The sequence below is a fragment of the Tenrec ecaudatus genome, chromosome 14 (genome assembly GCF_050624435.1).
Source record: "Tenrec ecaudatus isolate mTenEca1 chromosome 14, mTenEca1.hap1, whole genome shotgun sequence".
Lineage (NCBI taxonomy): Eukaryota > Metazoa > Chordata > Mammalia > Afrosoricida > Tenrecidae > Tenrec > Tenrec ecaudatus.
The window spans coordinates 83,653,298-83,721,752 of NC_134543.1; the positions used below are offsets into that span (position 1 = coordinate 83,653,298).

At 51.3% G+C, this 68,455-nt stretch overlaps 4 protein-coding genes and 1 pseudogene across 10 annotated transcripts in view; 2 read left to right on the forward strand and 3 right to left on the reverse strand.

The window, feature by feature from the left end:
* Positions 1–2,154, reverse strand: part of MMP14 (matrix metallopeptidase 14) — a 10,166-nt gene extending 8,012 nt beyond the window's left edge. Inside the window, exon 1 of one of the 2 annotated variants that reach the window (XM_075531892.1) lies at positions 1,768–2,154. In XM_075531892.1, the coding sequence (XP_075388007.1) occupies positions 1,768–1,875 (108 nt within the window). In that variant the 5' untranslated portion in view covers positions 1,876–2,154. The remainder of the gene's footprint in view (positions 1–1,767) is intronic. The other variant, XM_075531891.1, reaches the window with a different exon arrangement.
* Positions 2,155–5,257: 3,103 nt separating this feature from the next.
* MRPL52 (mitochondrial ribosomal protein L52) lies at positions 5,258–8,363 on the reverse strand. Of its 4 annotated transcripts, XM_075531895.1 has the most exons (6): positions 8,317–8,353; positions 8,153–8,210; positions 8,004–8,071; positions 5,788–5,858; position 5,647; positions 5,258–5,474 (listed from the first exon to the last, which is right to left on the reverse strand). In XM_075531895.1, the coding sequence occupies exons 1-6, from the start codon at positions 8,342–8,344 to the stop codon at positions 5,278–5,280; spliced, it is 423 nt and encodes a 140-aa protein (XP_075388010.1). In that variant the 5' UTR covers positions 8,345–8,353; the 3' UTR covers positions 5,258–5,277. The 4 variants fall into 4 exon arrangements, with proteins under 4 accessions (XP_075388010.1, XP_075388008.1, XP_075388009.1 ...); XM_075531893.1 differs by lacking the exon at position 5,647 and having other exon boundaries at positions 5,794–5,858; positions 8,153–8,213; positions 8,317–8,363; XM_075531894.1 differs by lacking the exon at position 5,647 and having other exon boundaries at positions 5,794–5,858.
* A 7,349-nt stretch (positions 8,364–15,712) lies between these two features.
* SLC7A7 (solute carrier family 7 member 7) lies at positions 15,713–50,653 on the forward strand. Of its 3 annotated transcripts, none has more exons than XM_075530918.1 (11): positions 15,713–15,880; positions 21,259–21,365; positions 21,760–22,304; positions 45,159–45,284; positions 46,046–46,190; positions 47,570–47,693; positions 47,928–48,031; positions 48,285–48,381; positions 49,336–49,485; positions 49,709–49,892; positions 50,121–50,653. In XM_075530918.1, the coding sequence occupies exons 3-11, from the start codon at positions 21,806–21,808 to the stop codon at positions 50,225–50,227; spliced, it is 1,536 nt and encodes a 511-aa protein (XP_075387033.1). In that variant the 5' UTR covers positions 15,713–15,880; positions 21,259–21,365; positions 21,760–21,805; the 3' UTR covers positions 50,228–50,653. The 3 variants fall into 3 exon arrangements, with proteins under 3 accessions (XP_075387033.1, XP_075387034.1, XP_075387035.1); XM_075530919.1 differs by lacking the exon at positions 15,713–15,880 and adding an exon at positions 16,133–16,264; XM_075530920.1 differs by lacking the exon at positions 15,713–15,880 and adding an exon at positions 20,382–20,765.
* On the forward strand, positions 41,526–41,996 carry LOC142426286 (large ribosomal subunit protein eL24-like; annotated as a pseudogene).
* Positions 50,654–51,020: 367 nt separating the features above from the next.
* Positions 51,021–56,828, reverse strand: OXA1L (OXA1L mitochondrial inner membrane insertase). The gene is made up of 10 exons (XM_075530921.1): positions 56,725–56,828; positions 56,163–56,324; positions 55,428–55,644; positions 53,404–53,547; positions 53,086–53,171; positions 52,729–52,893; positions 52,427–52,531; positions 52,157–52,319; positions 51,978–52,058; positions 51,021–51,893 (listed from the first exon to the last, which is right to left on the reverse strand). The coding sequence occupies exons 1-10, from the start codon at positions 56,788–56,790 to the stop codon at positions 51,766–51,768; spliced, it is 1,317 nt and encodes a 438-aa protein (XP_075387036.1). The 5' UTR covers positions 56,791–56,828; the 3' UTR covers positions 51,021–51,765.
* Between the last annotated feature and the right edge of the window lie 11,627 nt (positions 56,829–68,455).

Below are 68,455 nucleotides of genomic sequence, written 5' to 3' on the forward strand. Positions count from 1 at the left end.
CAGGCCTCTGCTTTCTCCCTTCCTTCTCCCACGGCAGCCTCTGAGTAAGGCTCAGGAGCCACAGAGAATACTGAGGTGGGAACCACAGCCCAGAGGACCCTGTCTGCGGTCCAGTGGGGGAAGGGCTGAGCCCCAGACAGACCAAGGGTGGAGAGGGTCCTCCTGGAGCCTGTTGGGAGGCCTGGGGCTATCTGAAGACTGGGGCACCCCCCAACCCCTCTCCACTTTGACTTGGAGAGGGGGCAACTTTGGGTGGGGGGAATCAAAGATCTGAGTCTTTGTCTTGCGGAAAGAGGGGTACATGGATTCCTCCAGGGGAAAGGTCTAGGGAAGCCCTTACAGCTCTGAGCCAGGGGGCCTGGCTGAGTTTAGGGCATCTCAGGCTTAACAGCAGGCCCTGGATCTTAGCCTCTAGGCCTGCTCCTCCCTCTTCTGCCTCCCACCCAGGAGCAAAGGGTGGTTCTGGCTCTGGGGCTGCCCATGACCCACTTAAAACAGAGCCAGGGCTGCCGCCCTCCCCTAGGGGCCTGGCAGGCGGGAGGGAAGGCGGGCAGGGCGGCAGAAGCTGGCAGTGGGCAGCCCCGAGATGCCCCAAGGCCCTCCTTTTGTTAGGTGCTCTGGGTTCACCCTCAGATGAGGATTGCAGTCAGGCCGGTTTAGCCCATCCCCAGGGCACAGTTCCATGAGCCCTGGGGCACTTTCCCGGTGGTGACCCCCAGCACACAGAGTGTCCCTCATTCTGGAGAAGTTTCATCTGGGCGGTGGGACCTGGGCAGAGGAAGCCAAGTCCTGATCCCTTCCCCCTTTCGTGGGCCCTTCCTGGCCCCTCCCGACCGCACCCAGGCCAGGGACGGGCAGAGTGGGTTGGGATGGTCCAAAATAAGAAACTGATTAAATCCCTCTCCCACCTTTACCCCAAAATAAGCGGGAGAGAGAGGAAAATCCTCTTCAGACAACTCCCACGCTTCTTCCTCCCGGCCGGGTGGGTGGGGGTCGCCAGAGTTGGCAGAGGGATGTGCAGGCACCTAAGGCCAGGCCTTCTCCCCTTTCCACGGGATGCCCCAGTCTCGCAGTAATTAACACAAAAAAACAATTAACTACAACAAAAGGGCCCGAAGGCCTGGGCAGGGGGAGGAGCAGCCGGCCCGACGGAGCCCCCCCAAGCTCACAAGGAGAGCTTTGTGTGCACGGAGTACCGGCCAGCTCCCGACCCTCCAAGCCGACCCTCCAAGCCGGGGCTCCGGGCTAGGGACACAGCAGGGCGGGGGAGCAGGAACGACTGCTCTGCGACCCCCCCTCCGCCCCCAACCTGGCCGAGGCTGTGTTCGCTGGGCTCCCAGGGAAACGGCTGGAGCGGCTAAGGGCCTCCCGGTGCTGTCTATCCGCACGGGACCTCCAGGGCCCCCCCCTGCGCTGGAGAGCTGGAGAGCAGAGGAGGGCAGCCGCAGAGGGTGGGGAGCGGGAGCCCCCAAAGTGACCCGGCTCCCAACGGGCTTCAGAGCTGAGCTTAGAGCCAGCGCCGGGGAACTGGGGGATGGGGGTCCAGCTGGGCTGCAAAGTTCCTTCTCGGAGGGAAAGGGAGGGCCGGGAAAGCAAGCCTGGAGGGGGGAGGATGGGGGCGATCCAAGTTGGACCCACTGGGAAGTTAGGAGGTGACGAGGGAAAGGGGGGGCCTGCAGACCCCAGCAGCTGAGACAGCCCCCGAGCGGGGGCTGCTGTCCGCGGGACACCCCGGGGCTCCTGGGCCCGACTCACTGACTCACTCACTTCGGGGCTGAAGCTGCTGCTCTGCGCTGAGCCGAGCGCGGCGAGCGCCGTGCAGAGCGTGAGCAGAGGCAGGAGCAGGCTGCGCGCGGGCTGGCGGCCGGGAGACATGGTCTCGGTCCGTCCGTCCGTCCGTCGGTCGGTCGCGGCTCCGTCCGTCCGGCGCAGGGCCCACGCCCTGGGGTCGCGCTGCGCCTCCCCCGGGGCGCCTTTGTCTTCTCCGGGAGGTCCCGAGTTTGGATTCCTCGAGCGCTGCCGGCTTGGAGAGGAGGGGATTGTTCTTGGAAGTGCCTGTTTGCTCTCCTCTTTCCCACTTTTTTTGGACCTTTCTTCTGCTTAGTCGGCGAACTGGGTCGGGCGGCCTGCTAGCGCTCTCCTGTGGTCCCTCCCTTCGCCCGCCCCCGCCCCCAAGCCCTCCTTCTCCAGTGGGGACGTGGTTGTTTCAGCCTGAATCCAATTACAGCCGAGGGCTGGGGAAGGGAAGAAAGGAGTCTCTCTGTGGTGCACTCTGCCATCTGCAGGGGCCCAGGCCGAGCGGGAGCAAGCGAACCGGGACGGATGTGGCTGGCTTTCTACTCCCCAGCACATTTCGGGTGGCTGGATTTCCTCACCTCCGGGTGGGAAATATGCGGAGGTCAGCAGAAGCTCCGGGGCCGCCTTGGGTGGAGGGGTGAAGGGGACCCACTTCCATGAGACTGGCGTGGGAAGGGGGGCCAGTTTGTAACAAGTTAGGGGGTTGGTTCTCTGCCCATACCTGGGCCGCTACCAAATTGGAACTTTTGTCCTTTATTCTTGACCACCGCCTCAGTTCCTCCCTGCCTTTCCCCCAAAGGAAAGAAAACACCCCACTAGTCAACATCAAGTCCCCAAACCACCCGGGGTCAGATTTTCCCCTGTAGAAAGACAAACGTGTCCCCCTTTTTTATTGTCCTGCACAATCCCGCCGCTCCTGGAATGAAGAGACTGGCCGGCTGGGGAGAACAAACTAGGAGCTGTAAAACTGTTGTACTGGCTGTGGGGCGCTGAGGTTTGCTGGGTTTTTTTAAGCCTCTGGGCTGGAAAAGGAGTCAAAGTCACACCTTACAGAGCAAAACTGGAAAAGCGCCCCATCAGGGAGCGCCGAGACAGTGAGAACAAAAGGTGGAGGTATTGGGGGACGGGAGAGGGTGCCGCAGGTCAGCAGCCGTGGGGGAAAGGAGACAGATAAGAAGTTGGGAAGAGAGCTGGAAAAGTAGCACAACGGAAGCAGGAAGCGTGTGGGAGACAGAAAACTCGATCCTCAGCGAAATCCAAGATCCCGGAATTGTAGTTGGTCAGCGAGGGAGGAAGGGGGCAGTGCAGGGAGAAAGGGAGGGAAAGGCCGCATGGAAGGAATCAGAGGCCGTCCAGAAATGAGGTCAGACAAGAAGGCCCAGAAAGCCTGGGGATCCGGGGAGTCATGCTCGCCCCACAGGGACTACTGGAGGGGTCAGGCGGGTAGGCTCTTCTCCAACTAACCTCTGAAATGGTCAGGACACCGCTCGACCAGAACATGCAGGAGCCAAGCCTGGTTCTTCTCCTGTCCACCTTCCACTGGCTTAGCCGCCTGCATCATGCACCTGAACTTGAGGAAGACTGGGTGAGAAACGGATCTTGGTTCTTTACCAAATCATTGTTTATTTGCCTATCATCTGAGCTTAAGTGCCCGGCTAAAGCTGCTGCCCTCTTCTCACGCGTCCAGAGCAGCTCCTGCTGCTACTAGGTGGGCTCTGCCCTGAACCCAGGTGCTCCCCACCCCCCAACCAAACCCACTGCCGTGGGGTTGACTGCAACTCATAGACCCCAGCGAGCATTTCCGAGGTTGCCAATCTTTACGCAGAGAGAGAACCTCACCCATCTCTTTGTGGTTGGTTAGCAGTCCACCGCTCACCCTAGAGTGCCACCTGGGCAAGCCAACCAAATGCACTGCCATCAAGTCGATTCCCGCTCGAGTGACAGGGTAGAATGGCCCCCATGGGTTTCCGGGACTGTACCTCTTTGTAGGAGTAGAAAGCCTCGTCTTTCTCCCTTGGGGCGGTTCTTGGATTTGAACTGCTGACCTAGAGCATCACAGCCCAATGAGCAACATGCTCCAGAGCAAAGGAGGGGTGAAAATCCTGAATCAGTGGAACCGGAATGGAGCCAGGAATGAGGGCACTTTTAATAAAAAAACAAAATATTTGTGTAGGTGAGTTTACAAAGCAAATTTGGTTTCCCATTTAACAATGTATAGTTCTGTGGCTCCGGCTGCAGTAGCCATCGCCCCACTTCAACAGGAGGGAATATCCCTGTCCCCCCAGTTCTCCTGCTTCTCACCTTCGGAATGTTGCTTTGGGGCCCATGTTCTGAGGAAGACATTCCTCACAGGTGTGCCAGAGGCCTGCCCATTGTTTGGCTTAAGGTGCTATCAACTAGTGGTTTCAGTTTGGGATGTGAAGGGTGTTTAAGGGCCAGTCTTGGGAGTTCCACTAGGCTCTACCTGATCAGCCAAGTCTGGTCTTTGCTGTGGATTTAAATGTTGTCCTGCTGTTGTTCTAACCCAGGCCACAGCTGTTGGTGATGTAGCTGGGCACGGTCTAGCTTTTCTGGTCTCAGGCTGTTTTTATCGTACGCTAGTCCTCTGCACTAATTCTGTTCTCGGGTCTTTGATTTCCCACTCTCTTTTGCTCCGGACGGAAGACGACCAGTGGCTATAACCTGTTCTTCCCAGTGTCCAGGTGGAAACAAAGGCTATCTTCCGGATGGGAGCTCACTAGGTGCTAGGAAAGAAAGCCAGAGAGCCTGAATGCTCATTCCCCTTGAGTGCTAACCACAATAGCCCCAACGTGGCAGCACCCTAAGTGCTCGTTATCACACCAGTAAACAAAATGTGGAATATTCTCATAAAGAATGGCATGCTACTTCATGGATATACCCTGAAAGTGTGCTAAATGAAATGCCAGGACAATATCACATGCTCCTACTTGTATGAATTTGCAGTGTGTAGACGGTGGGTTAGCTGGAAAGCAGTGTGGTTACTCATTGGGCTGCTGTCTGCATGGTCCTCAGGAGAGACTGGGCTTTCTACTCCCCTAACCAGTGAGTCTCGGGAACGGGAACCCACAGGGGGTCGCTGTGAGTTAGCAAAGGCTGGAAGGCAGAGAGTTTGGTTTTGGTTTTTGGAGAGTAAGTCACTTCTTAAGGGGCAATTTCTAAAAAACCCAGCACTCTCATGCCAGTCCCAGCCCCTATCCACCTTCCATAGGGTTTTGGAGATTAAAGCATGACAGAGCAGCCTCTTTTCTCCAGCGGACTATGCCGTGGGTTTGAACCACCAACCTTGTGGCTAGTAGTCCAATGCCTACCCCACAGTGCTGCCAGAATTTATTAGTGATGGCACAATACTCTGGAAAAGGGCAGTGGTCGTGGTTACTCACCACGATGCACAGAGTCAGGGTCCCTGATCGCACAGGTAAGGTAAATGTCGCACGGATCATTGCTTTGCTGCATCTATTTTTATTCGTTTTGAAAAAAGAAGCAAGGTGGCCAGTGGTGCTTTTTTACTCTTGTGCAAGGGGGCTCTGTAGTGCAGCCCCTTTGGGTTTCGGTGCATTTTCCCGCTTCCTTTCTTCTTCCTGCAACTTCTGCTGCCGCCTGAGTTGCCATGCCTGTAATCCAGCGTCCATTTCCTGTGACAGCAATACAACTCGTCTCTGAAACAGACAGGATAACACCTGGGGCTTGAGCTCTGCACCACGTACCCTTTCACTCGCACATCAAAGCCAGATGTTTCAGCTGCTGACTGGGGAGGGGCTGGGGAACCAGGTCCTGGGTCTGAACACAGGCATGGCCATGTGGGGCAGACGGTCTACTTCTTGCTCCTACCCTTGAGGTGTGCTACTCTAATAGTCTCCATTCCTCCCTTCAAGCCCGAGCGTCTTATGTTAGCGTAGGCGGTCCAGGCAAGTGACAATGCAAACTTCTTCTCTGATTAGACACAGGTAGCGCTGGCTGGGTTCTCTCGACACTCACCGCAAACTTCTCCCTTTGGGCTTTTCTCCGAAGCTGGCCTTTCATTGGGGGTGCAGGACGGCCATCTGTGAATAGAAGGGAGAGAAAAGGCAAGGGTTAGGGGATGGGGGAAGAACCAGCCTCTAGACCCTCTTCTTTCTATTTGGAATTGCTTTCGAAATAAGTCCCTCCTCTTTATGGGTGAGGTCGAGAGGCTCACCAAGAAGGAACTCCTAGGCCGGTTCCCACCGTACTTCATTCTTGAGCGTGGAGAAAGCAAGCTCTCCTGCAGCGTGCTGTCTCTTGCTGCATTGTCTCAAACCTTCCACTCCAATGAGCTGATCGAGGTGGTGCTCACCGTCAACCTTCCCACCAAATTCCGTCCCATTCCACATCAAAGTGCCCGCTTTCCTTTCCCTTCTAGGCAGAGCCTCATTTTCAGGCCCACCTCCACCGCTCATGCTCTCTCAGAGATAGGTCTCATTCATCCACGTCTGAAAGTACTGATGGGTCACTTAATATGCCACGGGACATTTCTTGTACGATTGTTTAAATCGTTTTGGAAAGGGGCAGAGTATTGGAGTATTATTTAATGAAAACAGCTGCTGCCTCCCTCACCTGTGCCCCTACACAACTCAAAAAACAAACTCGCTGCTATGGAGTCGATCCTGACTCCGAGAGCCCTTTGAGCAGCTTCAACAGGGCAAGAACAAGACAACCAAACAGATGAGGGATACCCCTGGCATGGGGCTAATTTTGTTGTTGTTAGTGTTGCCCAGTTGATTCTAACTCAGTAACTTGGGCCTGAGCCAAGCGTGTCGATCGATCCATCTCAATGAGGGCCTTCCGCTTTTTTGCTTTGCCTTCTACTTCTCCGAGCACAAGGTCCTTGTCTCCCCGGTTAACATGTCGAAACGCACAACCAGTGACTCAATTATGACTTACAGTTACCCTCGAAAGCCAAGTCTTTCTCCCAAGGAGCTGCTGGTGGGTCCAACTGCTGTCCATGAGGTTAGCAACCTCAAGTATAATCACCACACCCACAGTGTGCCTCTCTACAGTATGGGAAACTAAGCCTGACCATTGGGGATACTCAGGGGGTGAAGGAAAAAATGTCCCTATCTCCCCAGGCAAACTTTAAGTTCTTTGTGGCAAAGACTATTAATTTGCTTAGCTGTTTATAGTATAAACACATAACCCCACTGCCATTGATGAAGTCAATTCTGACCCACAGTGGCCCCAAACAGGATTCCGAGATGGTACATCTTTCTGGGAGCAAACAGTCTCATCTTTCTCCTGAGGAGCAGCTGGTAGTTTGAATTGCTCTTCTTGCGGCAAGCAGCCCTAATGCTTACCCCTGGTGGTAGGCACATAAACACGTAACAAATACTCCACACCTTTCTGACAACTTGCTGAAAGATGCAGTATCTTGAAAGATGCCCGAGCTTGAAGGCATGGCAGGTAAGAGGTACTGATGATCGGGAATTTTACATAGGGCAGGTGTTTTCCATTTCTTGCTTTCTTTTGAGTTTTAAAAAGAAATATATGCCATAGATATTTCTCTTCTTTTACAGAAGAAACTGAGACGCAGATAAAATTTCACAATTTGTCACCATCACAAAGTTGGCAAGCAAAAAAGCCTGGCTTTCACATCAAGTCTGGGTACTTCCGACATTCCATAATACCGCCAAGAGATCCCAGGCTTCCTACAGTTGTACAGCAAGTTGAAGGAAATCGTCTCCATCTTCATCAGCCACCAAGTTTCTGATTACGCAGGATCTGAATCGGTATCTATTCCCTGGAATCTGCTGTACCAGGTGGACGGGCCTAGGATCTAGTGCTGGCTTTGCGCCGACTGAGCTGTGTGGCCGCAGGCAATGTATTTCCGCGGGCTTCGATTTTCCCAAGGTCCCTCTCCGGGTCAACCTCCCGTTTGTTTTCATCCCTCTTCTCTTTCCCACATCCCTTTCTTAAGTGAAAGGAAAAGATTTTTGGAAGGCAGCCTGCGGTGCTCTTCCAAGCCGGGAGCTCCGTCGTCTGCTTATCTCCACAAGCCGGGAGGACCCTCCTGTTTCACTCTATTTTCCATAGCCGTCGTTTAGTGGACAAAACAAGAGACTTCTGCACCCAAACTCCGTTTTCCACCAGGACCGGCCCCCCGGCACCCTCGGGCCCGCCTCCCGCCCCCGGGCGCATCTCCCAAGCAGAGCCGGGGTCCGGCCGGCGCTCACCCGCGTGGGACCAGTCCGGGAGCTCAGTGAGGGCGCCGTAGCCGGAGGGGTTGGCAGCAAGGCCTTGCCTGCGGGGAGAAATGGGGTCCGGTGAGAGCACACCCCGTGCCGCCCCAGGGCCCCCAGCACCGCGGCCCCCCACAACTCACTGGAGCCGCCACTGGCTGCCCGCCCGAGCCGCCGCGCTGCAGTGCAGCCTCCGGACACCTGCTGGGAGAGGGGACAGAGCTGGCGGAGAGCCGCGCCGCCTGGCAGGCGGCCCCCGGGAGCGCCCCGCGCCGGCGCCGGCGCCCCCCGACCCAGCAACACTCACTGGAGAGCAGAGTCGTCAGAGCGGCCATGCTGCGGCGCGGGGCGGAAGTGGGCGTGGCTCCGGAGGCGGCGCGCCGCCGCCGACCGGAAGTCTCCGAGGCGCCGACTGGAAGCCGCCATCTTGGACGTGGTTGTCAAGTTACGGGCCCGCCATCTTGGGCCGTCGTACGTCAGAGGGGCATCTCCTTGGTGGAAGTTTTGTCCTCCCAGACGTGAGCCGTGAAAACACGGCCCGGCGTCTCTTAATCCGTCGGCACCTAGGATCGCCCTCCTTAGAGGAGGGCCAGGCGCACCCCCTCATTCTGCAGGGCTCTGCATCGCCGTCAGTCGCCCGTTTTTCCAAGATGAAGAGAAGTGGTGGAGCCTAGAATGAGTCGGAAAACTTGGAGTTCAACTCGACTTTACGTATCCTACAGCATTCGTCGAAGCGATTATATGTAACCAGAGCGATATCAGACGGAGACGCTCCTGGGGCTGCTGCACTCGCCGAGTGACCACCCATGCATGTCACCTGACAGCGCCATGCGTGCCGGGGCGTTAGGTGGTTCCTGTAAGCATAGCACGGGGCTGGATCTAGACTAGGCAGCCAGGAAAGGCTTCTCTGAGTAAGGGTATTGGTACCGAGGCAGGACTCCAAGTTTTATTAGAGGTACTGCCACACGAAGGCGCGCTAGTGGAGGCCCGGTGGGGTAAGTTTGGGCCATGGAGCGCCCACAGGTGACTGATTTCCCCCCCACTCATCAGGTGCGCCTGTGGAGAAAGGAGGCCGTTTGCCTCTCTAAAGAATCACACACAGGGTCACTGAATCGAGCCGAGTGGGTGACAAAGGGCTTTCCTTTGGTTGCTGCACACATTGGGCCCATGGGTTCCGTCTTCCTTGCTGCCACTCTGTGATGGAATTCCAGGCAGCCCCGGGCTTTGCCTGGCTCCCCTGTCTTTCACAGAGCCCACTGGCTCAGAGGTCCTGATAGACGTCAAACAATGCTCTCTTTCTCATTTTCATCACTGCTTCCATTTATCATCACTCCCTCTGTAAATCTGGTATTTGTCTCTGGGAGTTGGAAGTGTTAGTTCTCTCTGGAGCTAGAGTTATACCTTGGTCCTTGGCTCCGAGCGAAAAAGAATTCACGCCGAAGCCCGGTTTGTGATCCAAGTGAGTTTTATGAGAGTTAGAAGTTTCAGGTTTACACGGCACCCATAGGACTCCTCCCGACCATGCAGCCTGGCAGAAGATGCTCAGCGTCACCCAAAGTTCTCTCTCCTCTTGACTCTGGGCTCCTGCCTTTTCAAGGATTCCACAGGGAGGCGTGGTGGACGACTCCTGATCGATCCCATTGGCTGAATTGAATTCACCTGGCCTAGGTGGGCCAATCCAGGTTTAGCACCCACCCATGCCTACTGCAGGGAAACCTCTGAGCCTCTGAGCATGTGCAGTGAACCACTCCTTGTTCCCGTGCTTGGCTCTCTGGGCATGCTTTAATGGACATCTTTTAGCCCTGCGCCAGTCTGCCTAACAGAAGCACTGCATAGAAACTTAGGGATACAGTATTATACATGCCTATAACAAACACTACAGCAATGAAGGCGAGTTGAAGACATTGGCATTTTGTCAGTTGTGGAAGGTTCTGGATTATCCCTGGGGGAAGGAATGGCATTTCTAGTCCGAAAATTGGTGACAGTTGTCTTACAGCCTCGTGTAAGTAGTACATACATATTACTAAGGATAGATGTACAAGACAAAATGGATGACCATGCGTGCGATTCATGGTACCTTGGCCGCATCATACGTTGGGAATTACTTGGACCAGTTAAGAGGTGAACCCAGATGTGTGACTCCTTCCCTCCATTTTATCACTTGCTCATCATTATTGCCTCGGGGTAGCCGTTTGTCTTTATTTTCTTCCTTAAAAAAAAAATCACGAGTGTAAAAACATGTTAACTGTGCTAACGTGAGTGTGTTTTATAAAAAGTGGTCTTCCTGTGAAAGAGTCCCCATCTGTGTGTTCGGATAGACACTAACATGTGCTGCCCAGCACAGGACGTGAGGGAGTGGTGTCATGCCCCTGCTGGAAGGCCATCATTTCCTTCTTTGAGACAAGGCTGGGAAAGGTTTTCCACAGGAGGTGCCTCTGAGCTGTGCTTTGAAAGAGGGAAGGGTGGTTCCTGGTTTAAGAAGTAAAAGCAGCTATTTTGATAACAATAAGAATGGTCTAGACCTGGGCTGAATCAGAGGGGGAGTGGGGGTGGGGGTGGGGGAAAAAAGGAACTTGACTAGAAGCCAACAGAAGGATAAGTGGGGGAGGGGAGGGAAATGCCAGTACTATTCACACCCTGCATGAATCATATTTAGTGATAAAATACTTCTCCATAAATTGTTTAATTTGGTTTTTAGAACTAACCTGTAGAATACATTAAGACAGGCCAGGAAACAATCACTTCACAAAATACTTGTAGCTTTCGGAGATCAGGGAACTGAATGGAAAAGTGGCTGCGGATTTATTATTTTAATGTTAGTAGTAGAATCAAGCCTGAGTGACACGTTCCCCAAGCTTGGCTCTGTGAGTCTTTGGCTGCAGCTGAGACAGTGCTGGAATCTTATTAAATAGTTTACCTTTGGGGACTCAAGTAGCAGAAGTGTCTGTCAAGTTCAGGACTGGCACGGAAGAGGACAGGTTGACTTTCGTGCTTGTTGTTTCTAAAAAGAAATTGAGCTGACACCACTCTGATTCCTACTAGTATGAACAATAGGGGGACACCACTCATTTGCAAAAGTGCACGTAAGTCAATCACAGAAGGACATCATCTCACCAGCAAATGAAATAACTAGAGTAAGCCATTGAATAGGTAGCAAAGTTTAATAGTGGTTACGTTGGGGCAGAAAGCAGGGTTTGATAAGGCAGATCTCTGTTTAGTATGGTAATTGTTCAATTTCTGTTTACGGTGATGGGAAACTTACATAACATGACTGATGTCATCGGTGTCATACTCGTACACCAAAAAGACGTCGACTTGGTAATCACATGCGTTAATTGCAATCTTACAATGGAAACAGTCAATGCAGATTTTCTTTAAAAATGAAAAAGCCATACATTCAGGGGAGCAAGGAATGTGGACCAGCTAAACTCCCCACACAGAAGTGGGCACACCAATCTTTTAGTATTTGAGGGCTTCAAGGATCCAGGACTGGAGGACTTTGTGCAGGATGGGAAGTTTGATCAGAGCTCGGAAATCTGGGAGGAAGACACGGTTAGCCTTTGACGTGGCAGGAGGACAATCTGGGTCGTAAATAGCAGGAAATATGGGCTGAGATTTTGAGAGGGAGTGCGGAGAGGGAAAGAGATCACACTGAAAGCTAAGCATTCTCAGGGACCTGAGGGGGTGTGGGGTCAGGCACCTGGACAGCACTCTCCAATGACTTCATCCACTTCATGAGCCTCAGGAAAGCAGCTTCCTCACCCCAAACTGGGTAACTTCCAACTGCTGGACTTCATCAGGCAAAGGCTGGAGGTAAGAGCAACTGGAAGCATCAGGAGTCTCAGCCTCCTCTCTGCCCTCTACCATCTTGCCAGCCTGTGCCCGCCCACAGGAGAGGGGCAGTCCTGTGTGTTCCTTCTGTTCACAAAGCTTTTTAAACACCTTTGCTTTCCCAGGGCACCAGGACCTACCTGTATTTGGTTTTATGCTTTCATCGTACACTCATATTTTTTGTTTAGTATGCTTACGCAGATATCCCTTTGTCCCATCAGGTCTGTATTTATAAAATTGCCTTTGTACAAGTGCTTTGTTCTGGGAAATCAGGTGCTTTTACACTGTTGCAATGAATAACAATGGAGAAGACATGAATGAAGCTGCCCTGACCAAAGTGGGTGGATTTCCACCTTGTTTCCTAGACTCTCCCCCCTTTTTGCAGCCAGGACGCAGTCCTAGGGCTGGCTGACAGATGGACTTTGTGGACAGAAGGGAGAACGGCTTGGGTCGGGTCATCTTTCATATACATCCATTGCTTTCCTCGCAGGTCCAATCATTGTACCATGCCAGGTAGATGGCTTTGCATGCGATTTCCTCTTCACTTACGTCCTTTATCGTAACATATTCCTTTTCTGTTTCCAGAGCTGTCAAACACCTGCTAAATAAAAAACTCACTGCCAGAGTCGATTCCGACTCGTGGCGACCCTGCAGGCCTCAGTGGGTTTCCCACACTGTAGCTCTGGACGCGAGGATAGCCGCCTCTTTCTCCCGACCTTGCCCAGCACACCACCAGGGCCCCTCCCTGCTAAGTCCAAACGGGCCAAACTCTGTATGAAATGACCCAAGTTAAGGATGGCTTCAGATGACGTGTTCTTTTAAAAAGAAAAGAATTCAAAGGTGACTTTCCACTAGGCTGGTAGCGCAGGGGTGTGGTTGCGAATCGGGCGAGCCTTGACTGACGGTAGCCTTCCCTGTGAAGCCAGTCTGCAGAGTGGCAGTCTGGGCTTCACAAAGTTGCCCCGAGCTATAATTTGCAAGCCATCTTTGGGTCTCAAGACCCAGGGGAGTAGGTCTCGGACCCCGTCTGCCGGCGGCGCTCGTCCGTCCGCCGGGCTCCCGCGTCCCGGGCACGCGGCCCAGACGTCGTTGGCCCAGTGCTGCCGCCTGGCGGCGCCGCGGTGCCCCGCCGTGCGCGCCCCCACCCGCCGTGCGCGCCCCCACCCGCCGTGCGCGCCCCACCCGCCGTGCGCGCCCCCACCCGCCGTGCGCGCCCCCACCCGCCGCGCGCGCCCCCACCCGCCGCGCGCGCCCCCATCCGCCGTGCGCGCCCCCTCCCTCGGGATCGGCGCGCTGACGCCAGCGCTCTCTCTGGGCGGCGCAGCGTTGGAAATGACGGGTGGTGGAGATGCCAGTCAGGGAGACTCCTTCCCTGGCTCCCAGCAGGGCCCTCTCCCACCGCCCCCTCGCCCTTGTGGGACTTTCTGGGTTAGGGGTCCTTTCTGAGTTACAGCCCAAGGTCTGGGTGCTGGGTGGAGGCAGGGAGGATGTTCCCGTGAAGGGGTATGGTGTGGTGTGGTTTGGTTTGTCTTGGGCCTTTGAGCCATTTGCCCACCCACCCTCTCTCTGTGTGTGCTGCTGGGCCAGGGCGAGGGGACGGAGGGTCGCCAGGTGAAGTGGGCTCCTGGTTCGCCAGGCCTTCGAGTTGGAGGGCCATTGAGGCTGGGGTGAGGTTAGGGGAGGCCAGATCCTGTGTCTGGGCCACGGTGAAGAGGGAAAGGCTGGGGCGACTGCAGGGGCTGCACCCCCGGGGTGTGGGAGGAGAATGGGGCGAAGGTGAGGTGGCGCAGCCCACAGAGAGGGGCGGGGTGGAGGGGGGGCATGGAGAGGTGTGGGGAACCGGCTCCCTAATTGGGGCCTGGGGGGCAACGATGGAGGGCGAGAAAGGAAGTTGGAGGGGCGCACACTGAGGGACTAGAAGGTAGAACCCACCAGCGTTGGAGAGCTGGAGCACTGCCCGGCCTCGCCTCTGCCCTTTCACCCCCTTTTCTGCCCTAGCACCTGGTTCTCGCCTACACAGAGGGTGTCACCAGTGTGTGGGACGGAGCGGCAGGGAGCGTCCTCAGATAGGTGTTTTCTCCTTCTTCGCCCTTGCAGCCCCTCCCTGATATAAAAAGAGCCGGGGCAGACCGACTGTGAAAATCTTATGCTCCTCCCACCCTTCAACTCAACACTACCCCAAAGATGGAAGTGCTTCAGAAAACCCTGCCCCCAGCCCAAGCAGCAGCTCAGGGGGCCTGGAGGGCATGTTCAAGGACATCTTAGGGAGCCCAGCCCGCTGGGAAACCAGTGTAAACAGGACGACATCCGTTCATTCATTTCTTCAGCCTGCACATCTTTATTGAAGGTCCACGTGTATCGGGGAATCGGTAGCGAAATAAAGCTCCACCCATGCTTACATTTTAGTGGGAGACTCAGACAGTAAGCAAATAAATCCCAGGTAAGTGCCCACGCAGAAAGGCAAGTGTGGTGAAAGGGCAGTTGGAAGGCCTCTCTGTTGGGGAGGTGTTTGAACACAGACCTGAGTGGAGGGAGAGAATGAACGCTGTCACGGGGGAGGAACATTCCAGGCGCAGGAGCAGCGGTGTGTAAACATTCAGAGGTGGGGACCTGCTTGATGGCGAGGGAGGGAAGGAGGCCGGTGTAGTTGGAGTGCAGTGCCACCAGCTTCTGGTCTAGCTTCCCCAACACCCTTCACGATGACGTGGGCCGGGCCCCAGAAGGAGATTAAGAGGGGACAGCCAGCTGGGCTAGAGCCTGTGTCCAAAGAGGCACTCAATTATGCCAGGACTACTTCAGCCATTTGGTGCCACGCGGACTCTGGTTTCTGTCTAAGATAACAGGTGAAATATACATCACCTGCTGCTCACAGACTAGAGCCAGTGACTTCTTACCTGAACCACCTGCCTCTGACATCATCTTGTAACACGCAGGTGCAAGCCGCAGGGTGAAGCCTCAAGATAAGCCAGCCAGCTGATAGTTGCCTAAAGGCAGCAGTCAGGGTGCATTTCTGAAAATGTGTAACGCAGTGTGAGGAGCTGTTTACTGACATTTATGCTACTTTCTGGGCTTTACTTTGCAAACTAAGAAGCTGTGTGTTGCGAGAATTGCACGTGATGCATTAAAAATCCCCGGTTTTGAATATAAAGAGCTTTATAGATTTTATTGAGAACACCAGAAATTCCACCCCCGAGTAAACATAAATAAATAGTTAAATAATACCAGATTGAAGGAGTGCCAATTCCTTAGCCGTCCTAGGGTCCCCCCTGGATTGCTAATTAATGGCCCTGCTCGCCTCTGGCGTGGTGAAAGGCAGCACCTGGACTTGTTGGGGATCTGGCCTGTGAGTGGGCTGGCCTGGTGTTTGGGTGTGCACCTGCCCCTGTCCCCACAGATGGCCTGCCTTGGCATGCATTAGCTTCCTTGTCATGTCCTACCATCCGCAGGGGCTGGAATGGCACAGAGATTCCTGGAATGGGACTGTGCAGTTCCACTGTTCTAACCAAGGAATCACATGCCCCTTCTCCCCCCCCACCCCCCCAAGACTCAGGCTAGTAAGCAAAAGGGAGATGAGCAGGGAACGGAATGATGGGGGTGGGACGTTGCAATGGCCCAGGAGCCCACTGTCAATCACCAGGAGAGCCGAAGGAAGGACTGAGCAGACAGAGACCTCTAAGGAACTTTGGGGGAGCTGGGGCCAGGGAGGAGGAGCTGAGTGAATTTCACAGTGGAGAAGGTGCCAGGAGGCAAGCAGGCAGGCAGGCAGGCAGGCAGCGATGTCTTCTGGGTCTGACCCGGCAGGCTCAGCTCCAGCCCGTCCCCTGGCCCCTCCCTGCTGCCGGCCCGAGTCGCACATGTGTTTTCCTGTTTTCCATTTCGGTCCCCGGCATGCTCGCTCTGCCTTTTCTGCTCCTCAGAGTCAGCAACTGCTGCAGCCCTAACCCTCTCCGCCCAGCTCTCCTTCCCAGCACCTTCTCCTCCCTCTCCAGGGTGTGCGGGTAGCCCCTCCTCCCTGCACCTGCCCAAAGGTCACTGGACAGGTAAGAGGTGGGAGAGGAGGGACGATGGGCCAGAGGGAAAGTGCCCATGAAGGATGGAGTGAAAGTCCCGGAAACTGGTGGCCAGACTCTCAAGACAAGCCTGTTCCCCGTCCTGACCTCAGCCCCTGCCCACCGTGGGCAGAGCCCCACTGCCCAAAGACTCCCACCCACATTAGTGGACGCTCAGGCCACGGGCATTTCTTTCCCGTCTCACTGCTTTGTAAAAGCTGCAGTGGACTGTCGGAAAACAAAGTGGCGGATGTGGAGGGAGGAGCTGCGTTGCTGGTTTCGGGTGATGGGGATCCACCGGGACCAGTGTGTGTCTGTTTTCTATTTCTGCCAGAGAGGAGGCAGTCCTGACCAGACCAGCTGGACCCAGACCAGGTGTGTGTGTGTGGGGGGGGGTCCCCGGAGGGGAAGGGAAGCATGTTCTCACAGTAGCTACCTTGGCAGACTGAGGGGCCAAGTCCCCGAACTGTGTGCGGTTCCTGGAGGAAGTGTGTGTTGGTGTGGCTGTTTCCGGTGGACCCTCGCCTGCTGCCTGCCCTCCCTGACCCCCTGAATCAGAGATTTCTCCTGGTGGGGTAGGATGGGTGTATTGTTCTGTCATGTGTGTCAGGACTTCAGAGATGACAGGCACCGCAGACAGGAGCGGATGGCAAGGATACTGTATCACTGCCGTTGTGATTCTCCCTGGGGTTCAGACACTGAGAAGTTTTCCTATAAAGCTTTGCGTGGGGGAACCCCTGCAGATGTGTGTGTGTGGTGTCCTACTGATCCCAGGCTGCTGTCTTCTGGAGGAGTGTGAGCTGCCCTCAGGGCTAGGTGTGGTTGGGAAAAGAGGGGGGTATCCTCTCCATGACGGACACCCCGGACCTGTTTGTGGTGGCCCCCACTGGAGGAGGGCAGGAGACTGTACTTGCAGCACTTCCTGGTGAGGCCACTAGGGTGTGCTGTTTGCTGGCGTGTGGTTTTTGTCAGGGCGTCCCATGGCTTCTTCTGGTTTGATGGTCTCCTCTTCCTCCCCATATGCAGAACCAGGCTCAATATTTCACGAAGAGTTCGATGGATACAGTATATCTGGCGTGGAAATGCACAGTCTCAGCAAGTGGGGTCCAGCTGGTGGGAACCCTTGTTTGGTAAAGAGGACTTGACTTTTCAGTTGCCCTGCAGACTGCGGGGGACGCCAGGCAAGCTAGCCGCTGCCTCTGTCCTCCGGGACTCTTTGCTTTTGTCTCTCCTTGGCTCTTTCCACATCACGTTAGGACACAGGCCCCATTGCCTCAGTGCCAGGGAGCTTGGTCTTAAAGGGCAGATGTGATGCTGTGTTTCCATGTGTTTTGTTTGTTTTACAAGTGGGCGCCTTAGCAATAGCAGTGCCAGGAGGACCTGCCCAGGGGGGCGAGAGGCTGCCGCCGCCAGGAGCTGAGGGCGCCGGGTCTGGGCTAAGGTGGGAGGCAGTGCACACGATTGCTTTTGGTTTGCATGGGATCACAGCCCCGCCCCAGGTAACGCATTACTGAGGAGTCACCTGACTCACTTCAGGAGAAGGCTGTGGTGAAGAGGCCCTGTGCCCCTTGAGTTGGAATTCAAGCAAGTGCTTTAGTGCTTGGCTTCAGGGGCTGCCTAAGGAGAGCAGCAGCTCACCGAGCCAGTCTCCATTCAAACCCCAGGCGCTCTGCTTCCACACAGACTCACCATCTCCGAAACCCTGAGGTCAGTGTGACTCAGAAGCAGCTTGCTGGCCAGTAGGTCGTTTGACTTATTTATTTATTTGGGGGGGGGGCGTTGTGGGTTGCAATGGAGAAGATTCTGACTCCGGGTGACCCCGATGTGGTGCTGAGCAGAGCTGATCCACAGGGTCCCATCTTCCTGAAGCCTCGCCCACCGGCCTTCCTAGGCACTGCCGACGGGTTCGCAGCACCAATCTTTCGGCAAGGAGTCCAGCTTGCCCAGGGATTAAGTAGAACGTCATCCTTAAGCGCTTCCTGGTGGGTTTGACCCTGCCTAATCCAGTGGTTCCCAACCCTCCTAACACCGCGACCCTTTCATACAGTTCCACGTGTGGTGGTGACCCCCCCCCAACCATAACATTATTTTCGTTGCTACTTCGTCGCTGTCATTTTGCTCCTGTGATGGATCGGGTGACTGCTGTGAAAGGGTCGTTGGACCCCCAAAGGGGTGCGACCCACAGGCTGAGAACCAATGGCCTAATTGCCGCAGGCTCAGATGAGCAGGGTTTTGCAATGACCGTGGGATACAATGTGCATCTCTTAAGAAGACAGGTTTTGCAAGGATCGTTAGTCCATTATACTGCCACCATCCCCTAAAGCTTCTGCACTCTTATCTAAATTGGGGGTTGCTTCTAGTCTTACCAGATCACCACCCCTGAGGCCTCTGAAGGTGGATGGGTGGCTGGCAGGGGGAGATGCTTTAGGCCTGGCTACTTATCTTAATGGTCTTGCCAGTCTCCTTCCTGAGTTAGAACATCCCGGCTGATGAATCAGCTTAAAAGGAATTTTAATAGCGAGAGAGGGCTGTTATATTTTGGATTTTTGACAAACGGAATCTTAAATTATGTCATATTTCTAGTGTTTTGATGAATAGCATCTTACCCTTTTATCCCCATTAGTGTTATTTAAGGAGCCTTGATTGGCTTAGTGGTTACACATTGGCTTACCCTCCAGGTTAGCAGTTTGAAACCAACCTCCCTGAGGGAGAAAGTTGGGGCTTTCTACTTCTGTAAATAGTTTCAGAAACCTACTGGGGTAAGTCTACCCGTCCTAGAGGGTTACGAGGAGCCGGCATCGGCTCAATGCCAGTGAGCTTGGTTTTGGGAAACATTATTGAAAGAGCCTGGGGCATGGCGGCTATGTGTTGGCAGCTCACTGCAAGGTCAGCAGTTTAAAATCACCTGCCTCTCCTTAGGAGAAAAACGAGGCCTTTTACTCCCATAAAGAGTTACAGCCTCAGAAACCCACAAGAGCATTTCTACCCTGCTCTGGAGGGGTGAATTGATGGCAATGAGTTTGGTTTTAAGCATTATTACAAGATTCCTGGTGATGTTAGAGTAGAAAGATGAGGCCTTCTACTCCCATAAAGATGTACAGGCCTGGCAAGCTACAGGGGTGGTTCTGGTGTCCTGTAAAGTTGTCGAGCCTCAGCATTTACTGATGACAGTGGGTTTGGGTTTCTCAGAAGAGCACTTTGGTGGGTGGGGTGGGAGAAACGGTCAATCTCCTCTGGATGAAATTCACACATTTGTGCGACTGTCTTGGGAGAAGCAGTGTCTCTGAGAAGGCTAATACCAGATCCCCCTGTCAGTTAAGAACAGCTCCTGGGTCTGGGATGGGAAGATGCTGGTAGACGTGACTCTCCTGCAGTCCTTTCGATCTCTGTTCTCCGGATGGAGAATGACCAAGGAGGGCTAGAAAGGGGACAGACAGTTGGCTTTCTGAATGAATGAGTAGATGTATCTGGTGGTAAGAGAGATCTGGAACATCAGATTGAAATAGACCATATCACTGCCCCCAAAAAAACCTCATGACCCTTGAGTCAATTCCAATTCAGGAACCCTAGAGGACAGGGCAGAACTGGCCCCAAGGGTCTCCAAGTGGATAAATATTTTTAAAAATCCTTTTATTACGGGCTCATACAACTCTCATCACAATCTATATATACATCAATTGTGTAAAGCACATTTGTACGTTTATTGCCCTCATCATTTTCAAAACATTTGCTCTGCAATTAAGCCCCTGGCATCAGCTCCTCATTTTCTTCCCTCCCTCCCTGCTCCCTCCATGGATAAATCTTTATGGAGTAGAAAATCTCATCTTTCTCCCAAGGAGCAGCTGGTGAGTTCCGACTACTGCCCGGGTGGCTAGCAGCCCCTTGTCTAGCCCACGCCACCACCAGGGCTCCTAAAGCTGTCAAGACGTAGTAAAACTGTGCTTACAAAGACAGAAAAACGCACAGCTTCTTCATCTCTTCTGGGCCTTGGATAGCTGAGCGTCTGCCTAGGCCTCGAGTCAGATTTGGTGCGCCTTGTCACATTTAGGAATTGGAATATACCTGCATATGGTGAAGGTATTTATAAAAGACCTTGGTCCGTTTTCTAAAGGATAACATGCAAGTGGGTGGGGGTGCAGATGCAGTTAAGGATTTGAGTCTCGTTTACTTAACTTGTTTCCTTTAAAATAGCCTGAGCCTCAGTCTTGGGGGAATGGCCCAACCTTAGGGTCTGCCAGCATTTACCCTGCCTGGGGAAGTGTGCACAATTCTCCTCTCAGGAGGCACAGGCCCAGTCACGGGGCATAGGGACCTTCCACTTCCTCTAATCTCAGCATGTGAATGAGCTTTTGTGTCGCCCAGTGAACCTTCCTGCTTCTGCTTGAATTGTCTGGGTTAGAGAGAAGTTGGGCTAGGGTGGGGCCTGAAGGACGGAGAGCCAGGGGTGCGCATTTCTTCCATGTCTTTGCCCTGTCCTCAGCTATTTTGCTTACGGACAGATTCCCCAGGAGCGGGGCTCTCAGTCTGTCCGTCCCAGCACAGAGCTGACAAAGGAGATTCCTGAGAGACCGCTTTCTTATCTCAGAAAACGCTGAGCCCAGAGCTCCTGGCTGTCCCTTCTTGCAGATGTGAAGGGCCAGTGAACCTTAGACCCAGACAGTTGCTTAGCAAGCCCCTCCTCTCCTCCCTCACACTCCGCCCTCCCGTCTTGTCTTGACTTAAATCCATAAGCATTTTCAGGGCCTTCCCTTTTACTGCTGAAAGTGGGAGGAGCAGGCAGTCCACAGTTCCCCTTGGGACCAGAGGGCTTTTCTCCCAGACTGCCTCAGCAGCCACCTCTGTTGCCACAGGGATCTGCTTACACCCCGGCCAAGGAGTGAGTGTACATCCTACCCTCTTCCCTCATCACCAAACTGCCCTGCCGCTTTGTGGCTCCCCTGGGCCTGTCACCTGCTCTGCCTGTTGCTCCAGCACCCCTCCAGCTGCTCACTCACCCTCTCCTCCCCTCAGCTGTCTCCTGCCTTAGTTTCTTCTGGCATAGCTTGCCCAAGCTTTAGCCAGTTCCTTGCTTGGGTTTTGGGTGGCGTCTTCCCAGTAGCAGCTCTTGGGAGGGGAGCAGGCACCAGCTGCTTCCAGTCTTCTCCAGGGTCAGCTGTGCCTTTGGATCACCACTCCTTTCATTCACATGTTCTCGCGTGATGCAATTATACCGACCTGGCCGGCCGGCCGGAGGGCCGGAGCCCTTGGGAAAGGAAAAGAGGAGAGGTGCCTGTGGTCTCCGGTGGGGGGTAGGGCTTGGCTAGGGGAGGAGACCCCAGCTGAGGGTGGGTCAGGCATGTTCCCTGAGCCAGTGCATGCTGTGCTTTCAGGCAGGTGATCCCCTGAGGAGCCCTCTACCTCTGCCAGGGCTAGAATCTTTGGAAAAGAGCAGACCCCACAGCTGGTTCCTGACGTTACATTTCAGCACACGTGACAGGTGAGATTGAAATTGGAAAGAAGACTTTTTTGGGGGGGCGGGGGCTTTGAAAACTAGGACCCAAACCAGGATGGTTACATCCGAGAGCTGCCCGGTCCCTGTCCTCTATCGCAGCAGGCTCAGATCGGAGCAGGACTTAGGGGGGTCCAGCACCGGCAGGCACCACCCTAATGATGAGAGACGGATGCTGGCTCTTTGGGAAGTGGGGACCTCCCTTGAAAATTCCAGTTTTGACGATTGAGCCAGAGAGAAAAGGTTAGAGGGAGGAGGGAGGCAAGAGAGAGAGGCCTTTGAAAGGGCAGGTTGAGGCTGGGTGCCCCGTCTGGGCTCTCTGGAGAAGGGGTTCTATGTCATTGCCAATTGTCCAGTATCTAACACCCTCCCTTTTCCTTAGAGGGCGATGCCAGGGAGCTGGTGAAGCTGTCCTCTCTTGGTGCACCATGGTTGACAGTGCTAAGTATGAAGTGGCCCCCCAGCACAATGGGGATAGCCCCTCTCTGGCTGAGAGGGCCAGCCCCGAGCCGGAGCAGGTGAAGCTGAAGAAGGAGATCTCGCTGCTGAACGGCGTGTGCCTGATCGTGGGGAACATGATCGGCTCGGGCATCTTTGTCTCTCCCAAAGGGGTGCTCATGTACAGTGCTTCCTTTGGCCTCTCCCTGGTCATCTGGGCGATCGGGGGCATCTTCTCGGTCTTTGGGGCCCTGTGCTATGCCGAACTGGGCACCACCATCAAGAAGTCCGGGGCCAGCTACGCCTACATCTTGGAGGCCTTCGGGGGATTCCTCGCCTTCATCCGGCTCTGGACCTCCCTCCTCCTCATCGAGCCCACCAGCCAGGCCATCATCGCCATCACCTTTGCCAACTACATGGTTCAGCCCCTCTTCCCGACCTGCTTGGCCCCCTACGTTGCTGTCCGCCTGCTGGCTGCTGCTTGCATCTGTAAGTTGGACTTGGGGGTGAGGGCCTTGGGGTAGGGGTGGGGGTGGGTCAAGGCTGGGGGATGTGGATCCATTTGGGGAGCAAGGAGATGGGAAGGCATGCCCCTTAACAGCATCTTAAAAAAAAAAAGATCCTTATTTGATGAATGTGTGCTCCGTGTGTAAATTCAAGCAGTGTTAAAACAGACTGGCTTTATCAAAAGAGAAGACGGTGGGCACCGTCCTTCTGTCCGTTCCCTCCGGTTTGTCTTTCAAACCAATCCCAGAGCAACAGGCTCTTCCCCAAACTGCGTGAGAAACACCAGGAGTAGAAGGTGTGCCGGGTCCTGATGTTTACTTCTTCTCCCGCCCAGAGAGGTCGTTTCTTGTGCGGCTGGTCTCAGAACTGGGATCCCACTTTGCATAGAATTCTGCAACTTGCCGGCCACCTCTTCCCCAGCGTTTATCAGTGACATTCTTTTCTATTTATAGATGAACAAAGATTCTTTTGAATGCTTCAGGGTAGTCCACGGTTCATCAAGCCTCTGGCAGTGCCATCCGTCTGGAGGCCCAGGGGGATGGTTGTTAACGTGCTTGCATGCTGATCGAAAGGCCACCAGCCTGGTCTCCCCAGCCACTCCGCTGGAAGTCTGCGGTCCATTAAGGTTTACAGTCTAGGAACCTGCAAGGGCAGTTCTACTTTGTCTTACTCTGTGACTCAGAATCATCTTGCCTGGGGCTTTTGTCCCTGTGGTTCCTTTGGCCACTCTTCTCTTAATGGTCCTTAAGTTGGTTCCAGGTATGTCTCCGTAGGGCTTCACAAAGTTCTGTGGGAAAAGGGGATGAAAAGATGTTTTTTTTCCGTGATCTTTTTGAAGCGCTCTCGTGTAAGGTGTCATTGAATATCCTTATTTTAAGGATAAGAGATGGAGATGCGTTCTTTCTGAGACTAGAATTTTTAAAACTGTCATTTCAATCCACCTTAACTGCCCCCCACCAGTTATTTAAATCTGTATGTTTAGCAAAGCCGTGTTGAAAGCAGAGCGTGTAATCCAGTATGAACCCATCCCTCAGGTGCATCTATCCTTAAGAATTCCCCTCCCAGCCTGGGAGAGACTGGACCTGGGCGATTCCTCCCAACCCTCAAGTGTGGAGACGCTCCGGAATCATCCTCCCCTGCGGGGGCATGCCCCTCATGGCCCAGCAGTGGGCACATGTATCTTGTACCATGTGCAGTTACTCACTGGCTCCCCAACGAGTCAGCCTATGGCCTTTTCTTTCAGCTTCTCCCGAACTCCATTTCATTCCTCAGTTTCCTCTTCGGCATTCCTGTTTTTACTGTTGCCCAGAGAGCTGTCTGTCCTCCTGTGGTTTGTGTGTGGCTCGGACCCATCTCCGAATGGGGATGCTCCGCTGCGGCGGTGCGTGGCAGCCGCCAGGGAGGGATGGAGGGCACTGCTTATCTTGCAAGGAGAGAGTTTCCCCGTGAGGTCTTAAATGCGAGCTATAGTCTCTTTTGTGACATTTAACGGTCACCTGGGAGGTTGGCCGACCGGAGAAATGTATTTTAGGATCTATTAGTCTGCCCCACCCCCCAGTGCTGCTGAGAGTGCAGAAAGTAAGGATTATTCCACGTGAGTAAATTTTCCGGAAGGGTGCCGCTCATTCAAGCTCAGTGGAATTTCATTATTTGAGCCACCGCTGTTGGGAATCTCTGTGAAACCCAGCCACGCTGCTCGCCGTCATCCCTGGACTTATTTTGGTGACTCAGGGTGATCATTGCCCGTGTCCGTTCCGGGCACGACCGAGAGGTCTTCCCAGGCCACCGGGCTAGGAAAGAATGCTTGCTTCCTTATTCCGCCACCTCCGGCTGCTGGCCTGCCGTCGTTTTCCTCAGGTTTAATTCTTGCGTGGTTTCGTGTCATTCCTGACCACTGCTGTCGCTTGAACCTGGCACTGTGCCTGCCTCCCTCCCTGTCCCCCTGTCCTTTGCCACTTCTAATTTGGGAATAGAGACGCACACCCACATCACATACACACACGTACACCCCGCAAGGGCGCGTGCGAAGCCTCGGCCGTGCAGGATTCATCTGAAGCGTTTATGGCATGGGTTTTTGTGCCTGGATCTTTGGCATAGGTTGGAGGCAACTTGGTAGAGGGAAACGAGGAACAGACTTGTGTTTAAGGCGGGCTCAGCGGCTGTAGCAGGTGCGGTCACTACTCACTTGAAGGCTACTGTGAGCATGGAATGAGGAAACCCCGAGTCTTGATTCAGGTGCAAGGTGCTGCTGATGATTGTGGCTAAAATTCTCTCGTGGCTGCTCGTAGACCTTTTCCATGCCCTGCTTCTTGGCTTCCTCCAGATGAGTCAGAGATGACGGCACAGGTGCTATCTGGGCTTTGCTCCTTCTTTAATTATTTAATAAGAAGGAGGTGAAGAGTGGGGAGAAAGTTCAAAAGGGCAGTCAAGATTGTGAGGATTTGGGGAAGTGTGATTCATGGATTTACTCTTCAGCCGCTGTGCTGTGACCGGTCAGCTGCTGAGGCCTGTGGGGCTGTGCTTGGGAGCCTGAGGGAGGACTTAGGTGCAATCTTCAGATTTCCCCTTAATTTATTCTTTATTCATCCAAGAGCTTTCATTCAGGGTGTGCTCTGTGTTAGGTGTTTTGGAATTCCTGTGAGGTCCAGGGTGTTAGCATGGGAGCCAGCATCCCAGATTTCCTGTCACTGTTTCAGCCCAAGACAGGGACCAGGTTGATTCAGGAAACCGAGTTTATTCTGTGAGCTTGAGACAGAAGGAAACAGTGAGACTTCCTACCTCCAAACTGCTTTGAAAACCCAGTGAATATTTAAGCAAGTGATATACCTCCCAAAGCAGGGCTTGCACTGATCACAGGGAACAAGTATCCACCGAAGCCCTATGCTCTAGTGTTTACATAAATGGGGGCTGATTAGTAGTTAGGCCAGGTTGCCTAGAGAAACAAATCCAGTGACACTCATCTAGGTACAGAAAGAGCTTTATACCCAGAAGTGGTTATAAATCAAGAAAGCATCCCAGCCTGGGCCCACTCGAGCCCATTAAGTCCGACACTAGTCCATCAGTCCCTCTTCAGACTCACACAGTCCCATGCAGTGATGCAGAATGCAAGACGGACGATCACAGGCTGGGGGATCCGAGGCCAGTGGAAACCTGGCAGAGAGTCCCAGCAAGCAGGAAGGTGCAGGGGGAGAGAGGAGGTCCCCAGGGTTCTCCTAATGAGAAGTCCACACCCCCAAGGAAGCACCCTCCGGCTGTGAGCTGACGGAGAGGCTGGATTCCACCCCTACATCCATCGTCAAAGTTGACAAAACCCTGTACCACAGCTGCCTGTCTTAATGGCCTTGCTCATCACCTTCGTGAGTCAGGAGCCCCTCCGTCCCTCCGTCCTTCCGTCCTTCCCTATGAAGCTTCAAAGGACTGTTTGCTGCAAGGGAAGGGGCTGATTACATTTTAGATTTTCAATAGCTAAGTCTTAAATTACGTTCTCTTTCTAGCATTTTGGTTAACAGCAGGGTCACTCGTTCATCATCTCTGTCACTTGCAGTCCACCCAGAGGCATCTCTGAAGACAGACCTGGAAATCTAGCTCTGAAAGGCCAGCCTAGTTCTCCTCCGACCCCCCTGGGGTTCCCCCGAGTCGGGGATGGCTTGACTGACAACTTACAACCGTTGTTTTAAAACGGTGCTAGGCATTTTATTTCATGCTGGGATGGGAAACAGAGACGCATGCAGCATGGCCCTGCTCTCCGAGGACTCTCACGGTGGGTGGGAGACAGAAGTGGTGGCGGTGTTAGGGATGGTCACTTCCGACTCCCAGGGACCCCTGTGTACAAGAGAACGAAACAGCACCCGGTCCTGCGCCGTCCTCACGATGGCTCCTGTGCTTGAGCCCATTGTTGCCGGCGCTGTGTCCGTCCATCCCGTCCAAGGCCGATTGTCAGAAGGTCGAATAAGTGCCGTGACAGAGGTACCGTAAAAGCAGGTGGGACAACTTCCTTTTTTTTGTGGAAAGGAGGGCTTAGGAAGAATTGACAGAGAAGGCGATGTTGGACTGGAGTTTGAAAACAAGCTGTTTCCTAGGGCCTGCCTGTGGCGGGAAGCGCGTGCATGCACAGGGGTGAGGTACGAGGAGGCCCAGACAGTAGAGAGCAGTGGTTCTCAACCTTCCTCATGCTGCAACCCTTTAATACAGTTCCTCATGTGGTGACCCCCAACCATAAAAGTATTTTTTTCGTGGCTACTTCATACCTGTAATTTTGCTACTGTTATGAATTGGGTGACCCCTGTGAAAGGGTCGTTAGACTCCCACAGAGGTTGAGAACCGCTGGTTTAATGTGGAGTGGGGGGGGGGGTGGATGGAGAGGTAGCAGACACTGGAAATAGCCCAGGGCCAGCACAAGCAGGGTTTTAGATGGTGCACAAACTGGCCCCACCTTACCCAGTCTACAAGGTGGTAGGGACGCTACTGATGTTAGGCTTGGGACAGGAATGGTCAGATTTGCTTAGAAGGCCTGTGTCACGTGGAGAGGGCTTTTTGAAAGAGTGAGAACCAGAAGTAGTGAGACTGAAACCCGAGTCTGGGAAGCGTGGGAAAGACCCGAGCTGTGGGAATGGCCTTTGAGTGGAGACGAGGGATCCATTGAAAACAAAACCAGAACAGGGATCAGCTGCAAAGTAGGGTTTCTGGAAGCAGAGGGTGTCGGGGCTCTCAGAAGGGATTCTGGGCAGATAGATGGGTGTCATGGGCCTGGGTGAGGGGGCGGGGGCGGGTAGCTGTTCATGTAGCCTTTGTGAGAGTGGTGCTCTTGGGTCACCAGCTTGTCACAGCTGAGTCACAGCTAAAAGGCTATGCGCCCATGATGATACCATGGTGGATGTTTGTGTGCATTTCCTAATGAGCCGAATGCAGGTATCTGCTATTAGATCACTCCTTTCCCGGGACTATGATCAGCTCCACCTAGACGCTGCTGCGGGGCATGGCAGTGGAACAATGCAAGGAAGTTTTGGTCATTTGAGGACATTTTACTAAGTGCTTTATGGGTTACCAGGAACTGATGGAGTCTGTAAAAACAGAGCTGAAAGGTAGAGCCGCTGCCTGCAGAGAACTTGCAGAGTCAGAGTGGAGCCGGGCAAATGAATAGCCCGTTAAACGCGTGTGTGGTAGATGCTAGGAGTGGAGGTCGCTTCTTCAGGAGATGACTTCTGCCCTCAGCACTCGAGAGCAGAAAGGGATCAGAGTGTGCGTGAAACTCCGCACTCCTCACCCACAAACCCCAGCTCCAGCTGCGTTGGCTGGGACCACGCTTGCTCGCTTGATCTCTGCGCCACACTGCCTCATTCCTGCTCGTCAACGTGCCCCACGGGGTCTGACTTCAGGAGCTTTGTCCTGGTGGTCCCTTCTGCCAGCACGGTTCTTCCCTTGTAGGTCTGCAGAACTGATGGTCTCCCCTCACAGGCATCTTGCACACTTGCTACCTTTTCAGAGAGGTCTCCTGTCTGTGACAGTTACTCTCAGTCTCCCATCCTGTTCTGTTTTCCTTTACAGCGCCGATCACAACCTGACATGTTAGTTACTGTTTGTTACGGCTGTTACTGTGCGGGTGTGTGTGTGTGTGTGTGTGTGTGTGTGTGTGTGTGTGTGTGTGTCTGTCTCCGTTCCTACGTGTGGCACCTGTGCGACAGAAAGAAGCACTGCCGGTCCTGCGCCTTTCTCACTCCCTCTGGGGCCCATCGCTTCAGCCTGGGTGTCAGGCCATCCCATTGACAGTCTTCCTCGCTCTCATGGACCAGCCGCATTTCCGAGGCGGCTGTGCCCTTTCCTGCTGGCATGTGCACAGCACCCGAGAAGGGAGGCTTCCCAGCCGTTCCGACATTCTCAATGTTCCTCACCACCACATCCGTTCACATGCACCCAGCCGCTCCTCTCTTGGCTTCCGCATCCAGTGTCCAGCTCTGCCTTGTACATGCGGTGAATGAAAATACCATGGCTTGGCTTGGGGTACCTTAGTCCTGAAATGACAGCTTTGTTTTTTAATGCATGAAAGTGGTTTGTTTGTTTTTTTCCTTGCAGCAGATTCATTCCACGGGATGTGCTCTTTGATTTCTTTTTAAATCATTTTATCGGGGCCTCTTACGGCTCATAACGCTCCATACATCAATTGTATCAAGCATATTTGTACATAGGTTACCATCATCATTTCCGAAACATTTTCTACTTGAGCCCTTGGTATCAGCCCCTCCTTTTCCCCCTCCCTCCTCCAACTCTTTGATTGTTTTTGACTGCTACTTCCATGAGTGTTGATTTTGGATACAAGGAAAGGAGACCTTTGACAGCTTCAGTCTTGTCTCTGTTTGTCATGACGCTGTCTGTTCGTCTAGTTGTGAAGATTTTTATTTTCTCTTACATTGCGTTTTAATCCACACTGAAGGTTGTAGTCTTTGATCTTCATCAACAAATGCTTCAAGTCCTATGTGCTTTTTAAACATTTCATCCGTGTGTCGCAGGGAGTCAACGAGCCTTCCTCCAATCCTTCATGCCTCGTTCTTTTTCAGGAAGCCTGGCTTCTTAGAGTTTTTGCTCAGCACACAGCTTGAAGAAGTGGGTGAGAAGGCGCTACCCTGGTGCACACCTTTCTTTATTTCAGACCCTTCAGTACCCCCTTTTCTGCTCAAATGACTGCCTCTTGGTCTATGGACAGGTTCTGCAAGAGCACGACGAAGTGTTCTGAAATTCCCACCCTTCCCAAAGTCATTTATAGTTTGTTATGATTCCCATCGACGAATGCCTTTGCACAGTCACTAAAATACAAGTAAACATCTTTCTGGTATTCTCTGCTTTCAGCCAAGACCCATTTGACGTCAGCAATTCCATGCCCTCTTCTGAATCTGGCTGGGATTTCTGGCAGCTCTCTGCTGATGTACTGCTGTGACTATTTCTGAAGCATCTTTGTTTAGTGCCAGCTTCCCCCCCCCTAGAATGTTAGCCTCCTGGGAGCACTTACATAGGTTGTTTACCACTGAGTCCCCAGCACCTAGAACAGTTCCTGACATCTGCCGGATGTTTGATCGATATCTGTTGAATGAGTAAGGCGTCAGGACGTCTAGACACAGGGACAGGGAATGTACGGGCACAAAGTGGGAAAGTTTAGGCATGGATGGAACATTGTGCCTAATGAAGGGTGGTGGGTGGGAGGCAAGGGGCTAGAGCACAAGGTATACCTTTAAAAAATTTTTTTTAATTAAAAAAAATTTTTTTTAATTAAAATTTTTTTCTACAAGGTATACCTTTTAAGGGGGTTTCAGGTTTTTCCCTAAAATGCATGAGGAATCAGGAATGATATCACTGGGATGGGGCATAGAGGACAAGGCTACAGGGAGAGACACCACTGAGAGAGCTCCCAGAGCAATCGAGGCAGGAAATGACAAAGTCTGAACCAGGGTAGCCGCAGGAAGAGAGAGGACAAGGTAGATCTGAGAATCATTTAGAAGATAATCAGTACAGCCAATAAGACTGATTGGACTCGGGAGTTTGGGGAGGGCTGGATGGGAACCTTTTGGCTTTGTCTCTCAGAGAGTGGCGGTCAGATGGTGGTGGGAGCTAGAAGAGTGGAACCCTGAAGGCCCTGGGGACCAGCTGGGCCTCTCTCGTCATGTGGGGTCAGGCCCTTTCCAGGTCCTCTTCCATAGGGGCTCCTTTGGGCTTCCTCACAGTTGGCAGCCTCGGCGGTCAGGCTGCTTCTAGGATAGTTGAAGGCCTACGGATGAATATTTCAGCAAACAGGTAGACGCTGTCTAGCTTCTGAAGTCACGCGGAGCTACCCTAGCCATCCTCGATGGGTAGGGACAGTCACGGAGGGAGAGGCACGGACCTCACCTCTTGCTGGACGAGCGTCAAAATCACAGTATAGGGAATAGAAGGGCAGGGGAGACCGCGTCGAAGCATCTTTGGAAAGTGCATTCTGTTCCGTGAACCATGTTAAGGAGTTTGTTGGGCTTTCCCAAAGACTGGAACCCATTAAGGCTTTATTCAACAATGAGTGGAACAATCAGACGTGTGGGTTTGGAACGATAGCACTGGCTTGGTAGGACTGAAAGCAGAGAGACTACCAGGAAACTCTGGCCACGATGCTGATGGTAGCTAGGACTAGGGTCTTATTTGGAGGATGTGGAGCCTGAGGAGGTTAAGACTTGGACATTAATGGATTGTGGGCAGAGCTGGTTGATCACGAGAAGATGCCCAGGTGTCTGGCTTGGGCACCTGGGCAGACGCGATGACAGGTATTCCCGTGAGAACCACTGGAGGAGAACAGTGGGTTTGAGGGAAACCGATGAGATCGTTACTGATTTGTCGAACTGGATGTGCCTGGTGGTGAGCAGGTGACAGTTGAGTGTTCATAAGCGTCTGGAATGGCAAGAGGGCTGGTAACTAAACTGGGGCCAGAGGAGATGGCCTGCAGACACAGGGTACCCAGCAGTCTCGGGAAGACCAGCATTGGAAGGCTGCGTGGCTTGCAAAAAGCGACGCCTCTAGAGAGAAAGGGATGATGGGTAGAGAGATGGTGAGTGGAAGAGAGCAGTCCGGAGAGTGAATGGCAACTGTGTGGAATCTCCGAGCTCAAACCCGAGTACTTTGGAAGGGGACATTTCAGGGAGGTGAGGGTGGAGTTAGATTCTCCAGATCTCATTCATTCACCCAGTGAGCAATTTGTCCAAAGAGCTAGTTTTGCACTCTGCCTTGGGGAAGATCTTCTATGTGGTCTCTGCCTTTACGTAGCTTACGCTAACTCTGGTCTGTAGGGGAGACAGATATGCAAGCAAGTCTAGTGCAGTGTGGGTCGGGTGGGGATATGAGAGCAGGGCGGCGTACCTAGCAGTGGGCTGGTTCACGCTCAAGCGCAGCCTTTCTGGAGAAGGAAATGGTTAAGTAAGACAGGGTCATTGAGTGGAACATTATTTGGAATCAGCAACTAGGAAACCGAGGGTAAGGTTAATGGAGTTGTTTCTGTCGAGGTTCGTGGTAGCTTGTAGAGAGGAGAGAGAGAATGTAGGTGCGCTTTCTAGAGGCTTCGCTGGAAAGGGAGGAGGATGGTGGTTAGAGGGCGGGCCAAGATTGAAGGAGGCTCTTATGGGAAAGACTTAACACCTGCTTTAGATAGGGCTGTATTTCTGGAAAAGTAATACATCCTGACCCCAACAGAGGCTCTGCCTGTGTGGATGGAACCTTTGGCTTCCCTGAATCAGCATTTTCCTTGAATCAGCATCAACAGCCCAAGGGCTCGTTCCTGCGGTTTAGAAGGGATCATGCATAGTGGTCAAGAGCTGCACATCAAACAGGCCTGGGGCCATCACTTTCCTCAATTGTCTCATCTGTAGAATGGGCTTCTCACCTCATGGGGGGCGGGGATCTCTATTTCCGTCCCCTGTCATCCTTTCCTGTTCAAGCCGAGCCACGTTCAGTAGAGCAAACACAGTCGCTGTTCCAGCAGAGTGGCTCATGGTCCTCAGAGGCCCACCACATCCTCATGGAAATAATGTACACATTCTAGGTGGTGGTGGTTTGTTTTGTTTTTGGTTGCCAATGTGTAAAAAATGATCTGAGAACATTTATGAAAAAATGTAGAGTCCCGTGTTATTTGCACAAAACGATGGGTCTTACTTTAGAATTGCTGATGAGCCGCCAGCCTCGGGGAGTAAGGCTACTAGACCTTGAAACCATTGACCACTTACTGCTTATGTGAAGTTTTCTGCAGGTGGGTCACTTCCTTTATTGTCAGTGTAAGCACAAGTGCCCCTCTCTGCCAAGCCTATTGCCTCCCTTTCCCACACTTCCCCAGGTCGAGCGGGAGCCCTGGTGGTGGAATGGATTATGAGTTGGGCTGCTAACCATAAGGTCAGCAGTTCGAAACCACCAGCAGCAATATGGGAGGGGCATGAGGCTTTCTTTTCCGGTGAAGCTGGACAGGGACAGAAACCCGCTGGGCAGACCTCCTCGGTCCTCCAGGGTCACGATGAGTCTGAATCCACTGGATGGGAGTGCACCCGCCACACACTCACTGCAGGAGCTGCCGCCGTCAGATTGCAAAATCTCCCAAGTGATTTTCATAGCTTCTGATTCTTGTAATTCCATGAAGGCTAAGAACTCTAGCTTCTTCTTCTTCTTTTTAGTGAAAGCTTACATAGCAGTTTCAGTTTAGGCTTCCATGTGACCATTTCTACACAAATTGTTCAGGGACACTGGTTACGTAAAGTAACTCTTCCTCATTGTAACTCAGAGTAGATGACTTGTAAGAGGAACACAGTAGTTACTGGTGTGATTACTCAGTGACCCAGTTCGTCCTTGAGCTGTGAGGGGGCCTCCACAATTGGCTTCGGTTGCAAGTTTGAAGAGGATCGCAGGGCAGTCCTCTGGGAGAGACCCCTGCCCTACCTGTCAGGCCCTGGAGCCGAATGGCACAGCTCGACACAGTGGGTGTCACGCTTAGAACGCTTTGGGTGCTCGAGTACATGCTTGTGAAGGAAACTTGCTGGCTTATCTAGGGTCCTTTACCCCACCAGAGAAGGTTGCAGACGGCCCCTCGTGAAGTGGTCAGCCTGCGTTTCAGAGGTCATCCTGGGGTTTCCTGTGTGGTCAGACGTTGTCCCATAGCCCACTGCCATTGTGGCTCATTGTGACCCCCCACAGCAGGAGAGGCTAGAGCTTCTCCCCACGGCGCCTGAGACTGTCAGTCCGCACAGGTGCAGACCGTCTGCTCCATTGTTCTCCCCCGGAGCAGCCTGGGGGCTTGAGCCCGTGGGGTTAGCACCCAATGCCTAACCCACTGCACCCCAGGGATCCTCTCTGCCTGGGGAGATGACCTCACTCCTCGCCCCACGTCCGGGGGAGGTACATGGCATGGCGGGATGTACGAGGGCTTTTTGCAGGTAGAGGGGATAAAGCCTATTTTATGGCACATTGAGGTCCCTGGTGCTACGGATATAAATGCCGCTGGTACAAACCCGTGTGGAAGAAGGCTCCTGATTACAGCCAAAGAAGCCTGGGGAGCAGCTCTACTGCATTGTAGCACTTGGGATTGCCGTCAGTCTGAATCAACGTGAGCGTCACCGGCTTGGTTTGGGTTTTGTGCCAGACTGAATTAGAGGATGTATGTAGCATGCATTAATGGAAATATCATGCATATGTATGTAAATCATGTATAATTGAATTAGATGATGTTATGTATAATCTGGCACATAATTATCAGTCAAAAGTGGTATGGCCTGTTGGCAAACGATATTCACACTACGCATTTTATTAGTTTCTAGCCACTGTACTGTCTATAATCTGTTTTGGTTGACTTTTTTCCCCCCAACCCCAAGTGTAATTTATTTAATATAATCATCACAAGGGTGCAAATGGAGACTTAATTTAAAAAACAAACAAATCAAATGACACCACAGCTTAAGGTAAGAGTTCTACACAGAAATCAGGGGTGGGTGGGAAGGACAGACATCTACGGAAGAGAAGAAAGCACAGGACAGGCAGGTCTGGGCTCGTGGCTGGAGACTTGCTTTAAGTAGGTTCCTGCAGGTATTTCCTAAAGGCCGTGGGGCTTTCCCAGAGGCCGGCAGTGGGTGTGTTCAAAGGGCTGTCGATGTTGGGCTCTCCCAGAAGCTCTGGAGAGGAGAATCGTCCTGACATCACATAGGGCGGACCCCTTGTCCTTCAGCATGTCCAGGCAGATGCTACCGAGTGCCCACGCTGGGGTGGTAGCAGGGGTGAGGAAGTACACTGTGGGCACAGTGTCAGGGTAGCTGTTGGGGAACTCCAGGGAGATCTTATCCCTCAGGCCTCCAGAGGCTGGGCCAGCTGCTCCGTGGATGGTCCCTACCCGCTTGGAAAAGTTGTCTGATGCCGGGAAGGCAGAGATTCCTTTGCTGCCAGACATCATGGGGTCATCAGCTCCTGTTGTAGCCTGTTGCCCACGGAACCCCGGGCTGCGCCCCTCTGGGCTGTGCCTATTTGGGCGCTATGACACTGGCTGTGACTGGGTGGCGGTTTGGGGAGGCCATTCGCTCGGTGCTGGCAGACAGGATCCCGGCAGACTGTCTTGGTTGCTTTTTCTTCCTGTTTTGCCAGAGAGATGGGACTTGACTTTTGGCAGGTCAGGGATAGGTGTTTGGAAGTCCAGCTCCCGTGACTGCCCTTTCTTCAGAACCTGGTGTTGGCCCATTCTTAGAATGGTGGATGTTTCTGCTCCGGACTGGCTAGCCTTCGACTTGCTCACACTGTCGTCACCTCATTATTTTGGTTTAGTTTTTTTTGCCTTTCATGTATATCAGTGTATCTTCTATCTTCCAGTCTTCAAAGGTGGTGTCTGTAGTTGATGATGCATTGGGCTGCTAACCTCAAGGTCAACAGCACAAGCAGCTCCGCAGGAGAAAGATGAATCGAGCTACTCGCGATGTCTGGGAAACCCAAAGGGACAGTTCTGTGGCCGGTAGGGTCACTGTGAGTCAGAATCAACTCGAGAGCAGTGAGTTTGGTTTTGCCCAGCCACTGGAACGTAGTCGGGGCCCAGTGCAGAGTGTAGTGGTAGAGGTTCGCGCAGATGCTTTGCGTCTGACACTTGACCTTAGTGACTTGATGTGGTCCGGCATGGTGCCAGCCTCCATGTGACCTAGCAGGGTATTGGCTCTGAGGGTGGTGGTGGGGGCTGAGGGCTGCTCTGGGAAGTGGGTGGAGGGGAGGACCGATAGATTCTGCTAGAACTGCCGCCTCTACAGGACTTCAGAACTCAGCGCCTGAGTGCTTTGGCCACGTGTCCTCCCGCAGTCTTGTTGGTACCAGAATGACTGACCTCATGTACTTGTGGCTAATGAGGTGGAACAGCCAGATGCTGGGTCCCCTGCTGATTTTTGCCCTTTGAACTTTCTATTTGGAAGCTAGTTACCTTTCTAGGAGGGGTTTTCCCCAAGAGATAAGGAAGCATATGCTCCATGCTCCACATTGAAATGGGACGGAGGAAGACCCTTGGGTGCTTTCTAGGGGGTGGTTGTAAAAATGGCGGTCTGACCTCCTCGAAACTTCACGGGGTGGGAGAATCATCACCACCAGCAGCAGCAGCAGGATGGAGGCTGATTCTGAAGAGGAAGAGGCCACTCCTGCCTCCTCACTGACCCCAACCGTCCACGTCTCCTGCTGGTCCTCCCAGGAAACACTGACAGTCCTAGGGCTTGTTAGGGAGGTAACAGCTTGTCATTCAGGATCAGGAAAGATTCAGTACAGAGTTTTTCAGTCTGGACAGCCTCTTTGCAGCCGTGCCCACAGACACCCCTCTCCCTGGACCTTGGTCTCGTAGCCCTCAGCCCCCCAGACCTCGTGGGCTAGCCCAGCCCCTGCCGTGCTCAGGCTAGCGCTACAAAGCTTTTTGGCTCCCAGATAGGTGCCTGGCGGCACTGGACTCTGCCAGTGAGCCTGCTGCCTGGAGGCTCTCTCGTCTCTTGCTCGTGGGCTGGACCATTCGTGCCAGTCTCCTGGTGCTGTTGCTGCTGTTTCTCTGCCTCTGCTTTTTTGCCGTCTCGCGCACACTCTCCTGGTACAGCTCTCCGACCCTGGGTCCAGGAGGTTCCCAGCGCAGGGACCCTGAGTCCAGAGGACGTGCCGGGCTTGGTTCTTCTTGGCAGTCATTAGGTCACCGTGCCCACGTCTGCAATGTCTCCTTTTAAGCCCAGCAAGGCAGCAAACCTGACCAGCCTCCTTGCTAACGTCTCATAGGCCTTGTACACTTGGTCTCAGCCCCACGAGGGTGCCGTATGCTGGGTTTTCCTTGTTAGCAAGCTGTCTCAGCCCTTTGGTGGGGCGCAAGCACCTCGTTTGCATAGTTGCCGGTCACTTGGTGAGAGAGGCAGCTGCCAGTGGCCCCTGGCCCCCCAGGGGTCCTTGTGAACATGGAACAAATGCTTCCGCAGCAGCGAGGACCATAGGGCTGTGCGCTAGTTTGACTCTCAAAGCTCCGGGGGCTTCCATGCTCTCTCACTCCCTCTTTTCTCTTTCTGCTTCGGAAGACGCTGATGGAACAGAAAAGGTCAAGGAAAGGTTAGAGCTCGTGGGTCCCCACTCTGGTTACTCGTTGGCACAACACAAAATCATGCCCCTTCCTCCCTCTCTCCAAGCAAATCACTCTGAGCCACCGGTAGAAGAATGGGAATGGAGGGAAAGGAAAGCTGCTGCAGCGGGCTTGGCGGCTTTGCTGCAGGAGGTGGGAGAGAGGATTTGAATGATCAAGGTGCTTTGAAATCGCCGGGGGCCAAGCCCAGAGCATTCGACTCCACTGGCCTTGGGTGGGGCCCGAAACCTGGAATACGTGAAAAGCTAACGAGTGATAACCAGTGTGCACTCACTGGCTAGAGGAGCGCAGAGGTGAGCGAAGGGGTTGAGCTTGTTCTGATCAAGGTTGCTCTGTATGTGATGAGTTTGACAGTAGGCCCGAAGCAGGCAGATCCTTAGGCTCCCCAAGCAAGCTCCGTCTCAGATGGCCTGAGTCAGACTCCGAACTGTGGGTTAGCACAGTCCTCGGCTGACTCTGCAGTTCTCGGGTGGCCCAGTGAACTGGATCTAGACGAGCAAACTGTAAGTTCTCTCTCTCCGGGACTAGATTTCAGCCTCGGTCCTTGGCTCCGAGCGAGAAAGATTTCATGCCGAAGCCGGGCTCGTGATCCAAGTGAATTTAATGAGAGTTAAAAGAAGCGTCAGGTTTTACGTGGCACCCATAGAATTCCTTTGACCATGTGGCCTGGCAGAGACTGCTCCGGGTCACGCAAGGATCCCTCTCCTCCCACAAAGACGACCAGACTCGCCAAGCAAGCCCCTCTCCCTTCTGGTCCCTGCCTTTTCAAGGGTTCCCGGGGGAGGTGTGGTGAACAACCCCAGGTCGATCCCATTGGCTGAATTGCAGTCACCTGGCCCAGGTGGGCTGCTCCAGGTGCAACGCCCGTCGGCGCCCACCGGCGGGAAAATCCAGCTTTGTCCTTTGCTGGCTCTCCTGGGCATGCGTAAATGGACTTCCCAATTCCCTAAGCTAAGCTGCCTAACAAAACTAGTTGGTAAGGATCAACTTAACAAGAGGGAGCTGACGTCAAAGTCAGCTGGCGTTGGCATTGTCCTGGCACAAACTGAAGGAGCCTCCAGTGGATGGAGCATCAGGATACTAACGGGAAGGTAAGTAGTTCGAATCCACCAGTCACTGTGTGGAAGATGGGGGCAGTCTGCTTCTGTAAACATTTACAGCCTTGGAAACCGAATGGTGCAAGTCTGCTCTGTCCTGAAGGGTTGCTACGAGTCAGACTCGACTCCCCAGCAATGGGTTTGCATACAAACTGCCTGCTGGCCCCTTCAAGGTGGTGGAGAGCCACTGGGATTAACATGCTGACTGGCTTCCAGGAGTGTTGACCCAGTAACCCATAGGGTGGATGCGTGGTATGTCTCCTGGCCAGCAACCCTGGGTCATGTACCTGAGCCAAGTGAAATGGTTCTCTAGCTGAAGTGGTCAGAGACTTGGCGGGTCAGTTACAGTGTGAGAAAAACAGCAGCCTCTAGACAGGCTGCAAGAAATAATCTGAGAAGCTGGACTGTCTGAAGACAAACAGGGAATCAGGATCGGAGGAAGCCTTCCTGGTAAACTACCATATGTAGATGACACAGCCTTGGGGGCTGAAAGCCAAGGAGACTGGAGAAGATCAGAGACCATCCCCTCCAACCACCCCGTTTCTGTTGACTACCCTCAACAGCAAGACAACAAATTCCTCACGACCGGACCAACATCCTCCATCATGATTGTAAGAGATGGCAGTCTTCCAGCCCTCTGTTTAACTTGGATCACAATCAATGCCCAGTGGTCAAGAAATCAAATGACGTGTGTTTTGGGCAAATGTGTTGCCCAAGACCCTTTCAGCGTATTAAAAACCAAAGATATCACTTTGACGACTAAGGTGCGCCTGACCTAAACCATAGTGTTTTCAATCGCTTCATCTGCATGCAAAAACTGGACAGTGAATAAGGAGGACAGTAGAATTGATATACTGGGATTATGGTGTAGGTGACGAATATTAAATATACTGTGGTCTGCCAGAAGAACAAACAACTCTCTCAGAAAAAAATATATAGCTAGAACGTTCCTTGGAAGCAAGAATGGTGAGACTTTGTCTCACATACTTTGGACTTGCTGTCGGGAGGGACTGGTCCCTGGAGAAGGGCATGATGCTTGGTAAACTAGAGGGTCAGCGGCATGGACACAAACATGACATGATTGTGAGGATGGCACACGGCGGTGGTTTGTTCTGTTGTCCAGGACACGGAACAGTAACCAAGGGAGCCCTGGTGGTGTAGTGGTTACACATTGGGCTGAGACCTGCAAGGCCAGCAGTTAAAAACCACCAGCAGCTCCTTGGGAGAAAGACTGGGCTTTCTGCTTCCGGAAACAGTCTTGGAAAGCCACGGGGATGTCACTCTGAGTCAGCATGGACCCCACGGCAGGAGTGGGCTTTGAAGGACAGACAGATGTCGGCAGCAGTGCCACTAGGAAGCCAGAAAGAAGTGGTTTTCAGGTGGAGAGTGTCCTAGATTCATCTTAGACAAAGCCAAACACCGTGACAAACATGGGGACCCGGCAGAGAAAAGGAGGAAGACACCTGGAGCCTGGATAGAAGCAGCGGATATGCGGCTTTTTCTAGAGACCATGAACCTGGACTTTCTGAGGGAACCGTGGGAGAGTGCTGGATGTAGCAAGGTGTCAGCAGGTCCGAGCGGACTAGTCAAAAGGCTTGGCTGCTCCTTCCGCACAGTGTGACTCTGACTGAATGTGGACTCTGCCTAGTGCAGAGCCCCGATTTTTCTCAGCAACATGCGACGAAGAGTTTGCTCACCTTAATGCACCCCCGGACCACTGCACTTCTGCCGAGGGCTGGGGGTGAATGCCATACCAGTCAGAAGAAACTGGAGATGTGTCCCTGGTGACTTTCAAGTTCAAGGTGGCAAACTGAGTGACAGGTGGACTTCTCACCTCTCTGTCAATGGGAGGTTGTATCTGTGAGAAAGAATGAAAACAAAGACAGAGACTAAAGCACTGGACCTGAACCCCACTACCAAGAAAGCTCTCCCTGGCAAGGGATAGAGGAGATTTCTGAGGCACTGAGGGCTAGGGGGCATTCAGTAGGCCTGTACACTGAGTGTTCCTAAAGATGGAAGTGTTCCCAATGTCCCTGGACAGAGGCCATGACCCTTTTCTTCAGGTTTTCCCGAATGGAACACATGGAAGCCCCCTCATCTCTTGGGATACTTTACAGACTTATCAGGTATTACATAGAAGAAGGAAGGTGGAAAGAATTGCTTAATCCATTTGGAGGAAATAGGATAGAAGGTGGAGAATGAGGTTTCTGGATTCATATCTACAGACGTTAAAAAAAACCCAAGACTAATAAATGCATTGAATCTTTCATTAAGAGGAGGAAACCCTTTTATAACAATCAGTGCTATTTCACTGGTGTTTAGCAGTAAGAGGGTATGCTCTGTTCAAAAGGTAGATTCACTAGAAAGAGCTGGGGATTGATGTAGCACATCAACGAGCTATGTACTCGGGTTGGGACCTGTTATAATAAGGGTACCTCCTGTGGAAGATCACATCTTGATTCCATTGATTACAGTGGGAGGGAAAGTTCAATACAACGAGAGACAGAGATCTTCAAAAGATTCTCTTTCTGCTTTGTTTCCCAACAAATGCAATACATGCTATCAACCAACCACTGAGTCCCATGCTCTGCCCGCAGGTGATTTCTCCCTGCAGCTTCTTGGGAATCTCCTCCTCACCACAGAGAGGCAGCTCGTCTCTTAGAAGGGGGCACAGACATGCTGACCTCTGTTACCTGGTGCGTCAGAGGGCTCTCCGGTTCCATCGATGGGATGTTTCTGAAGGTCTACCATAGCGATAGTGCGTGGATAGTGCGTCTGGAGGGAAGACATGGTAGAGAGGACAGGAAGCAGTAGAAGTGATAAAACTCTGGGCATATCCTCCAGAAATATTTTGCTTGCCTCGTAAGGAGTATAAAATTGGTACAAAAAGGAAAGATGAAAGCCTTACCTCCCTGGCCACCTTGTTTCACTCCATTAAGAGCAGTAGCTGTTACACTTTTTAAGGCTTATGTAGTATGACGAATGGTCAAGCACATTCAGAGAGAGCGAATAAGGCAACGAGCCTTCCCCGAGCGGCCAAACACCAACTAGAATGACTCTCCACCTGGTTCCATCTGTACTCTCAACCACCCCTCCCTCACCCTGCTAGGTTATTTAAAGTAACTCTGAGACATTGTGCCACTTGCCCCTTATAAAAACCTTCAGTGTGAATCTCTGAGAAATAGGGACTTTAAAATGATGATTTTTCAGACCTAATCAGGGGAATCCTGGGGGAGTAAGTGACAGCCCCTGTGAAGAGTTGATCTCCTGCTCAGGGATAGAAACGCTGGGGTTCCACACTCTCGGGTTAGGCAAAGAGCTCAGGGAAAAACGACATTGTAATCTCATGGTCAAGGATTTTAAAAAAAATAAAAAAGGACTAAGGGGTTCTCCAGAATGAAATTCTGCTAAGATAGTTGCAAATGATCTCCTTAGAAAAGAAGACTCCCCTAAAGAAACTGATGTGACCGAACAAGTTGATTTATTGAAAGAGGCGAGCTGGGGGCAGGTGACAAAATCCAGAGTAGATACAGGTGTGGCCCTGCGCTTCAAGAAGAATGTCTCAAAGGTCAGCAGTACCCAGCATGAACGGATACCTGACGAAATGGGTAAGGATGACAACTGCTTTGAAAGGAATGCTCAGTGCGATCGGCAAGGTCAAGTCTGGATGCGCTGGGCGCCCTTTGTTCCGTGGTAATAAATGACGGGAGCAAGAAGGCACAAGGACAGCTTCCTTCTACACTGCCGTTAGCTAGGAGAATGGCTAACCTGCACACCTTCAACAGATGTGGGCAGGCCAACGAAGCAGCAGGGCCCAGAGAGTGCAGGGGCCACTGCCATTGCTTTAGAGGCTGAGGATTCAGGAGCAGACAAATGCAAAGAATGTCTCCTGAGTTGAGATCTGAGAGCCCCCACCCTGTCCCTCTGCCCAGGAATCTCTGCAATCTTGAAAAACAGGAAGGATCCTCTTCTCCGGCTTCCTGGCCCTCTGCTGCCACAGCCATGAAGGTTGAGCTGTGCAGCTTCAGCGGGTACAAGGTTTACCCCGGCACGGTGGCGCTGCGCCAGGACCGACGGAAAGGTTTTCCAGTTCCTGAATGCGAAATGCGAGTGGGCATTCCTTTCCCAGAGGAACCCTCAGCAGAGAAACTGGACTGTCCTCTGCAGGAGGAAGCACAAGAAGGGGCAGTCGGAAGAAATTCAAAAGGAAAGAACCCGCCGTGCAGTCAAATTCCAGAGGGCCATCACTGGTCCGTCTCTTGCTGATATCATGGCCAAGAGGAATCAGAAGCCTGAGGTTAGAAAGGCCCAGCGAGAACAGGCCATCAGGGCTGCCAAGGAAGCAAAAAAGACAAAGCAAGCTTCTAAAAGGACAGCAATGGCCGCTACTAAGGCCCCCACCAAGGCAGCACCTAAGCAAAAGATTGTGAAGCCCGTGAAGTGTCCGCTCCCTGGGTCGGTGGAAAACGCTAAGTTGGCAGCAGACTTTCTAATAAAGATGCAACTATAAAAAAAAGAAAGAAAAACAGGAAGGAAGCAAACAAGTTGCCACCAAAGAGTGACCTATAGCGGCATCAGGGAGTCCAGAGGAGAGGTGGAAGACGGCGGGGCTGCGGGGTTTGGAGGTGGAGAAGGAGGTGTTTGGCTCACCAGAAGGAAGAGTGGGAGCTCCCTGCGAAAGCAAAGCTGCCTAAGGAAGCGTGCGGACTTGAGTCCGTGGGCATACGAAGCAGAAGATGGGTGCCCCAGCAGCTGAGGGTTGGGCACGAAGCAGAAGATGGGTGCCCCAGCAGCCGAGGGTTGGGCATGATGCTAATGGTGATGGGAGAGTTGTAGGATTAATGGAATTTATTTTTTAATTTTTAGGGACTTTAATTTAGGTTATCTCAACAAAAACCTGGGCATCTGACCCAGAGTGGACCAGGCTGCTTTGTTCTGTTTTAGCCTTCCTCAGTGTCTTCCTAGCCTTCAGCTTTTATTTATTTCTCCCTAACTTTTAGTTTGGCAGCTGGTGCCAGCACCCGCCAGGCGTTCCATGAGCGGGGTAGGCTGGGCGCGTCACTGTGGGTGCTTATGGGGCGACTTTTCGTAACAGCTTCCCCTTCGCCCCGCTGCTGTTGGGGAAGGAGCTACGACGTTCGAGTCAAGGGCCAAAGTAGATTCCCTGACCTTCCTCCTGTGGACTTGGCCCGGGACTGGGTGGGGACTGAATTGTACCTGGAGGTGGGACGGTAAGGAGTTGTTGTCCTTGAATATGGCCTCCATATTATTTTAACCCCCTGGTCTCCCATCCCTGTCTCTGAACAGTGCACTTGGCTGGGCTCTGTGGCCGAGGGTCAGCGGTATCCGCCCAGAGCAGAGAGAGTAGGGCGTCGTCCTCATAGCTCCCTACTTGCCACACTCCTTCCCTGCTCCTGAGTCCAGGAGGAAGTGCTCTTCAGACAATTCTTTGCTGGTTTTGTTGCACAAGATCTCCTCCTTCATTCAAAATGAGTCCCTAAAAAAAACAAAACTTGGTTCCATCGAGTCAGTGCTGACTCGGAGTCTCCCCCCGCCCCCACCCCGGTGGGTTTCTGAGACTGTAACTGTTTATGGGGTAGAAAGCCCATCTTTCTCCCTGGGAGCTGCTGGTGGTGTTGAACTGTCGACCACGTGGACTGCAGCCCAACACATAACCACTACACCACCGGGGCTCCTTAAATGAGCCCCTAGCACCCAATATGGAGGGAAGATTAGCCTATGGTCGGGTCAGTGGCTGAGAAACAAGGGTCAGGCTTGGGGGTGGCAGGAGTGCCAGCAGATGAATGCTGGCATCCTGAAGCAGCTGAGAACAACCAGCGGCTGCTGGTTCCGTTACCTGCATTCCAGTTTAGTGTGGTGGTCCACGCTTACCCTGAGGGCCATTTAAGAAGGTGCATTCAGGATCCCATTGCACTGGGAAAATGGCAGCTCGGCTGTCTGGTGTATCGAGTCAGACATCCAGCGCACCGCTGTGTGGGAGGCGGTAGAGATGGGGATGTAGGGTGTTGGATGACTGGAGGCAGAAGCGCAGTTGGGAGTAATGGCTGGGTGACTGGTCGGGCTGATGGGAATCAACAAATTTGAAAGCTTTGTGGAGGGCAAGATACTGATACTTTGGTCATTAAGTGGGGGCTGGACACGTGTGTCTTTAATTATTAACTTAGTACCATGGTGGCCTAGAGCTGTGGGTACATTTTGGCCCAGCCCTGTGATAAGATTTGGTTGTTTATTATCTTGCTTATTAAGCAGCAAGGCCCTAATAAAGAGCAGACAAGACCTTGGACGTCTTGCTTATGTAGAATATAAGGGTATAAGGAATATGGTGAGTTCAAAGATGGGACAGCGGCTCCGGTAGTCTGGTCTCTCCTGCTTCAAGGGATGGAATTCTCTCTGGCCCGAGTGTGGTGGGGCCAGAACACAATAAAACGGGGGGACCTGGGATAGATACCAAGGACCACCCACTGCCAGTCGAACTCAGAGGCAGGGAGTACTGATGTCCCGGAACAGGCAATCGAGTGTTGGGTTGCTTGCTTTTTCTCTACTGGTAAGTCAGGGTGACTCCGACCTCCTTGAAGTTCTTGGAAGACAGACCGTTAAGTCATCCTTCTAGTGTGATGAAGCGCCTCTTCACTCCGCCACCAGTGGGGAAGTGTGTTGTAATGTGCCCGCCTGACTGCTTAAGAGGCTGCAAGAGATCGAAGGGAACTTTCTGCTGAGTCTCAGAAATGTCTTCCGATTTTCGTCCCTCCCTGTCTGTGTGGGCTCTCTTTGATTTTATTAAAGTCGTGGTTTATGACTTGTTTAGGGGGAAAGTAGACTTCTTTGAGATTCTGATGCAAGCTATGGACTCTCAGAAAAAATGCATATGCTCACATGGACATAACAGCTTGCAAAGAACTTCAGGGCCCGTGAAGCTCCTGGCACTGGCGTGAGAACCCCAACGCTAGTGATCTGTAAACCTTGCGAAAGGCCGTTGAGTCAAGAGGAGCTGATCTTCCTCGGCTGTGTATGACGCTGGCTTTTGCGCCGCTTGGCCAGAGAACTGCCTTATCCGCAGTCTGCAGGCCCCTCTCAGCTTCAGGAATATTTCCAGGCTCGAAAACAAGCAGCTGAGCTGGCAGGCAGTGAGTGGGCAGGGAACCTGGCCCCAATCCTAATCCTTGGTCACACGTCTGACCTGCTGGCCCAGGCATGGGCTAAGTCACCACAGGACTTACCAAGGTTAACTTGATTCAGCAACAACTGCCCCCAGAGTCGGTGGGCTGGGTTACCATCCCTCATTCTGTACAAACATCACTCGCCTCTCACTGAGGAGCTCAGAACCTGAACCCTGAAGCTGCCTTTGGCCAATGGATCTATCTTCATGAGCAGTACTGGAAAAATTATGCGGGGGCCTCATGTTTTCTATGGAGCCTGGTGGCAGAGTGGTTATGTACTGGCTGCGCACTACAAGGTCAGCAAGGGGTGACAGCCTCAGAACCTCACAGGGACAGTTCTTCCCTGTCCACAAGGTCGCTATGAGTTGGCATCTTCTCGAGGGCAGCGAGTTTGCCCTTGGTTTTTGGATCGCTCTCCCAGTGATAGGGTTACCGACCCATGTCCTTTTCCTTCCAGGTCTCTTAACCTTCATTAACTGTGCCTATGTCAAGTGGGGAACCCTGGTACAAGATATTTTCACCTATGCTAAAGTGTTGGCGCTGATCGCGGTCATCATTGCCGGCGCTGTTAGACTTGGCCAGGGTAAGCATTAACAACGACAATTACGCATTTTCTATGAACCACACGTTTCTCAATTCTCTTGGCACTTGATCTCATTCAGTTCTCACAATGACCCTATTTGGTAGATCTACTCACGGGGGAGCTGAAATTTGGGCATAGGCAGACTGACCTCTGAGTCTGTTGACTTAACTTCTGTGCATGCTGCCTTCCAGAGGCGTCTGATCTTGGCGGAAGAGCCCACAGTCTTTCCCTGGGACTTGGCTTTTGCTGATTAATGAACCGAAATGCTAGGGCTGTTTTCCCAACTATTTTTTGAAAGAAGAGGGCAAAGGCAGACTTTAACTCCTTGCTCCACAGCCCTCCACCACCTGCCAGACAGGTACTCGGCTGTCATGGGCATATGGAGACCTGCCCTGTGTCTACTCCTGTCAACTCTCTCTGGAGTTAGAAAGCGGGGGCAGGAGTCAGACAGTGTGCAGATGGGGCGGCAGCACTCCTGTGTACCTGCCCTTCTGCTCCCAGGGGACTTCCTGTCCCTGAAAGTAGCCCCAGGCTCATCTTGTGAAGACCCCATTCTGTCTGCTCCATTCCTGCTCATGTCTGTAGATCTTTCTCTGAGGCCCGTTTCTTCCCTGGCACCCTTGCTGTTTCTGAGCCACTGGTCTGCTGCCATGAGCATATTCTTCCACTTCTTCGACGGGATCACCGTGAAGCTGGGGATGGGGTGGGCGGCGGAGAGGAACTACTAATGCTTCTGCCTTCCAATGTTCTGTGGGTTCCAGGCAACACCTCTCACTTTGAGAATTCTTTTGAGGGCTCATCCTATGCGCTGGGCGACATTGCCCTGGCCCTGTACTCAGCACTGTTTTCCTACTCCGGCTGGGACACGCTCAACTATGTTACCGAGGAGATCAAGAATCCTGAGAGGTAGGTACTTACCAGCGACGATTCCAGCATAACGAGGGACACCATGCACTGAGCCCCTACCCTGGGCTAAGCACCATTCTCCAGAGCTTACGCGATGAATGTTATCAGCCCCATTTTAATAGGCGAGGCATCAACCCGAGGGCCAGAGACATAATTCGTCACACACAATGGAGCTGTTAACCTCGCATATGCTTTTTTTAAAACCATAGATGAGTTTATTTTTAGATCAGGTATTTTTTTCTTTTTAGCTCTTTCCTGTCACCCACCTGTTGTCTCCCAACTTGAAGCTGTACTTTCCAGAAAGCTTCCTATCGAACTGACACTGTGGTGTCCTTGCAGTGATTCAGCCCCTCTCTTCTGGAGTCCTCCAGGGTGGAAAGCGCACTGGACAGGGCGCGAAGCAAGGGCCTGGAATCGGTCTTTCTGTGGACCAACTTGAAGCCGCTCACCATCTCTTTGCCTGCTTTCTTTCTCTGATTGGGGGTGGTGGTGGTGAGTGATGATTGCCTGTATCTCTCCTGGCCCTAAAATTCTGCTTTGGGAAATAGAGTTTCTATAAATTCTGAAGTCAAAGGAACAATAGTTCTGTCAACAGTCCTTTTGACTTTGAGACACAATGCTCTCGGTATATGCCCAGGGCTGTAACCTTGGGGAGCAGAGATAAAAGCAGGGCCCAAGCCTGGGTGGTGCTTCCCCCTACTGGACGGAAGCCGAATGACTTGAGTGTTGGCATTCTCTCTCTCTTGGGCAATCCCACTGTCAAGGTTGTTTGGAAAGATGGTGGCTTTATTGGGCTAGAGGAATCCCGAGTCGCCATCGCCTCTCTTGGCTGTTGGGATGGTACTTGAGGTTCTCCAAATGGAGGGAGGGGTGGCGTGGGCATGTTTCCCAGGTGGTTTCTTTGGATACACACATGGTTCTTCCTGTTGAGGACCGGTATTAGGTCTCTGGTGATGTTGGATTTCATAATTTGTCTTCACACTTCCTTCTGTTTCTCGACTGTAGGACGGAGTTTTCAGTGTGAACAATCTCAGAGAAGGGATACTGATAACAAGAAGCCTTTAGATTTAAAAAAACCCAGCAAAACTCAGAAACCACCCATCGCTGTTACTAAGCCGGAACACAGCTTTGTGTTCCTCCAGTTTCTTTCATTTTTTTGAGCCCTTTCTCTGAATGTTTTTGAGCTCCTAAGAGTTCAGAGCCTCAGGGCTCTGAGCCAGTGTGTAAGGCCATCCGAGGCCCAGGGCCGGGAGAGCCGCAGCAGGCAGCCCCAGACCTGGACAGCTAGTGTGGCAGAGGAAGAGCGTAGGGTTTGGATGGGGCTGCGGGACCCCCCCCCCCCGTGAGACTAATGCCTCCTTTATCCTGTTTGGCTGTAGGAACTTGCCCCTCTCCATCGGCATTTCCATGCCCATTGTCACCATCATCTACATCTTGACCAACGTGGCCTATTATACCGTGCTGGACATGAGTGACATCCTCGCCAGCGATGCGGTTGCTGTGGTAAAGGGCCTTGACCAGCAGTGGGCTCCTGCGTACATCCTGGCTGTGCAGAGTCCTGGCCCCGGGAGTGGGGGATCGTCTCGCAGGGGCACACTTAGGACACTGGGCTTGGAGGGTCTTGTGACCTCTGGTAGAAGCTGGGTGGGCTCCAGCAAAGGGACTTTGGGGGACTGTCGCCCTGCCCTTATCACCCTTCGGCCCCGCTGACGACTCTGGTCCATTCCTTTCCTGTAGACTTTCGCAGACCAGATTTTTGGGGTATTCAACTGGACAATTCCGTTTGCAGTGGCGCTGTCCTGCTTCGGTGGTCTCAATGCCTCCATTGTGGCTGCCTCTCGGTAAGGGCAGTGCTCCCACTGGGGAGCTGCGTGTGGGGGGGTGAATGGCAGGACTTGGACTGTACCACCTGCATCCTCTACAATGATACCCGGTCTCCAGGGGCAGCCTCAGTTTCTCCCTCAGCTCAGTGGTGAACACTATTCTCTGTGTTGTTCACACTCCTTTGGAGAAGGGATGGAAGAAAAACCGGGCCGTGAGGCAGGTAAACTATACTGTCCGTGGGTCATGGTTACATCTGTTTACGTCAAATAGGCTTTTCTTTGTGGGCTCGAGAGAGGGCCACCTTCCTGATGCCATCTGCATGATTCACGTCGAGCGGTTCACGCCAGTGCCGGCTCTGCTCTTCAACGTGAGTAATCTCAAGGGGGCGCTAGCAGTAAGATTAGGGCCATGGGGATGGCGCGGGGTAACAGATCGATTTAGTCCAGCAGACATACAACCTTGCAACATTTCTGAAAGCTCTAAAGGAGATTCTAGAAAAACTGCTGGGACCCCCAGAATGTGCAAGGCACTGTGCTAACTGGTGTGGTGCTGATGAAGAATCTGCCTTTTCTCTTGAATGGTTAACTTTCATGAGGCCTGGCGGCCTAGTAGGTTACACTTTGGGCTGCTAACTACAAGGTCGGTGGTTCAAACCCACTAGCTGTTCCTCAGGAGGAAGAAGAGGCTTGGGAACCCACAGGGCAGTTCTCCCTGTCTGGTAGGGTTGCTATGAGCCAGGTTTGACTTGAAGGCGGTGAGTTTGGTTGCGGTAACTCCCTGTGGTCTAGGATAGGTAAGGAGTCTCTCACAGAGCACATGCTGTGGCGGGGGGTGGGGTGGTGCTCTGGGAGTCTGAGGTACCGAGAAAGGGCACTTGCAGAGCGGTAGAGGGCGAGAACTTGGAAGAAGTCCCTTTGAGGCGTAGAGTTAGAAGCAGTGGAGAAAGCAGCAGCACTGGAAGACCCCGAGGAGGAGGGAGCACAAAGTGGAGTCGGGGAGGAAAGCCAGCTGGAGAGTGGAGGCTGGTTGAGGGGTGGTTTTGAGCTGGAGAAAGAAGGGCTTTCTACTGTCTTAACCAGGTCGACTCAATGGCAGTTAAAAATTTGTTTTATGCTTGAGCTGTGTTACACAGGTGAACGTACGATTTGAAGGGGCTGAAAAAGCAGTTGAGAGACTACTGGCTTCTGAGAGGAGTATTGGAAGTAGGGTGGTAAAGGGAGGAGTGGGTAGGGGAAAGAACAGACGGGGGAAGGCTCAGGACTCGCGGAAGGGAGAAGGGAAGCAGGCTCTGACGGGAGGTCCCTACCGGGTGTTTTCCCAGGGTATCATGGCACTGATCTACTTGTGTGTGGATGACATCTTCCAGCTCATTAACTACTACAGTTTCAGCTACTGGTTCTTTGTGGGGCTCTCCATTGTGGGCCAGCTCTATCTGCGCTGGAAAGAGCCCGACCGGCCTCGTCCCCTCAAGGTAACTCATCAGAAGTCATTATTTCTGCTCTATCTGGAGCTGTGAGAACAGCGGCCACAGGAGCCTCTGAAAGACAAGTTCAAATTCCTTTGCTGAGGACCTGGTGGGGGTGTGGAGATGAAGGGGTGGGAAGGCGGAGGGTCAGGGCTCTGGTCTTCACAGGAAGTAGGTGGTGCTGACTACGCATCCCAGATGGCCTCATCTTATTGTTTCCTGCCTTCAGCTCAGCCTGTTCTTCCCCATTGTCTTCTGCCTCTGCACCATCTTCCTGGTGGCCGTTCCGCTCTACAGCGATACCATCAACTCCCTTATTGGCATTGCCATCGCCCTCTCGGGCCTGCCCTTTTACTTCCTCATCATCAGAGTGCCAGAGGGCAAGCGGCCTCCTTGTCTCCGGAGGATTGTGGGTAAGCCTGAGCTCCCCCAGGGAGCAGCAGCTAGTTCGTGGCTTGGTTGGCCTTCTCTGTACATCAAGGTTCCAAACCCTTTACCATAGCCCCTTCCCGTTACTAACTCCAGGCCTCAATGGACTCCACCCCCACTGCAGAGCCAGCCCCAGCCCCAGCCCCATGTGTGCCACTTGAGCTCAACCCAGCTGCCTTCTCTCCAGTCTTGACTCTAGCTTCTTTTGATAGTATCCGCCACAAAGTACCTCCAAGTCCTGTCTATGTCCGTTGCTGCGGAGATGGATCTGGAAGACGGGGAAGACACGCCCAAGCATCGCGATGCTAAGTCGGACTAAGCATCTCTGTGAATCCTGAGCTGTACAATCAGGGACGGCTTGCTTCCACGGCTGGCGTCAGAGAAGTTGGAAGGAATGCTTCATTCTCTGGAGGCACCTATCCAGATGCCTGGCCAAGGCAGCTTCAACCTCGTGAACTTGCTTTTCGAGAGATTGAACATAATTTATTAGTTTTGGTACACAGTGTTCTGGATTTTTTTTAAAAGGGAAGGCGGACTGTGATGGGGAGCATGTCTCGACATTCCTAGGTGTTTCAGAGACTCGCTCCCATTTGGGTGTGCCCACCCACTCGTCTTTCCTCTCAAAGGGCCAATAGTGCTCCGGGCTTCCTGTCTCGGAGAGACGCGGAACTGTCACAGGTGCTGGGCGAACAATAAAGGGATCGATCTGTCCCTCAGATTGCAGTGGGTTTATGTGCTCTGACCGCTCTGGGACAGCGTCTGCTACAATGGCAGGAAGACAAAGCATTCATGCCAGAAAGCACCCAAGTTTTTATTTTCCCCTTTCCCAGCCGGTCCCTTACGCACTGACGAGCACCTCTCATCTGGTGTAGGAGTACTAGGTTGTTAGTAAAAACATCAACATTCCTGTGGGGCAGGAGGAAGGTAAGGCAATCCTCTTCATAAGTGATATAATCATTACTTTATCCATAGCCATTAACACACAGTTGAGAGAAGGACATTCTACAAGTGGACTGGCTTCAGACGGCAGTACATGAATTGTCAACCTGTACAGGTTAAGCTTATCAGCGATTGGACACTATTTAAACCAAAAATGGGAGCTGCAACAGGGCAAAACTTTCAATTTTATTAAAACGTTCATTTGTCGGCAGCGGCGGAGGCACACCTGTGTGGCAAACGCATGGCCTGATACAGCTCGGAGGGTATTCCAATACAAGTGTGGCAGGTCCGGCCCTCATGACGCTCAACTTTCTTAATTCCCAAGTATTTGCGCACATCAAGTTCTTAAATAACACAGGGAATTACTATTGCTGTAGGACTCCCAGCAGCCCTATGTGCAAGAGAAGGAAACCCTGTCCAGTCCCGCAGCATCCTTGCCATTGTTGTTTGAGCCCCGTTACAGCCACCGGGCCGACCTCGTTTTCCCTGGACCTCTCCTGAAAGGAATCTTGGGTCAATAAAATCGAATCAGTTATACCTGCGACTGCACAAGAAAGGTGGGCAGCAACAGCCCGAGGTGAGGGGGCTTAGGAGCAATGGGGAAAGCCACTTTGAGACACCGGTCTGCTCCATGGGGCATCACGAGCAATCGTCTCCCACACATCCTGTTTCTGGGGAGCACACAGCCCATGTCCCTGCTCAATAAGTGTGAGGAGGCAGCCACGTGACGCAGAGCTTTACTAATTCTGAGGGTGGGAAGAACACCTGGCTCCCGTGTTCCCTTTACACACACGTATGAGAGTCTAGTGGAGCCCACACCTCCAGGCCCCCCAGTTCCTAGGACCAGGGCCCCGCAGTAAGCCCCGTTCTGAGGAGTGGGAGGAGACCACGTGCCTGCCGGTCCGAGCAGGGACACAGTCAGACAATTGTGTTCTGCCATGGCTTCTTTGACTTTGGTTTGCTGCCGCCGCTGGGGGTGGTGGCAGGAGGGGGAGTCTTTGCTGGCTGAAGCAGAGGGCTGTGGGCAAAGGTCTGTCGTAAGGGGCCTGGGGAAAGAAGAAAAACAAGTCTCAGGGGACACAAGGAGGGAAGAAACAAAGGGTGGACTTTTGCCTGGGAAGGTGACTTACCCCTGGCTGCTAGCTCTAGGTGGTTCTGCATGCGCTGCTCACGCTCACGCATCTTGTGGGCGAGCTCAGCATTCTTCCAGCCTGCATGAGGAGGGACGAAAGGCGCCTGTTATGCAACCATTTTTGCCTGGCCGCCCCTCCCGCCCCCCAATCCTGTTTCACAGTGGGCTGGGCCTCACCCCGTTTGAAACTCTTGATTAAACCTTCCCGTGGAGTCAATTTCTCAGGGCTGTGCACTACGCGCTGGGGGATTTTCAGTGCAGTGCGTACAGCAGGGATCCGCAGGCAGGTCACCTGGACCAGGGAGAAGATATTCGAGGAGAGCCAGTACATGAACACTGCCTGCGGGAGAAGAGGAGAAGGTGCTCAGAAGCAGCAGGCAGTGAGCTTGCTCGGAACTGGCCGGGCTAGGCCAAAGGACGGGGCACTGCGCCGAAACCTTTACCCACCGAGGGGAAATGGATGGTTATGGGTAGGACTGCCAGCGGCATGATTCTGATGATGTGTCTCATCCACTGGAGGTCAGAACTCTGCATACCTGTCTCGGCACCCAGCTGCAAGACGCAATAAAACGAGGAGGAGGGAAGGGCTCCTCAATGCACATTGGTTTTAAATAATCCGGCTCTTAATTTCATACCGGTCCAGGGAGTGGAGAACGACAAACCGTTCCACATAACACCACGTGACCGCCATCCCCAGCTCACTCAAGCCGTCGGCTTTGCAGGCCGGGCTTGTGGCCAGCCTTGCTTACCTCCAGGACACCCCACATGGTGGCAGTGACCACCAGTGGTAACACGTAGGTGGGGTCGGACACCGTGAGGTTCTCGAACCACCAAAGGCCCCCGGTCTGCATGCTGGGCACTGGAAGGTTGGCCATTTCTCTCAAGGCAATGAAGAAGGAGATGAAGATCGGGGCCTAGCACACAGCAGAAACAGCAGAGGCACTCTTGAGTTGAGGACCAAGTTCTCGTTTCCTTCTTACCCGACGCCACGAGTATGGCGACACCCGTTTGGGCCCAAGCTGAGGCACAGGACGCACAGAGGCAGGAGCTCACTGCTCCCGGCTGAGTGGATTCAGGAAGAACTAAGGGGGCACGCTTTTGCTCACCTGAGTAAGAGGTAGAATGAGCGGTTTGAAGAGCTTCACACCGTGCTTTTTCTGATAGAGCGTCATCTCAGTGGAGGCTCTGTAGACTGGGAAGGGAGGGGGAAGTTAGGTCAGACGCCGTGCACACCTTGAGGCCTGCCTGGCCTGTGAAACTTCTACTTGACCCTGGCTGGTCACCGGAGCACTGGGCTCAGGCAAGGCTTTGGAACTTGCTCAACGGCAGTGACTCCTGCGGTAGGCTGCTGCTTTCCCTCAACAGAATGTCAGGGAAAAGTATCAACGAGGTCCTCTCCCAAACGCATCCTGCAACTGACTCACATTCAGACGTGTCTCCTGCCAACTTTGCCTCCCGGATCCGAGCGGAAAACCTCTGGATCTCTGGCAAGTGGTTGTGGATCTTGGCTGCTTCTCGCTGGCCCTTGACGATGATTGGAAAAACCAGGCAGCGGGCAAGGACTGTACCTGGAAAACACAGAACTGGAGTGAGGCCCCGGGCAGGGCTGCAGCTGGGAGATGGGCAGCTTTTCAGTTCCCAATGAATAGGTTTCTCTCATTTCAACCTTCACCACAATGACTGCTGCCCAAAGGGACCCAGAGCTAAGGGTAGGGATACGATTTAATTCCCTCAAGGCCCTGTTCTCTGCAGAGAACAAAGTGTGCATTTCTCACAGCAAATAACCAGCAATCCCGCCCATTTTCCTATAACAGGTGACAGAATCTATTTTCCTAGATCAACGAGTTGTAACAGTAGACCATTTTATTCAACCAAGTTTTGCCCTACTCCATGGACTAGAAAGGACAGTCTGGCTAGATGACTGGGTACACTCTGGCCTTTGCTTTTTATACCTCTCCAGAACGGGGGGTGGGGTGGGGCCCTCTCAGGAACGCAGTTTGAAAGCCACTGTTGTAGAAATTTTGGGCGTTGGAGGTAATCTGACTTCAGAGCTCATTCCTATTTCTTTTCTTCCGCTATGTATCTGAGTCATCCTAATGTTTTAGTTTAGAGTATCTATAGGAATCTACCCCACAGGGTGGCTAGAGTGTGAATCCGCAATGGCAGGGAGTTTTGGTTTTGATATGATACTCAAGAAGGTCAAATGCTGAGGAAAGACCAGGAAGAGGCAGCTTTGGCTCAGTGAACATTACCGATGGTGATGTGGAGCAGGAAGGGCGAGCCTAGGACAGCAGCCCTGGAAGGATGAGTGGAGGGCTGGCTAATGGAAATGGGATGGTGTGCCCAGAAAGACAGGAAGGAAACCAGGGGAGGTGGCCGTGAAGTTCCAGGATGGATTTCAACGTGTTTGGTGTCCGATGGAGAATGGTGAAGGATGGTTAACACAAGTGGGTGAACAAGCATATCACTGGCAGTTAGACTGAGATGAAATGTCTAAGAGCCAGGCTACTAAGGGTCAAGGAGCGAATGGGAAGGAAGTAGGTCCACTGGACGTAGACCACTTTTAGGCAGTCAGGAGGGAGACTTCGAAGAGACAGGAGAGAAGGGATAACTGATAGAGCAATATGTACCAAGAAGCAGAATTTGAAGAACAGTTTTCACCGTTTACAAAGAAAGCAATGTGGATGGCCTTCCAAATTTGAGATCTAAATGCTTAATCTGACTCTTCATCACTGTTAATCATGAATTGTTATTCTAATTCTATGCTCACAAATAGTGATATTTCTTAAATCCCAGATGATCTCACTCACTCATTCACCGCCATCAAGTCAATGTTTCACTCAAAGCAACCCTCTAGCACAGTCTAACTCCCCCAATGGATTTCCAAGACTAAATCTTGAGGGGAGCAGAAAGCCTCATCTTGCCCCCATGGAATGGCTGGTGGGTTTGAACTGCTGATCTCATGGTTAACAGTTCAATGTGTAACACACCATGCCATCAGAGCTCCTACCTAGGGATTCTATAATGCCCTCTAGGGAATACGAGGAGACATCTAAGCACCACAGACCTCTAGCCCTCATCCGAATGACCTGCTTTCTGCAATTACTTCCTTAACTTACCCACAGACTACCATCTTTAGAAGATTGGAACTCTAAAGGTCAACGAACAATCCTTGAACGAACTAAGTAAAAGATTGAAACCCCAAGTTGCCATTTTCTCTACCCTTTAAAGCTGTTGCTGTGAAATCGATGCTGACTCATAACGACTCTATAGTAGAGAACAGAACTGCCCCACGGGCTTCGAAGGCTGTAATCTTCATGGAACTGAAGCGATGTCGTTCTCCTTCAGAGTTGCTGGCAGGTTCGAACATTTTGGTTAGCAGCGAAGCACTTAACCACTGGGCCACCAGGGTACCCCCCCCCCCCAACCCGGAATATATTCTCCTTACAAGCAGCAATGGCCCCCCACCATGGCAGGCCCAGGTCAAGATGTATAAATTCCAGAAGGTTCTGGATCAGCCCCACTGGGGTGTAGGATCCAAGGCCCAGTTCAGAGAAGCTCTGTTCAGCAATGGCTTGGACCACATCTGCAGTCTCTCCTGGAGCCACCTCTGTCACTACTGTGGGTGGGGGTGTCACAGGGACAACAGGAGGCGAAGGCTGGACCTGTGTGGAAAGAAGTCATTCAGCAGGACAGACACACAGAATGCCAGTGTTGAGTTCTCTTCTGTGGACTCTAGTCCAGGTTAGGACGATAGCTAAACCTGAATGTGATTTCCTGTCCTCCCTTCTTGTCAGGTAATCATTTCTTGTATAAGGGTTTCCTAACACTTCAGTCATTTGGGTACCTTTCATGATTTTTGCTCTATCTTGACACTATTATACTTTAAAGCACCTCCCTTTTAAGAACCCAAGTATCTAGTCTCATCTTGGGGAATGATTTCCATGAAATTAAGGGGTTGACGACTTACAATTTCTCCAATATACACATACACTTGGAACCATTATCGCATATACTGCCGTCAGTGACTCTCGTTTCATTTCCCAAATGAATCCCACCCCTAACTTTAGGAGTTGTGGGAAGGGTGCCACCACCGCCCCCATCCCGCCCCCCGAACCAAACCCAACCCCAAACCAAACAGAAAGCATCTTTCTTAAAGCTTCAGGGACCAAACTCTTCTCACCTGGGCTTCTGCAAACGAGATGGCCGAGGTACTGAGGCAGCGGGGTCCAGCGACTTCCAGCCGGACGTAGTGCGGGCGCCCGCTGTTCTGGCCGGGTGGAAACAGGAGCCTGGCGGTCAGCGGTCTCCGGAGCCGGTGCGAGGACCCCGCGAAGTCGTGGCACTGAGTGGGGTCAAAGGATGAGAGAGTCTTACGTCCTCGCGTGGGGGGTCCCACCGGTGTTCTGTAAAAGCCCGCCGCCCCTGCAGGGGTCACCGGCGGGGCCGGACCTTGCCTGAAGGCATGCAGCTGGGGACTCGATCCCATCCCAGGCCTCCTGGATCTCAGCTCCGCACACGTGCACCGCACGGCTGCACGGCGGGAGCTGCCGTCCCAGGATCGAGCTCCATCCCGGGATGAAAGACACCGGCCGATCAACCCAGGTCCCGGGCCGCCTGCGACCCGGGGTCGTGCGAGGCAGCTCCCGGTCCTCCGGCCGGTGTTCGCCAGGCGAGCGCCGCGTGTCCCTGGGCGGGTCACGGGAGCAAGGACGCATTCCGGCACCCAGCCGGGACCCCCTTACCTGACGCCGCGACCGAAGCCAGAGCAGGAGCTCGCGGCGCCGGAACAGCAGCCCCGCCGCCGCCATGTCTCCCCGGAAACGGGCTCGCGCATGCGCGCGCAGACGCGCCGGCCGCGGCGGACGCCCTCTAGGGGACGCGCTCGGCGCCGGGCGGCGGTAGACGATCGCGCGCGCGCCGCGTGTGAAGCGGGCTCGCGCATGCGCGCCCAGATGCCCTCTCGGGGACGCGCGCGTCGCCGGGCGGCCCTAGACGATCGCGCGCGCGCCGCGTGTGCAGCGGGCTCGCGCATGCGCGCGCAGATGCCCTCTCGGGGACGCGCTCGAGCCCGCGCGCCGGGTGCAGCGGCCACGGAGACGCTCCGCGTGCGTCGGCAAGGTCATTCCCGCGCTGGCTTCGACGGAAGGTAGCGGTTACCTGCGCTGACCGGGCTTCCGGCGCTGTGCGATTGTGCCCCGCTGTAGTAGGTTCAAAAGGCAGTTTGGGTTGTGCGCGGCCTTTCCCTCCTGCACAGCGATGGTGAGTTCTTGTGGTCCAGTCGCATCTACTCATAGTTAACCTGAACCGCAGCCCAGGCCCGGGCAGCCTCTCGATTGTGTTCAACCTATCGAGTGGATTTATACAATCAGTCATTATACAATGCTATCAGCTCTCCACGCCCCCCTCCAATTCCCATAACTGTTACTCGTGTCTCTGCCTCTGAGGGGTCATCTCTCTGGACTTTCATGTACCGAACAACCTTAAATAGGCAAATGAGCATATGCAAATCTAACATAATAGGTGAAGCAAATGAAAACCTTAATAGTGAGGGGAGAAAATATTAAAGAACTAGAGGTGATTTATGTGGTTCATCAGTGCCATAACCGCACCCTGTATTTATCATCCGTTCTGTGTGGCCCTTCTGAGAGGGACTGTCCAATTATCTTGCAGGTGGATTTTGGGTCTCCATTGCACTATGCCCCTTCGCATACAGTTGGTTGCATGTTTTTGAACTTCTGATAGCTCTTTCGGTCAACACCTCATGATCACAAGGGCTGCTAAGCTTCTTTCATGTGGGTTTTATTGCTTCCCTGATGGATGGCCGCTTGTATAATTTACAAGTCCTTAATTCCCCAGGTGCTGTATCGTCTTTTTTTAAAATAAAAAAATCATTTTATCGGGGGCTCTTACAGCTCTTACCACAATCCATACATTCATCCATTGTGTCAAGCACATTTGTACATAAATCCATCATCATTTTCAAAACATTTTCTTTCTACTTGAGCCCTTGGTATTGGCTCCTCATTCCCCCACCCCCCTTCCTCAGGAACCCTTGATCATGTCTTACACTGAGATATTAAAGTTTATTGTGCCAAACTGGCTGATGAACACATGTGGGGTTGATTGAAGGGTAGAGGGATAAATGGCTGGGTGAGCCTCACCTTTCTGGTTCTTGGGTCTCTTGCTTTCTGATGGTCGGGCCAGGGTGCAGCTGCTTCAGCTTGCAAGGCTCACTTCCTGCAAGATATCCCTGAGGAGAAGCCACATGGACCTACCCCAATGCAGCCCTGGGTGCTGGAGCAGCCGTGTGGAGACCCCTGCCAGCGCTGAGATGCTTACACATTCATTGATTCGGCCTTCCTCCTGCAGTCAGCATTATAGTGTATGTTTTATGAGATATAGGAGGACTTTTTGGATTGGTGTCGGACATATGGGTTAATGTTGGACTTGTGGGCTTGGGCAGCACTGGGTTGGGATGTTTTCTTGATGTGCACTTACCCTTTATATAAAACTCTCTCTTACACATATGAGTTTCTGTGGATTTGTTTCTCTAAAGTACCCACACTAGCACATACACTGACTGATATCTCCTTTGACCCACTTTTCTGAGGTTCACCCCTCTGGGAGGGGGTAATATGTAGATCATTGTGATGGGTTCACTCTTTCTCTTCCCACCTTCCCCTTATCCTTCTGGTATCACTACTCTCATTATTGGTCCTGAGGGTTTTATTTGTCCTGAATTCCCTGTCTTTCCAGCTCTTAGCTATCTGTACCCATGTACATGCTCTGGTCTAGCCGGATTTGTAAGGTAGAATTGGGGTCATGATGGGGGGGAGGGGAGGAATCATTCAAGAACTAGAGGAAAGTTGTATGTTTCATTGGTTTTATACTGCACCCTGACTGGCTTGTCTCTTCCTTGTGACCCTTCTGTAAGGGGATGTCCAATTGTCTACAGATGGACTTTGGGTCTCCACTCTGCTTTCTCCCTCATTCATATTGATATGATTTTTTTTTTGTTCTGGGTCTTTGATGCCTGATACCTGATCCCATTGACACCTCATGATCACACAGGATGCTGTGCTTCTTCCATGTGGGCTTTGTTGCTTCTCAGCTAGATGGCTGCTTGTTTATCTTCAAGCCTTTAAGACCCCAGATACTATATCATTTGATAGCCGGGAACCATTAACTTCTTCATCCTATTTGCTTAGGCACCCATTTTGTCTTCAGCAACCGTGTTGAGAAGGTGAGCATCATGGAATGCCAGGTTATTAGAACAAAGTGTTCTTGTGTTGAGGGAGTACTTGAGTAGAGGCCCAATGTTCATCTGCTACCTTAATACTTACCATATAAATATATGCACTTAGATCTATGCCCCTATTGTTACATAAGAATATATTTACATATGTATATACCTGCATCTAGACCTCTGTAAATGTCCCTTGCCTCCTAGTTCCTCTATTTCCTTTTACTTTCCTCTTGTCCCACTATCATGTTCAGTCTTCATTCAGGTTTCAGTAATTCCTCTGTGTTACATTGCCCTTGATCAAGCCCTACCAGGCATCCTATGCCCTCCTTGCCATCAATTTTAGATTACTTGTTGTTCCCTTGTCCCTGGGTTTGTTTACACCCACTTCCTTTCTCCTGCCTCTCCCTTTCCGGTGTTTCTCCTGGAACCATTGGTCCCATTGTTTTCCCCTCCAGATTGTTTATCTCACCGCTCTTATCTAGATAGACACGGAGAGACAATAATAAGCACAAAAACCCAAAGCCAAGCAAAACAACAAAAGAAGACAAAACAACAACAAAAATGACAAAAAAAGAGAAAAGCCTATAAATAGTCCAAGTCTGTTTGTTGCACTTTAGTAGCGTTTCCTAGTCAGTCTGATGGGGTGCCGTGCCCTGGCCCCAAAGTCTATTTTTGGTATTCCCCAGGGACTTCATTGCTTTGCTCCCCTTGCTGCTCTGTTGCACGCTCTTGGTGTTTTGCCCCGGTGTGAGGGGGTCAGATTGGGCACAATTCCCTCACTGTGCCTCCAGTGTTGTCCCTTGTGGAGATATGGGTCTGTGAGGGACTTCTTGTCTCGTGGTTGGTCCGGGTGTATGGTCCTCTCTGTGCATTGGCTGCTTTGGGCAGGAATATTGTCCTTGGGGCTTGGTGGTCCAGGATGTGTTCCACTCTCCTTCCTTCTTTCTTTGTTTCTGTGCGCTCTGATCAGACGTGCCCCTCTCCCGATCTGTAGCTTCAGCGCTGTCCTCTGAAGTCATTCTTCTGGGGGATGGGGGGCGGGGTGTCCACGTAGTTGGTATTGGGGCCGGTCTCCCAGACCTCTCTACTGGTTCCCTGATTCATGCCTGCGTGTTGTATTCATGTCTTGGCACCCCAGGTGCTCTATCTTTTAATATCTGGGTACCATCAGCTTTCTTTACCACATTTGCTTATGCACCACATTTGCAGCTTTCTTCACCACGTTTGTTTATGCACCCAATCATGTCAGGAAGGTTAGTGTCATACAATACCAAATTATTGGAACAAACCATTCTTGTGTTGTGGCAAGATTCAAGTAGAGGCCCAAAGTCCATTTGCTTCCTTGTTACATATGCATATAAATAATAAATCTCCGCTGGGCAGAGCTTTCATAGTATGCACTTTTCCCGCCAGGTGAGCATTGAGCCCCTTGCTCTGAGTTAGCGCAACTAGTGGCGTCACCTGGGAAGGTTCTCTCTGGTCACAGTGAATTTTTTGGTAAAAGCAGTTTTGCTCAAACCTCATTTTTTGTGATGGCCAATTTAAAAGAACAATATGTGACTGAAATTTTGTTTCCTGCTCGGGAAAAATGCTGCAGAAACGGTTTTGATTTTGAATACAGCTTAAAAGGACATTGCTATGGACAAAAAGCAAGTGTACGAATGTTTTTTTCATTTCAAAAAAGGTGAAATGTTTGTTGATGATAAGCCTCATTTTGGATGTGTGTCAAGTTCCTGAACGGGTGAAAATGTCAACTTGTAGTGCATTTGGAGTTCTTTCCACCAGGTCAGACTGTTCATCAAGCTTTCAATTTAGAGGTTCTGAAAAGATTGCATAACAGTGTGCTACAAAAGCCTGATTTGTGACAGGGGACTGGTTTTGCCACGACAATGGACTTGCTTACACGGCCGTCTCAGTGAGCCAGTTTTTGGAAAAAACCGCATGCCTCTCTTGGCCCATGTACCTGACTCACACGACTTCTTTTTGTTTCCACAAATGGAGAGGGACATGAAAGGACAGCAATTTGATGATGCAGAAGAAGTGAAGAAAAAACACGGGAGTGACGGGGTGGGAAGGGTCAGAAAGGGGCAACTGATAGCAATGATGGATGTATCACATCCCTCCCCCCAGGGATGAACAATAGAAACGAAGGTGAAGGGGACAATGAACAGAGTAAGATATGAAAATAATAATAATATATAATTTATCAAGGGTTCACGAGGGTGGGAGCATGGGGGAGGTAAACAAAAGGAGCTGATAAGGGCTCGAGTAGAAAGATAATGTTTTGAAAATGACGATGGCAACATATGTACAAGTTTGTGTGATATAACTAATTTATGGGTTGTTATAATATCTGTAAGAGCCTGCAATAAAATGATAAAAAATAAAATTAAAAAAACCAAAACAAACAAACAAAAAAACCGAGGGAGGTGCTGTCAGCCATCCAAACAGATGAGTTTGAAAATGTTTCCAAGCAAGGAATCGCAGATTTGACAAAGATATTAGGTTTAATGGAGAAACCTTTGAAGGTGATAACGTAGTTTTGTAAAAAAAATTAAACACATAGCTTTGAAAAAAAATGGTTTTTTTTGGTAACTCCTCCTATGTGTGTGTGTGTATTTCCCCCCCCTCCTACCCCATAGTTATGTTTACTCATCATTCACATTTAAGTAATTCCTCTCAGATACAATTCAATTGTTCAAATATGTCAAGAAAAACTACCCACTCCTTGCTGTCAATTTTAGAACATTTGCTAGTCTCTTGTACCTGTCACAATTACCTCCCAGTTCCTCTCTACCCTCCCCTCCCAGATGCCCTCAGTCCCGTTGCTGTCTCAGTGTGGCTGCCTGTCCTGGATTTCTTGTGTTGATAAACACCCGGAAAAAAAAAACATATAAGTAGCCACAAGTCTAACAAGAATGATGACATAGAACAGATAAATACCTTTATGTTAAAGAAAGAAAAGGACATATTAGAAACCATCATTTCATGATAGGGATATAGGTCTATGTACATATATTTATAGGTTAAGTATTAAAGTAACAGACAGACATTGGGCCTCTACTCAAGTACTCCCTCAACGCAAGAGCACTGTTCTAATAACCTGGCATTCTGTGATACTCACCTTTCCGACGATGCTGAAGACAAAATGGTGCACACGCAAATGTGGTGAAGAAAGCTGACGGTGCCTGGCTATCAAAAGATTTATAGCGTCTGGGGTCTTAAAGACTTGAAGTTAAAACAAGTGGCCATCTAGCAAGGAAACAACAAAGCCTACATGGAAGAAGCACAGACAGGATCCGGTACCAGGCATCAGAAAAACCAAAATAAACAACCATTTTGGTGCAAATGATGGGGATCAGAATGGAGACCCAAAGTCCATCTGTAGACAATTGGACACCCCGTTACAGAAGGGTCACAAGGAAGGGATGAGCTAACCAGGGTGCAGTATAGCACCCAGGAAACACACAACATTCCTCTAGTTCTTTAATGCTTTCTCCACTATGTGACCTCAGTTCTAGCTTACAAATCTTCCTAGACCAGAGCATGTTCACTGGTACAGATAAGAGTTCTCGACACACAGAATCTAGGACAGATAAACCTCTCAGGACAAATAATGAGAGTAGCAATACCATGGGGGTAGGGGAAAGGTGGGGGGAGAAGGGAATGTAAAGGGGAACCAATAGCAATAATCAATGTACAACACCCTCTCCCCCGGGGGACGAACAACAGAAACATGGGTGAAGGGAGACAGCAGATGGTGTAAAATACGAAAATAAAAATGATTTATAAATTATCAAGGGTTCATGAGTTTGGGAGGGTGGGGGAGGGAGGAAAAAAAGAGGAACTAATATTAAGGGCTCCAGTAGAAAGAAAATGTTTTGGAATGATGATGGCAACATATGTACAAAAGTGCTTGATACAATGGTTGTATGGATTGTTATAAGAGCTATAAGAGCCCCCAATAAAATGATCTATTTAAAAAAAGAAAAGAAAAGAAACCATTGTTTCTGTCCCTATTTTTTTTCAGGGCTGCCTATCCTGGGTCCTGCTGACCTAACAACTCATGCAGCCTTTTAGTCTTCAGTAATCGTGTCCGAAAGATGAAAGGTGAGCATCCTATCAATCCACATTGCTATTCCAACAATCAGGAATGGAGCGCTCTAGTGCCGCACTCCCCTCCAGCCCAGTTGTGCCTTTAATCTTTCTGTGTGGCCCCTTGTGAGTTATCACAATCAGTTCAGATGGACTGCCTAAGATACTATTCTTTTCGATACCTGGGCACCATCTGGTTTCTTCGCCACCTTTTCTTATAGCACCCACATCTTCAGTGATCTCTTTATGAGGGCAGGTATCAAGGAGAGCCATGTCATGAGAATTAATTGTTCTTTGATTGGGGCTAGAATTAAGGGCAAGTTCCAAATCAATTCATATAGCTATGGTTTGTAATGTCTCTGGTTCACTTTAAAGATATCATAATTGTATGATAGAGAACATTATCACTCATCCCCCTGGGGCATAAAATGATTCTGTTGATTGAGTCATTGATGTAGGCAAAGGTATAGCAGTTAAAACACTGTTAAGAGAAGGAAATATGCATGTATAGCCGCCCTGGTAGGGAGCCTTGGTTACTGCTCTTATAAACAGTTACAGTCTTAGAAACTCAAAGGGGCAGCCCTACTCTGTCTTATAAATTCACTTTGAGTTGGCACCAACTTGATGGCAGTGAGTGAATGAGCTGCCCCTCTACTTTACCAAGCATGATGTTCTTCTCCAGGGACTGGTCTCTCCTGATGTGTCCAAAGTATGTGAGATGGAGTCTGGCCATCGCATGAAAGAACATTCTGACTGTACTTCTTCCTCCATGACAGATTTGTTTGCAGTCCATAGTACTTTATTTTTTTTAGTCCATAGTATTTCAGCAGACATGACCCGAAAACACTCATAAAGGTCAACAAATAGACCTTGAACTACTTATAGGCTTTTTTTGGTCATCGTTTTGTTTTCTTTAGTTGCTTAAAAAATCATTTTATTAGGGGCTCATATAACTCTTATCATAATCCATACATACATCAATTGTGTAAAGCACATTTGTACATTCATTGCCCTCATTATTCTCAAAACATTTGCTCTCCACTTAAGCCCCTGGCATCAGCTTCTCATTTCCCCCTCCCAACCCCTTCTCCCTCCCTACCCCCCTCCTTCATGGATGCTTGATAATTTATAAATTATTATTTTGTCATATCTTTCCCTGTCTGATGTCTCCCGTCACCCACTTTTCTGTTATCTCCCAGGGAGGAAGTTATATGTAGATCCCTGTAATTGGTTCCCCCTTTCCACCCCACCTTCCCTCCACCCTCCTAGTATCACTACTCTCGCCACTGGATCATCCTATGTTTCTAGTTCCTATCTGTACCAGTGTACATCCTCTGATCTAGCAAGATTTGTAAGGTAGAATTAGGATCATGATGGTGGGGAGGAAGCATTTAGGAACTAGAGGGAAGTTGTATGCTTCATCGTTGCTACATCGCACCCTGACTGGCTCATCTCCTCCCTGGGACCCTTCTGTAAGGAGATGTCCAGTTGCCTATAGATGGGCTTTGAGTTTCCACCCTGCACTCTCCCTCATTCACAATGATATGATTTTTTTGCTCTAATGATGCCTGATACCTGATCTCTTCGACACCTCGTGATCACACAGGCTGGTGTGCTTCTTTCATGTGAGCTTTGTTGCTTCTGAGCTAGATGGCCATTTGTTTACCTTCAAGCCTTTAAGACCCCAGATGCTATATCTTTTGATAGTCAGGTACCATCAGTTTTCTTCACCACATTTGCTTATGCACCCACTTTGTCTTCAGCGATCATATCAGGGAGGTGAGCATATAATGATTTGATTTTTTGTTCTTTGATGCCTGATAACTGATCTCTTCGGTACCTTGTGAGCATGCAGGCTGGTGTGCTTCTTCCATGTGGGCTTTGTTGCTTCTGAGCTAGTTTGTTTACCTTCAAGCCTTTAAGACCCCAGACGTTATATCTTTTGATAGCCGGGCACTTCACTTTTGCTTATGCACCTGCTTTGTCTTCAGTGATTGTGTCGGGAAGGTGAGCATCATGGAATGTCAGTTTAATAGAACAAAGTATTCTTGCATTGAGGGAGTACTTGAGTAGAGGCCCAATGTCCATGTGCTACCTTAATACTAAACCTATAAATATATGCACATAGATCTATTTCCCCATCCTCATATATAAATATATTTGTATATATACATATCTTTGTCTAGATCTCTGTAAATGCCATCTGCCTCCCAGCTCTTTCCTCTATTTCCCTTGACTTTCGTCCTGTCCTACTATCATGCTCAGTCCCCACCAGGGTTTCAGCAATTCCTCTTTGTTACATTGCCCTTGATCACGCCCTACCTGGCCTCCTACAGCCTCCTCACCACCTATTTGGATCACTTGTTGTTTCCTTGCCCCTGGGTTTGTTAACACCACTGCCTTTCCCCCTACCTCCTCCTCTCCCATGTCCCCCTGGAACTGTCGGTCCCATTGTTTTCTCCTCCAGATTGTTCATCCAGCCTATCTTATTTAGGCAGACCCGTGGAGATAATAAAATGCACATAAACAAGACAGAGCAAAACTAAGCAACAAAATAAAACAAAACAACAACAACAATAAGCCAATGACAAAACAAAACAAAACAACAAGAAAGAAAAGCTTGTAGTTAGTTCACGGACTGTTTGTTGGCCTTTAGGCATGTTTTCCAGTTGAGTCGGTGGGGGGGCAAGTCTTCACCCCAAAGTCTATTTTTGGTATTTCCTGGGGACTTTGTTGCTCTGTTTCCCTTGCTGTTCTGTTGCACACCCTTAGTGTTTTGCTTCGTTGTGATGGATCAGATCGGGTGGAATTCCCACATTGTGTCTCCAGTGTTGTCTGGTGTAGGTGTCAGTGAGGGATGTTGTGTCTCATAGTGGGGCCGGTCATATGGCCCTCTCTGTGGATTGGCTGCTCTGAGCAGGAATTGGTGGGCTTGGTGGGCCAGGATGTGCTCTACTCTTTCTTCCTTTCCCTTCATTTACTCCTGTGTCCTCTGGTCAGATATGTCCCTCTCCCTGATCTGCAGATTCAGTGCTGTCCTCTGAAATAAATTCTTCTGGGGGAGGGGCAGGTGTCCATGTAGTTGGGGATTGGGGCCCGCCCTCAGACCTCTCCACTGGTTCCCTACTCCATGCCGGCATGTTGCATTCACATCTTGGAGCACTGGGTTGAAGTCTGGTCCCTTTCCCTGTGGAGATGTAAACAATACTCTTCCCTTGGGTGGGTTAGTACACTGTGCCCCACTACCCATTTCTTTTTAATTTTTTTCCTTCCCCCCCACTCCTTTTCAGTGGGCTACCATATGTTTTATTGGTTTATTCTTGTGCATGGAGTGAGATAAGCATCTTGTTTCATTTTTCTGCAGGTAGATATCCATTTTTTGTTGCACTACTTGTTAAAGAGGGCACCTGCTTCCCATTGGATATTTTTTGGGCCCTGATCAGAGATCAGTTGGCTGTATGCTGATGATTTTATTTCTGAGTTTTCAGTTCTTTTCCATTGGTCTTAGTGTATGTCATTGTACCAATACCATGCGGTTTTGACAACTGTGGCTATATAACAGGTGCTTAAGTCAGGTAAAGCAAGCCCTCTCACTGTGTCCTTTGAGGATTTCTCTCCTAATTCTGGGATTCTTCCCTCTCCATATGAAGTTGGTAATCAGTTTTTCCAGTTCTTTGAAGAAAGATGAGGGTATTTGTATCAGGATTGCATTCAACTTATATAGTACCTTAGACAGAGCTGACATCTTTACTATATTGAGTCTTCCAATCCATGAGCATGGGATATTCTTCTATTTGTTGAGGTCACTCTTGGTTTCTTGTAATAGTGTTCTGTAGCTTTCCTCATACAGATCTTTTGTTCTTTTAGTCAGGTATATCCCTAGATATTTCCATTTGTATTTGGCTATTGTGAAGGGTGCCACCTAGGTTTTGATCTCCTTTTCTGTGGTCTTATCCGATGTGTATAGCAGTCTGAAGGACTTCTGTTTGTGGACCTTGTATCCTGCCACTCTGCCAAACTGCTCAATTGCTTCCAGTACTCCCCTTGTGGAGCTTTTGGGACTTTCCATATGTAAAATTATATCATCTGCAAATAATGATAGCTTCACCTCTTCCTTCTCCAGATGAATACCTTTGATGTCTTTTCTTTGCCTTATGGTGGTAGCTAAAACCTCCAGCACAATATTAAATAAGAGTGGGGACAAGGGGCATCCTTGTCTGGTCCCTTTTTTCAGTGGGATTGTGTTAGTCTTTTCTCCATTGACTACTACGTTGGCTGTTGGTTTTTCATATATAGCTTGTATTGTCTTGAGGAACTTTCCTTCCATTCCTATTTTCTCGTGTCTTAAACAGGAATTGGTGTTGGATGTTGTCGAGTGCTTTTTCTGCATCTATCGATATTATTATGTGGTTCTGGTTCTTATAGTTTTTCATGTCAATGTGGCAAATGATATTAATGGTATTTTGTATGTTAAACCATCCCCGCACCCCTGGTATGAGTCCCACTTGGTCATGGTATATTATTTGTTTTTTATACTTTTATATTCTATTGGCCATTATTTTGTTAAGGATTTTTGCATCGATGTTCATTCGGGATATTGTTGTGTAGTTCTCGATTCTTGTGGGATCCTTGCCTGGTTTTGGTATCAGAGTTATATGACCTTCATAGAAGGATATTGGGAGTTTGCTGTCTTTTTCTATGTTCTGGAAGAGTTTGTGTAGGATTGGTGTTAGTTCTTCCCTAAATGCTTGCTAGAATTCTCCAGTGAAGCCATCTGGTTCAGGGGACTTTTTTGTTGGTAGCCCCTTGATAACCTTGTCTATTTCTTCTATTGCTATGGGTCTGTTGAGATTCTTGACTTCCACAGAAGATTCTTGATGTCCATCTAGGGAGGGACTGTTTTTCCAAGAATTTGTCCATGTCGTCCAAGTTGTTAAATTCATTGGAGTACAATCCTTCAAAGTACTGTGTAATTATCCTTTTGATTTCATTAGGGTTGTTGTAATGTCCCCTCCTTCTACCCTTATTCTTGCTATTGAATAGCAAGAATAACCTTTCTTTGATTAGGTTTGCCAGTGGTCTGTCGATTCTGTTTATCCTTTCAAAGAACCAACTTTTAGCAGCATTAAATT

Bases quoted from the DNA above. Each gene is read 5' to 3' on its own strand.
- MRPL52 (XM_075531895.1), bottom strand. From the start codon at position 8,344: ATGGCCGCTCTGACGACTCTGCTCTCCA. The intron at 8,211-8,316 runs GTGAGTGTTGCT...CTCTCCCAGCAG, and splicing joins TCTGACGACTCTGCTCTCCA to GTGTCCGGAGGCTGCACTGC. The intron at 8,072-8,152 runs GTGAGTTGTGGG...TTCTCCCCGCAG, and splicing joins GGCAGCCAGTGGCGGCTCCA to GCAAGGCCTTGCTGCCAACC.
- SLC7A7 (XM_075530918.1), top strand. From the start codon at position 21,806: ATGGTTGACAGTGCTAAGTATGAAGTGGCCCCCCAGCACAATGGGGAT. The intron at 45,285-46,045 runs GTAAGCATTAAC...TGTGGGTTCCAG, and splicing joins CGCTGTTAGACTTGGCCAGG to GCAACACCTCTCACTTTGAG. The intron at 47,694-47,927 runs GTAAAGGGCCTT...CCTTTCCTGTAG, and splicing joins CCAGCGATGCGGTTGCTGTG to ACTTTCGCAGACCAGATTTT.
- OXA1L (XM_075530921.1), bottom strand. From the start codon at position 56,790: ATGGCGGCGGCGGGGCTGCTGTTCCGGCGCCGCGAGCTCCTGCTCTGG. The intron at 55,645-56,162 runs GTGAGAAGAGTT...CTTTCCACACAG, and splicing joins TCTCGTTTGCAGAAGCCCAG to GTCCAGCCTTCGCCTCCTGT. The intron at 52,059-52,156 runs GTGAGGCCCAGC...CTCCTCATGCAG, and splicing joins AATCAAGAGTTTCAAACGGG to GCTGGAAGAATGCTGAGCTC.